Consider the following 53,367-nt stretch of genomic DNA (forward strand, 5'->3'; position numbering starts at 1 on the left):
AAAGTGTAATACATTTAGTTGGGCATGCTTATATATGAGTTATTGTAAAGTTGCTTCAGGCTAAATTCATTTCTGCTGCAACACCACTGAAATGAGTGTACTTACAACAGAGATTAATTTGGCCCATTATGTACTGAACTTGCAGATCTTTCTATAAAAAAGAACTATTCTTTTTGCAATTGATCTTGTTCACTGCAGTCATTTAAACACAAAGAAAGTCTTATCTGTGTTACCCCGGTGTGGTGGAGTTATACTGGATTTACGTTGTTGCAACTGAGAGAATTCTTTCAGCTGAAAATAAAGACAGCTGCCCAAATTACATGCAGATCACTGCACTTCTCCTATACACCAAAACACTTGTAATGCACATTTCAGTGTCATGCACGACTTGCTACAGCAGCTGTAGGGAAAAGGAATTCCTGATATACAAAACTTTGTTAGAAAGTTAGGTCATGGCTTTAGCTGTAAGATATTTCAACATCTAAGCAAATACATCGAAGCTTTTCCATTACGCATGGACAGCAAGCAGTCCATACTCTCTCCAACTTACAGAGCAGCAATGGAATTATTTTCCCATCTGGATCATCTACAGAGATGGGCCTTCAGCATCCTTGGTAGGAAAACTTTGAACTCAAGGATGAAGGAATAAGATTCAAAATAACAACTACACGTCTAAAACACAACTGTAAATGAAATTTAGGTGCCTAGAGGGAAGAAGTCAGAAATCACCACCTCCGCTTTGTTTGGCCTGATGCTGCTTGAGGCACAGACACCCTTCCCATGCTGCAAGATAATTTTAAAATAATCTAAAATAGAAAAAAAGAACTGATTCTCAAAATGAAATTTTGCTACCAAAACAATCATCTCACTGTTTTGATCATTTAAAATGCTTCAAAGGAAACTTTTCAGGCTTGGTTTCAAGAATATGTTAACATATATTGTATTCAGATTTGAAATCTTAATCTTGGGAAATAAAAATTCTAAATGTCATCTGACCTTAGTACCAACAGGTTTTTTGTAATGATGAGCTTTTATGTCACAGACCAGGCCAACAGAAGCAGGGACAGTGCTGACTGAGACCCCCAGATATCGGGGCTTCCACAACAGGGAAACAACACAGAAAGATGGACAAGGCAAGAATTACTGAGGCATTTCTTATCTTACACAGGAAGACAAGAATTTCTTCCTAGTCTTTAAGGTTAAGTTCTGAACCTGAATTAAGGCCCACAGCTTGGATGAGTCAAGAGCAACCTGTGCTGTCAGGCTGCTCTGAAAGACTGATGCTGCCTGCTGCAAGGAGACTGGCATGGAAGCAACTCAAAGGCAGGCACTTGCAGCTCCACCTACAGCCACAGAAATGCTGAAAAACAGGTCCACTCCTGTAAACAATAAAGAGCAGAGATTTTAAAAATACATCCCAAAAGTTAAACACAGAATTCTCATGTAGGCCACAGCAAGAGGCTGGTGCAGACTGCATACTTCTCCATGCTGCAAAATCCCAAAACACAGCAGTCACTAGTACAGGCATTATTTTGTAGACTCCTGGCCAAGAATTTTGCTCCTGAAGCATTGGGCTTCACCACTTTAATCGAGCACAGAATCTAAAATACTACAGGATGTAGAAAATCCAGAGAATCAGCCATGTGTGTTTCTGGCTTTGCTGCAGGTTTTTCTCTCATAATGAAGACAATTCTTTCCCCTCAGAGTATCCATAATACAAACACGATGAGTTTGCTTAGGCGAAACCTCCTTAGCTGCTTACTTCTGCATTTTGTGCAGAATTTACATAGCAAACCCCTCTACACAAGACAGGCAAAGCAAACAGTAGGTTCCTCTGTAGGGCAGGATAGTTCAACCATAATTATCCCTTAGTCTCTGCTCAGAAGACCACAACATTCCTTAAAGCCAAAACCTTTAGAAAGTTTAATCTTCTCAAACAGTGGAGTGAGATATATGATAGCTGATAACTGTTTGCTCTTCCTTTTTAGTTTTCATTAAATTGAGTATAGACATATAATCTATATTCTCACATGGAAAGTAGGTTTATTTCACTTTACTCCATCAATTCACTGACTTTGTTGGATCCTGTGCAAACACAAAAAAAACGTATCCCGACAAAAAATGTATTGTCTTTTTGAGAGTTTGAACTTGTGAAGCCCTTTCTATTTTCAAAAATATTCCCTAGAAAGCACAGGAACTCTTTAAAGAGCCATGTCTCATTCTGCTTAGAAATGCAAAGGTCTGGACATTTTAATATATTTTATCATACTTTCACAGGACAAATAAATAAGGAGGATGAAGAACTACAGGTACTTGATTTTTTTCCCTCAGGAGGCAACCTCTAAAATTACAGAGACCTGGCTGAAAAAAGGTGCCCACCACACACAGGTTAGAGTTGGCTACATTAGTGATGCAAACACAGTGAGCCTGGGCAGCTTTTTGTGACCTTGGTGTCAGTCTGCTCATTGCCACTGTCAATGGCACCAGGCACCTCAACCACATCTGTAGCCACCGTCATAAGTGCTGACAGTCGCCCTTAAAAACAAGGTATGGCAAAAGCCCACACATTGGATACCCTCCTCTAGGCACTAAAAATAGTTCTGACAGACACTGTACTACCGCTAGTGACTCAAAGATACACAGATCACATACTTCACGGAAAAGAAAAAAAAGTAACTACCCATGAAGGACAGTATTTTGTTGCTATGTACCACTAATCTCTCTTTAAAAATGAAAAAATACTTATACAATGAAGAACAGCTGGTGCAATCCAACTGTCCTACTAATGCATTAACAGTAATTAATGACACCTGTAATTCTGGCATAATATCACATACCTGCATGTGCTAAAATGTGTATTTCCTCAAACACCCTGTTTTCCTGGACTACAACACTCTAAGGAAAACAGTCTTCCTAGATCATCTTTATGAGAAGGCTCTCTTCAGTTTTGTGGGTTTGGATAAGCATCTGCTTACTCTATTGTCTGCTGAAAACAGACACAAAGACAATTAGACTTGATGCACATCCAGTTGCTAAAAGTGATCAAAATGTCAGACCTATTAAGATCTCGCTATCTGACATCTGTTTCCTTGAGAGGCAACATGTATTGCCATCACTGACTTCATTCCTATTCCAGCTACAGTGTGGGGAAACACTGATGAGGTTAGTTAAAGCCCATTCTTACCGATAATTCTTGCTAAAGCCCAGCTGATTGTTTCTGTGCCAAATCCCTGGGAACAGCAGCAGCAGTACCGGGATGTGTGGAATGCCCCTCATTTGGCTTTCAACACAACTGTTCAGACATTTACTGGAGCCAGTTAGAGCATTCCCCCCAGTACACCTCTTCTCATTACTACCAGAATCTTCAGGGTGCCCTAACACAGCTGTGGATGAAGAGGACACACCTTTCACTCTTTCTCCAGAAACTCACGAAGCCACCTCGCTCATGTAGCAGCAAAAGGCACCCACACCATCACAAAGGCCTTCAGACATCAAGAGTAGCAACATTTGTATCTCATACTCCAGACAGAAATTCTTTAGAGACGGCGTAAGCAAGGTGACAGCAGTGTGGCTGCATCCCAAGTGAGGGAGAGTCCATGACTGAGCTGTGTCTGAATCAGCTGACGGTCTCAGCTCCCTTGGGAGTACTCTGTTCTTCAAAGCGACAAAATTGTGGAATATGCGTCTAAATAGCAAGCATGCCAGATATATTTGTAGCAAAATGTTCTTGGTCAGAGGCAAGTGAGTTATCAGCTGGTATTACCAGGCCACTTTATGCACTTCCTTAGCTTATTACTACTGCTAAGCACATTAGTACTACCCATATTATACACCTGTCAGCTTGCTTTACTTCTGCCCAGTCACCAGAGATAGTGAACAGTCTGGTTTACCATATGGATACATCATGTAAAGCAGAGACAGCACTGCCTGAGCACAAGGAGGCACCAAAAAAATATGCTTGACTGTACTCTCCGGAGAGAGCAGCACTCAGTACTACAGAGCAGAAACTATGACCTGCCAGGTCCATATAAGTGCTGCAGATAAAATAAAGTTCTACAAAGCCTTCGTACTTAGCACTTCTGGAAGACACACTTAGTCTTGCCCACGTTGCTGCTTTCCACAAGTGAAACTTCACAGAAATTTGGCCCTGGCCTCCTCATGGGACTATACAATGTTCAGACTAACTTGCATTTACTACATTGTACATTTGCAGTACAGAATTGAGTTACACTTCTGCATGCTAAACTGTGAATGTTCCTATAAGGGCCAAATCAGCAAATTTCAAATGTAGTGGACAACCCACGTTGTAAGGACACATTTTCCCTGCGCTAAAATCCTTCATGCATTCAAAGGTAACAATCTCATGGCATGGCAGCTTGATGGATAAATGAAAGCTAGTGAGTCAGCACTGGGGGGAAAGGTGGGAGTCGCTGCCAATGCCATGCTCGACAAGATGAACAGTGACTCCTGTGTCAAAGCAGGAGCCAAAAGTGAAACCTGTATTTGGCAGAAGGCAGAAGCAGACCTCCCACTGATGTCCAGGTAGTTAGCATTTCACCCTTGCACATGCTCAACTGGGTCTTGTTCCCATGTATCCTCTGGGCTGTGAACTTCCTTTGAAGCTACTGGGAGTTCTGCACAGAAACAGGTTTTAACATCCAGTTTTCCATGAGGTGCAATTCAGTGAGTGCTTCATATGATGAAGGAAAGCAGCAGTGTAAGTGAATAACAGGAGGGAGCTAACTGTTCCATCACATTAGTATTTTAAAAGACCATCTACACAACCATGAAAATTTAATCTAGAAGAGACAATGCTGTGGTACAAAAAGTTTATTTAGTCACAATTTTGTAAACATATGAGGTAAATTAACGTTTACATCAACTTGCTTCTTGCAGAATTTAATATACAAGGCACTTCTCTGAAGACAGTACTGTTAACTGTTTGCTGGTTTTATTGCTACTACAAGTTCCTGACTGCACGGAAAACTTGTTATGTTTGTTGTCAGATTCTGTCATGTAAAAGACAAACATCCAGAAAGCAACAAGAAAGTTCTGAGTAAGCTTTCTCATGCTTTAGAACCCTTTAACTGTGAGAAATAGTGGCAATGCAAATAGCAATGTGTTCTCCGCCTTAAAATATGCTCACGCATCTTGCATAACTCTTCAAGAACTAAAAATTCTAGAATTAGATTGGCATCTTACAGCAAACTTAAAATGCAAATCTACAATTTCTTTATCACATCAGTGGTTTTAGTTTATGCAAATAGTCCCATTGCCATTAATGGTCTTATTTGCAAAAGTTAAAATAACTTGCATGAAATTGTATTTCCAGGCTTAGACCATATTTTTGCCTAGAAAGAAAAACATTTATTTTTTGTAAAATTTTCTACAGTGTAACAGTGCAGTGTTTATCCACAAATACTTTGTTCGGAATTTTAAACCAGGCTGCAAGTTTTGCTCATAGAGGACACATGTCACAGCTAGTTACTGTGCTCTAAACACACATGAAGGCATATGAACAATAATGAACCTTATTTTATTTGGTAATAATTGAGTTCATGATGAAAAATATTTTTTTCCATGGTGTGCTCCCTATATATCCAACACCCGTATTTTAATTACACAGAGAAAGTTGATACTATGGATCAGTGACCAGGTTAAATTTAATGGTACTGCCTTATGTCTGAAGAGTTCCTGTGTTATAGTAAGACATTTCTCTTTTAAGTTTAACACATTGGCAGAGTCATTCTTTTACTTCTTATACAAATGTAAACTTAGAAAGCAGTTTATTTCATCCAAATGTGCAATCTGAAATCAAAAGCTGAATGTAAACTTCCGAAAATCAAAATTACAAGGCACACTTTTCACAATAAAAATCAAAGTAAAACATCTGGAATTAAAAAAAACCCAGCCTGTTCAAATCCATGGTGTTAGTGTCTGTAGGAAACAAAAACACCCAGGGGCTCAACACTCTGCTCCTGCAGACTGATGTCACCAAATGAACTCAGTGGAATACAACAGTTTGTAGCAGTTGAGGAGGCAGTCCCATGACTAACCAAAAAAGGACCTAAATAGTGATCTGATTTTTAAAGCTTGCTTTTATTATTTTACTGACCCTACACTTATGTACTCATACCAGAAAATAATATTAAGAGCTGCAAAATGTCAAACATTTAATTAGCTCTAAATGCCTTGTTGAATGACAAATATACTGCAAAAAGAGTAGTACATCATACACCTGGTAACTTGTTCAAAGAGTATCTTTTTTCAGTTTTCTTTTTTCAGTTTTATTTTTTCAGCACATTTTTTAACTTCAGGTAAGAGAGAACAAGTTTTCCCACAATTACTCTACTCAAAGAGCAAAAATGTGGGGGGGTTTTACTCAGTCTGCTTAGTATCAGGCATGATTCTGTTCTGACTTCTGCTTTTGTGATAACTTACCTACAGGTTTCATCTTAGCTGTGCACCTGAGGTCTTTCAGAATTGTGGCCTGAACAGCCATATACTAAACCAGGGTATCACTTGCTACCAACTCCCATGAAACTTTGTAATTAATTGATGTGAAAGAGTCAACAACTCGGAAATTAGAGGATAATTTTTGCCAACAGACTCTATTCTGCAAATCAGTGGGTGTTTGCACATATTTTCTAGAACTGCTGAATTCTGCATAGAATTCAGCACTCGACTCACAGGATGTTGAATTCAGTGATCATTCACGAGTAAAGTCCTCAAAACTGGCCACACTAATTAGATTTTTCTTTCAACAAATCTGAATCCAGATGTGATGCGGCAACTACAAGCAGTTGTAAGCACTGAGGAATTCTGCCAAAACAGTTACCTGGGCTTAAATGAAGAGACAGTTACTGGACTCCAAATGAAACTGCAGGTAATGAAGAGGCTTGACGCTGCATAGTAACGTGATGGAACTTAAGCTGATCTTAAAAGCGCAACCTGTGAGTTGTAGCTTTGCTTTCTCAGGCCAGGACTGCCTGGATGCAGAGGCTGCTCTCTCAGACTTCTCTTAGGGGTTGCAATAGAGTTACATTTCTCCCCCCGAGCTTCACCTAACAGGAAAAATCATCTTTTAGAGCTTTCCAGAAGTTACTCTAGCTGAAAATACCATATGTTCCACTAAAGCATCTGAACTCTCTGCAGGTCTAACCGCACACATTAACTTGAAAAGGTCAGACTAGGTCTCAGTTGATCCTAAGTCAAATCTATCTCTGTTACTGTTTTTTATATACAGTATGGATGCAATCCTGCAGGACACACTCCATGAGGGTAGTACTAAAGTAAGGGCTGCAAGATGCAGAGCCCCATCAAACAACATCAGTTTTGCTCTCACAAACTGATATAAAAAAGCACACATTCCAGGAGGCCTGATTTATATAAACACACTCCAGAAAGACTTTGACTTCATTCTTCAGAAGCATAGAAGGAAGGAAAATGTAGCCTATAAACTCTGATGTACTAAAATACAGAGATGCATATATTGCATTATTTCAGCAATATAGTTAACTGGCATTTATCAAAACTTTAAGAACTGCTATTATAGATGCTAGTAAATCTAAAAATTTTGAATCTTAATCTTTGCCTTTGTTTACACCTAGGCAACTGCATCAAGTTTAGTCTATGTTCAGCACAGCTGCATGGATACAACAGAGAGCAAAACTTGGCTTTTAGCTTTCTTGCAGAAAGGGTTTTTATGGCTTGTAACACAGAAAATCCATGAGAGCATGCCTGAAGCTGAATACCTACTAATAAATATCTTTATTGTACCACTACACATTGATTTTTAATGCAGTGCCTGCCCTTAAGATCCATGGCAGCGGAAGGACTTCTCCTCACCTGGTTCAACACAAGCAGGACAAGGAAATCATGAGACAACATGCCCAAAGGTTGCAGAACAGTGCTTCTGATCATGAGAAGCTCTTTGTGACTACTCAGAAAGCAGTAAAAATGTTTAATCTTGAGTGGTGGGAATATATTTTGGCTGTTGAATAAAATAAGCATGCTCAGGAAAACATATAACAGCAGAAATAACTGGCAATGTTAACTACTTGCTACAGCGTGACCCTGCTTTGCCTGAGTAAGGACTGCACTGCCAGGCCAAACACTTCAAAGACACAAAGGGATATCCCAGTGTGTTTGACTGCTCTTTTCCAGTTACAGTACTTTCGATCTATAGCAGCAACAGGACTGACTCCAAGCTTCAGTTCTTTTGGATTCTGCTTAGAACAGAAGCTGGGCCTAATTCTGTATTCCTTTTGTACCAAAACTCTCCTGAGCCTTATCAGGCATGCAGAATTCTGACTAACATCTTGTTAAGGAGGAAATAAAGGACAGAGCCTGTTGTAAGAAAAGCTGCACCTTCAAAAAAAAAAAAAAACAAACCAGTATTTTCCTTCACCCATTTTTAAGGGAAACACACATTTTTCAAAAGGAGGATTTCAATGTCTTTTCTAAGGCCCAAAATCTAAATTTCATCTGGCTCCCAAAATTTCATGTGAATGTTAGTTTTGCTTGAATAAGGCCTGCAAGATCCATTCCCAAATCTTGCTTCTTGTTAAATTGAATGGAAATCCTGCAAGTGACTTCAGTGGGATTGGAAAAGACCCTTCAGCCACCACACTGACCAGGTATTTTAGCCACCTTTTCTGCAATACAATATTATCTGTTTTCACTGACCTGAGGACGCTACAGATTGATGTTAAAGAGTACACAACAGGAAATAATGTTGCTTTGGGAATTTCACCATTAGTAAGTTTCTTTCCTCTTACATTTTCTTGTAAGATCAAAGATCAAACTAAAATTATTAAATACACAGTCAAGTAACTTTAAACCTACAGATTATTCTTAAAATGTTCAAATACTTGAAAATAAGCACTCAAGTTTACTTCTAAAAAGCATTTTTCCAACAAACTTAAGCTGGTATCTAATAGTCTAAAATGCAGAGCTGTACTTCATCCTAATTGTCCACGGGCAATATATGGGGCCACAGACATCATAATCCTTGCTTTCTGAAGAGAAATTGTTCTGTGTAATAATTTCCAAGGTGTGGTTTAAATTCCTGTCCTCCTGTAAGCAATTTTAGAAGTCAGCTAAAATTATAATCAAACATACTCAAACATATTTGCAGGCTTATAAACATGGTGTGATCATGGCTGGCAAACACTGGATAGAAGGTCAAACCGAACACTTCCTAACAGGTCAAGAGTAAAAAAAAAAAATTATGGAAAGAAGAACCTCAAAAATCTACTCCAGGGGTTCCCTAAACTTTGCCTGGCCGAGGAGCACATTGGTGACTTGCCGTGAGCACAAAGGCTTCACTAAGTCATATTATATGGAAGAAACTGAGTTACCTTTAATATGGCAAGTTGGTCTGTAGAGACGACAGATGCCAATAGGCAATATACCACCCTGATGTTTGCCATAGGGCTACGTAAGATTCAAGAGGAAGAAAGTAAGTCATTGCATCTGCTCATGTAGAGCTTCTGTGGACGAGTGGAAGTGAAGGCAAGGGCAAGAGGGAGATGACAGCAAGGTGCATGGGCACTAGGGATATTAACATTTTTCTCGGATGAAAGGCAGCCTCAGGGCACACTGCCAGCTACCATCACCACCTGCTATCTGCGCAGGCCTCCCCTATGGCTGCCCTTGAGGGATCTGCCATGAACGTGAAGGAAAGTGGGACTGGTCTCCTGGCCCACAGGCTGCGCTTCGGTCACCCCTGACCTATTAGAAAACGTTGATAATTTTCCCCACTACAACTCACAGAGTGCAAAAACAGCAAGCGTCTAAGTTTGAAGCCCAGGCCTTCTCACCCACGCCAGGCCTGGCCTCCCCGGGCAGCTCTCCTGCCCACTCCGCCTTCCACCACCTGCTCCCCCGAGCAGGGGCGACCGCCCTACACAGCCAGGTCGTCTGACCGGGCTCTGCAGCTGCTCGACTTACTGGCCCTGCTCAAGCGCCGCGTGTCTACAAGCAGTGGTGGCTCGTGCATCTCCACCGTGGTGCAGGCAGCCGAGACGGGCCGTGCCCCCGACAGCTCCACCTCGCCCTCCACATCCCACCTACTGCCGCTCGCCCCGCTCAGGCTGGTGCTGCTGCCGCTGTTGGCTGCGGCAATGGGCAGCACAGCTGGGGGTGGGAGTAGCTGCTCCAGTGGCTCTTCCTGCTCGGGAAGGGGATGCCGGACACTGCTGGGGGTAGAGGAACCTGCTGAGCTGGAGGAAACCTTCCCCTGCTGCTCAGCTGCCACGTTGACCCAGTTCTGCTCGGACGTCAGGGCACGGCTGCTGCTGTTGAAGTAGTTGATGACGGCTGGTGTGGGCGTGGGCATGGGGGTTGGGATGGTGACGGGAGTCGAGATGGGTGTGGGAGTCACAGCATGGTGGCTCTCCTCAGGAATTTGTGGAGCAGGAGGGTAGCTTGCCATGGATGTCATGTTGGAGGGGGGCCGTGGTCTTGGAGCAGCTGTAGCATAGTATGATGCCATGGTCACTGGGGCCAGTAGTGGTGTGACAGCACGGGTGTCAGGCAGAACAGGGGCAGGCGTGGCAGTTGTGACCACCACAGGTGGTGCTGGTGGTGGCAGGGAAACAGGTTTGGACTCCCCTGTTACCATAACTGGTGTCATTGTTGCAACAGGCATCTCAAGGATGTACTGGCTTGTCATGCCCTGCTTAAGCTTCTTCCACCCCAAGTGATATATCTCAAGCATGTTCAGCAGCAGGGAGACTGAGGCCACCACCAACATGAAGATGATGAAGATGGTCTTCTCCGTGGGCCTTGAGATGAAGCAGTCCACAGTGTGTGGACAAGGTGAGCGGCTGCACTGGTAGACTGGCTTTAGCTCGAAGCCATATAGGAAGTACTGGCCCACAATGAAGCCCACCTCAAACAGTGTCTTGAATATGATATTGAAGACATAGGTACGGAGCAAGGCACCCCCCATACGGATTCTACCACGTTCATCACGGATTGGGAGCTTCTCTTTCCCCCTTTTGACAACAGGATCTTTGACGTTATTGCTGCCTCCTCCACCACCACTGCCAGATGCTGCTGCTACTGGGTAGTTGCCATCTTTGCCACTTCCCTTCTTTTTCAGCTCCTCTTTCTCTTTCCTCTTCTCCTCCATGCGTACAATGTGCAGGACATGGCCCAGGTAGATGAGGGTTGGAGTGGAGACAAAAATGATCTGCAGCACCCAGAAGCGGATGTGAGAAATGGGGAAGGCTTTGTCATAGCAAACATTTTCGCAACCAGGTTGCTGAGTGTTGCATGTAAAGTCCGACTGCTCGTCTCCCCAGACCTCCTCAGCAGCAGCCCCCAGCACCAGGATCCTGAAGATAAACAGTACCGTCAGCCAAACTTTGCCAATAACCGTGGAGTGCTCCTGCGCATTCTCTAACAGTCTCCCCAGAAAGCTCCAGTCACCCATTGTTTCAGATTTCTAACCTACAATAAGAACATCAGAGCAATTAGAGCAACGTTAAATCATCTTATAATTACACAACACTGGGGCAGAACAGATTGATCCTCAACAAATGATATTTCTTAAGGGCACTTGCTTTTGCAGAATATTGCACACATACATTAAGAACTAGATAACCCCAGGACCATGCAATCACAGGCTTTGGTGAGCACAGAAGGGAGATGTTTAGTGCTCTCGCAGAGCCCATACAGGCTTAAGTGCCTATACACAACTGGCAAGAAGGATTCATAAGTTAGAATTTCTACAAGATTTAAATATTTTAAAAAACATTACTTCCTCTGTCTGAGATGGCTCTAACTGCTCCTGCTCATATTTAGAAAAGAACAGGTAGAAATCAGATCAAATAAACAGAATAATCTTACTATTAACGCAACTGCACTGGTATCCAGAGTGTGATGTGAAGTTTGCCTAACTCTAATAATTTTATTGTTACCAGAACTTATTTATTCCAGCATTCAGAACGTTAGTAATGTCTCAGGCCTCTGCTATTTTTGAACTGTACAAACACAGAAAAATAATTACTCAAAACCTATGGAATTCAGAGTTTAATTTTGGAATCTGTACGACTCAACAAGCATGTTCTCAAAGCCTAATCATGTTCAAATTTGTTTCTTTCTAATAAAATCCAGACATTTTAATAACTTGAAATATTGGGAAGAATGAGAAATTCTGAGACAAACGGTGAAAAGGTTTCTATGCCATTTCCCCTACTGTCCTGGCAGCTGGTGTTACTGAATCATACCTACTGCAACATCATTTAAACAAAACAAAAACCAAAACAACAAACTCAAGGTCACTTCGGCAACTATATACAGAGATCTTCCTGGAAAAAAATAAAAGTACATCCTATGACCTTACTTCTGTGACAAACAACTGGCATATATTCTCAGCAGCTTCCACCAATTCATGTGTATGATGGGCCTCCCAAGTCCAATTCTAGGCAGAGACACAATTGCTGATTTGGAAAGGCTTAAAATGCAAGACTTTTTTTAATATCAGATTCCTCACAAGTTTCCTCCAATTGAGAAACAGAAGAAATGTGCTGGTATCACTTCTGTTATCCTGGGCCTGTTCCTAACTGGATTATATGTAAGAATATTGGAATGTATGTAAGAAGTACATTTCATTCTCCTGATAAACTCCTATGTTTTATATGTCAACCTTCAACCGAAAACAAAATAAAAAACTTTGCTTTCAGTAACTTCAATACCTTCAGAAATACTTGTATTGTAATTCAGCTCTAACAATTTGCATACAAAAAAACCACTATGAGAAAGGCAGTTATCTTCTTGTTTAAAAATCTTAGAATATTTTATAAATATAACTTAATTACTTCTTACTATACCTATACTTCTTATCCAAACACCTGGGTGTCTTACAATTCCCAAGAAAAAGAAAAGGTGTTCATCACCACAGCTAAGAATTTACACCTAAAAAAGTATACTATTCTCATCATTATATGAGTGTAATTTCCAGCAATTATGTCACTGTTTTTCCAAAAGAAGTATTTCCAAAGTCTGTTCTGAGCTTCTTTCAGGCTTTTAATTAAGGCAATTAAAGAAATTAAACTTATTTAAGGCACTTATTTTTAACTTGATTTTACTGTGAGGCAATGAAATACCTCGAACTGCAGACTAGTATGCTTTCACACAAAAAGCAATAACACATCCGTTAGTATTTTGCAGTTTTGCAAATCCTGGAATACTAATTCACTTTTTTATCCCACAAAGTTAATTGAACAAAACCTCCCCCTAAAAATACGTATCTGATATTCTTCAAAACCACATTCCCTTTAATGTAAGTGAACTCTTTTTCCAACATAACATGATAAACTGCAAACAATGATACTAAAAATGAGATACTGATTTTGTGTATGTATGTTCACAGTCCTGAAACATTTTTAACATATATTCAGATTCTTTTTGAAGAATGTATTTTTTCTCCTCTTAAAACAGTAGCCCAAAGCTGAATAAATTTTTATGGTATTTTTGTAGTCTTAATATGTTTATATTATTTTAAAATTTAATCATCAATCTTGATTTTATAATGTTTAAAATATTTTGGATGGTTAAGTAATTTTAATCTTGACAAATAAAAATTTTTAAGGGAATAATGAATTAATTTTGTGGGGTTTTTTACTCAAAACCATTTGAAGATATACCCAGTTTAGTTCCAGGTTTGAACAGAACTAAACTGTTGTTTGGGCATGTTCTTATTATGAGTGGGAAAATGGAGGAAAAGCAAAATGAACAATGTGATATTTGATGGATTAAAGAAGTTTAGCACAAACCTAAGTTCAGTATTTCCTTTCTCTGCTATTCTTGACATTATTCTCTGCCTCTCAGTTCAATACTCTCTGCCTCACTTTATTTTCCATTCAGATCAAACAAAATAGGCAGCTCAGCAGTCAAAGTTATGGTTTGTTCTTTTGTTACTAATACTTGTAATAGAAAGTTTATTAACCAGCAAAAAGATAGACCATTAAATCTTTTTGAATTCAGCACTCATGTCCCATTTTCTTACCCTTGTATCCAATGCCACAAAGGCCACATACTGGTTTTTTATAAAAACTGATATTACCTTCTGTTGCATAAAAAGAATGAAGTTGGTCTGCCCTCCTGAAAAACGATAAGCCCTGCACTTGTAAGGTACCAATTTTTGTCCCCTACAGGCACACTGTTGTGCATCCCTTACAGAGATCAATAGGCAATGATGGCTACAATAAAAACAGGATATTTTGTGCTTTTCTGAGGATTTATCTAGTGATTAGCAGAAGAACAATAACAATCTGTAAAACTTAAAGATGACAAATAATATATCCATCTAACTTATTCTGAATCATTCTCCATTCACCAATACTACTCAAGAATTTTTTTCTTTTTACTATAGGTCAGCAATGCCCAGGCTGAGATAATTCAGGACACCAGAGACATGACACAATGCACTTCTCAAAGGATACACATAAAAAAGTTATTCTAATGCTTACATTAGTTAGAAGATTTATTTCTGTATATCAGAGTGTGCAAAATCATCCTGCACACAAAGAGAAGGTGTTTAAGCTGTGAGCAGATACTTCACAGCATCTTAACTTCACAGAGGTGAAAAACCTCAGTGTACATCTTGGTATGAATTGCAGCAACTGTTGCCTTCACCAGAAACATGTCTTGTCCATAGTACATAAATACTGGAAGGACATAATTTCCAAGGGCAATGCAAAGTTACACATCTCCACTGGCTGGAGAGTTCCCAGAAATCCAGGTCCTGTGTCTTTCTTCAATGTCAATACATTCTTCAGTGAGCAATTCTTAAGGCAAATGTAACTCATCCAAAAATCAGACCAATAATTGTAAAGGGGTGCCTTGATACAATAATGTTTAAATTACATCAAATGAAAACAAAAGGTTCACAAAGCTCTCAGAATATTTGATTTTTCACTATTGAGTTCAACAATACCTATATCTAAATTTAAACAGCCACAACTCAATATTTTAATTGAGAATAATCCCAAGCTTGCTTTTGTAGTTTTACATAAACTTCAACTATATAGTATTACTTTCAGTGCTGCTGAAATACAGAGACAGGCAACTATTAAGACCTAATCTTCAATATGGATTGTGAAAGGAGACATTTTTTCTTTTTGTGCTTGGAAAAAAATGCAGATTAAGAAATGAAACATCTTTATCTGCATTTCATTATGTCCATGAATACCCACAAGGGAATGACAGAGAATCTGTCTCAGAAAACAATCTAATTCAACGGTAGGAAAAGCAAGGACTTCATGAACTTTGTATCATTTAATAAGAACTTGAGTCTTGTATTATTTGGTGTATTGAATATTATTTGGTGTATTGAATTGTATTGTGTTTCTTGTATTAGAAAGTCATTCCTCTGAGACCAACACTGAAAAATGGACATTCATAAAAATTGGCATGGCATTTAAGAATCAATATTGTGTTATTAATCACTAGTTTAGTACATGCACAAACACACTCTGCACGTGACAAAGAGAACAGGCAAGCGAGAATAAACTTTAGAAGCTGCAATGTCACATCAATCCCTCTGCAGGAGAGGAATAATTATAATGTAACACAAATTTGCCAGTTATTTTTATTTCAGATGACATCACTGAAGAAGTTCATCACTATGTATTAGGTGTGCAAAATTCGACATTTTATTATTTATAATTTTACTCAAACATGTATATGTTTATGTATTTATATACACATATGCACACAAATAAGTACACAGCTGTGTTAAATACATTACGAGATTATGACACTTGACATATTTACAATTTCATTATACTGGTACCTCCTAAAAATGTCCCAAAACAAATATTTAGAAACCTAACAGATATTCTTGTCTGAATACAATTTCTTAAATTCAGCCCACATTTCCTTTGATTTCTCTGGACAGTCTAAAAACTTGGGATTTAGATTTTTTTTTCTTCTAAATTACCTACATTTTATAAAGCAGTATGGCAAAAAAAAGCTGTTAAAACAACTTGCAATATTTTATTTGTTTTTACACCAAACAATCGGGCATCTCCTCTAGTACCAGGTTCTTAACTCTGCTAATTTAAATCAGACAAAAGCAGTCATCCTGCAGAAAAGTCTGTAGCGTGACCATGTAATTCCAGACAAACTGGCATATATGCTGGCACAGAATAAGCTACTATAATTTCCAGTGAAACTTAATGGTATTTGGCCATGTCCAAATATATGAAACACAACGGTGAGTGTTTCATAAAACACAATAGAGGTTTCACAGTTCATTTTATAAACTTGTTTAAACGAGGATTTTAAAAATACTTTTCTTCATGCTCCCAGTGTCATACTTTCAGACACATCTATCACCACTCTTGTTATATTTTAAACACTTGTTAAAAATTAATTCCTTGACTGATCTTGTTATTACCTTGAACTTACTTTACTGCTATGGAGCCTCCTCCTTAAATCCCAGGCAAAACTTCTTTTGACTTCTTCTTGACTCCACTTGACCTCTGAGTGAAAGTTTGGCCTGAGTAAAGGAAAAGCGCGAGGAGTGCAGGGCTGAGCCCAGGAGGAGAGCTACACCCCACCTGTGAAACTCCTCTCTTCCCTGCTGGAACAAACCCCTGCCCTGATTTGTTAGCCACAGGAGAAAAACAGGAACAAAAAGCAACCCCGTTTGTCCCCCAGAATACTCAAATGCCACTTAGAGCTCTACATGGGAATGAAAAGACAGTGACTTACCAGTAAAGCCAAAAGGCGTGAAGGGTGTGGAGCTACTGGGGGACTGCGGAACAGCCGTGGAGCATGAGGGCAACAGTCCTACATCCCGAGTGAGTGAAGCATGAATGAGACAGAGCTGTCAGGTGCCCACATATCATCAGCCACACAGATCTAAAAACTGCACAGTGAGGAGTGTCCTGCCCCCCGCCCCAGATGTAAAAAGGAAAGAAGAGCCTTTCTGGCATTCAAACACTCAAGACCCTTTTTCACTGCAGAGAACCAGGGACTCCAACATTTGAGTATCCATCAGAGAGGACTTCAGGCAAGTTACAGTAACTGCAAGGGAGACCCTGTTCAAACTTCTTAAAGTACACTTTTGTACTATGAAAACCATTTAAATTTTTTCTAGTTTAATTCTAAAATGTTCTAGTAGGATTCTTTCATTTCCCTTTAAATTTACCTTAAGGGTAAATTTAAATACCTCTAGTATCTCTAGCTACTCAGTTCAATTTATTCTTCATATCTATGTCAGTGTCTTAAAGACCAAACACACTAAGGATTCCTAATAACATGCTAGGCTTATATGATTTCTTCAGTGCATCAGCAATGAACCCAAATACTTTTTGCCTACAGGAAAAAAAAGACACAAATGAAACAAGTTTTTTGGTTATAACATTGGCAAGTTTTTACTTAATCAAGCTTCATACCTTCCGAAGAATATTTATTCATCTCAATCCTTTGCATCACTTGTGAGTCCTAAGTGAACAAGTGAGTAACTGGCACATTTTGATAACTCTCAGACCAAAGACGTGGACAGAGTGAGGTAAAAGTCTGCTCAATGCAGGGAGGCTACCCGGCCTTTTCTACTATCAGTAGAAAGTGCTTGTATGGGCCAGATAACTTAGAGCTCACCTCAAGGAACCCCGGAACCATCTTGGGTTATGCTCGTGAACTCCATCATTCTGTGTGGCACCACTTACAATGCTGAAAGAAATTCTGGCTCTGCTTTATATTTAAGACTTAACTTTACTCCGAGTACACAACTGGCTTGAAATGCACATCAATGTTCACATGTTAGTGGCAACTTCTAAGAATATATTACATGCCCCTAAACAACAATCCTGGATATAAATACTTGTTGCTTTGTCCTCCACTGCATCTTCTGAAGTATTTGGTGACGTTTGGACACTTCTCCCTGCCACACCAGGCTCAGTTACCGTCCCATCTGCGAGCGCCGCTGCCTGCAGACAGTTCCCCCGGTGGGGCAGAAACAGAGTGCCAGGGTCCCTCAGAAAGGTACTCAGAGCAGTAGGGCTCCTGCCTCGACTCCTCCTCAGCAGGATGACCAGGCTCGGCCCCGCCCTGCCCTTCCCCGGCGCCCATCCCACGGCCGGGGGACACGGCAAGCGGGCAGCGGCCCCGGGCAGGCTCCCGCCCCCAGCGCCGGATCGGAGCGTGCCCGCGGCCGCGTCCCCTGTGCCGAGCGGCGCAGCCCAGGCTCGCTCTACTTACGCTTGGCGGGAGGAAGGCTTTTTTAAGCAGCAAAGGAGCGACTCGTTCGGAAGAGTCCGGGCGGTGATGGCGCACAGGTCGTTTAAGCGGGAGGAAGAGGCGCCCCCAAACTTTGCTGGGGCTGTGGCAGAAGCGGCGGGGCGGGGCGGGCGGCGCCGGGAGCCCGTGCCCAGCGCCCTGCCCTGCGCCCTGCCTGTGGCTGCCCGCGCTCCCCCGCCCGCACCTCTGGCGGCCGCCCCGCAAGGCACCGGGCACCCGGCCCTCCCTCTCTCCCCTCCCCTCCCCTCCACTCCCCGCCTCCCGCCGCGGCTTCACACGGGCCGGGCCGGCAGCCCCTCTCCACACCCGCGAGGTTCCAGGCGGAGTCTCTGCGTGGATTTTGAAATGTTTGTCACTGTGCAGATGACCCATCCCACCTCCGCGGGATTTCCTGGGAAATAAAAGAATTTCTTCCCCGCTGAGGATAGAAGCGTGAGAAACCCCTCCCCGCCCCGCCGGGCTGCGGCGGAGGCAGCGCCGCGGGAGCCGCCGCCCGCTCGGTGCCGCCGCCCGCGGGGCGCGCTGTGGCCGGGGTGCGGCTGCGGCCCCGCGCTCAGAGGGCGCCTCGCCCCTGCCGCCGAATGCACGGCCCTCCGTGAGGTGTCAGAGACACCTGAGCAAAACAACCGAACAAGGTCTTCACCACAAGGAGAATTTTCTCTCTGAGAGCAGATAAATCTCGCAGGTGGCTGCCTGTGCTTCCTGCATGAAGAGCCCCAAAGGGTTGCCATCCCCTTTTTTCTTTCCCTCACATCCTCCTCAGTCAGGATTAGCAGTCAGGCTATTGTGCGCAGAACTGTTGGGAAAAAAACCCCAAAACCCCCAAACCACAGATCAGTTGTCACTGTTCCGAAAGTTATTATCTAAAAGCAGCTCTTGACATTTTCAGCATCAGTACTCAAAAATATTACTATCATGTATGTTTTGGTTAGGTTTTTGTGTGTTCTGTAGTGTTGCCCCAGAGAAAGAAGAACAGCCACACAGCCTGGGCAGCATCTAAAGCAGAGTGGGACGTGGTTCTGATCAAAGCAGGTCCAGGGAGGTGATTCTCCCCTACTATTCTGCTCTCATGAGACCCCAGATGGAGTGCTGCGTCCAACTCAGGGGGCCCCAACATAAGAAGGATGTGGACCTGTTGGAGTGAGTCCAGAGGAGGGCCATGAAGATGATCAGGGGGCTGGAGCACCTCTCCTATGAAGACAGGCTGAAGAGTTGGGGCTGTTCAGCCTGGAGAAAAGGGGGCTATAAGGAGACCATACAGCAGCTTTCCAGTTCCTAAAGGGACCTACAAGAAAGCCAGAGAGGAACTTGTTACAAGAGCAGGTAGTGACTGGTCAAGGGGGAATCGCTCTGAACTGAAAGAGGGTAGATTTAGATTAGGTATTAGGAAGAAACTCTTTAGTGTGAGGGTGGTGAGTCCTGGGAACAGGCTTCCCAGAAAAGTTGCAGATGACACATCTCCAGAAGTGTTCAAGGCCAGGTTTGATAAGGCTTTGAGCAATCTGGTCTAGTAGAAGGTGCCCCGGCCCTTGGCAGGGGGAGTTGGAACTATCTTTCAGGTTCCTTCTAACCAAAGCCATCCTATGATTCCATGGAAGAATGACTTAAAGTGGTATGATGACTCAACAACTATTCAGCAGTAACATATGAGTTTCTCTTGATAGCCACTCTACAAAGAGCTGGAACCAGAACCACACCAGTCATTCTTAAGGCTTTATTTAGTAAAAAAAAAAAAAATCCATAAAATTTTGAGACTCTTTGAGGGGCTGTGTGTAGCAGAGGACTGTTGAGAAACTGAATCCGACCATGCCCATGTTCTTGTATTCTTGCAATGCTTGATTGGTCCCTATAAATATTTCAGCTGAAAGCACTAGAGAGGAAGATCACTGTTGACCCTAAGCACTTGAGGTGGCACAAGGACAAATGACTGTTCAGAGATGGGTGATATATCTGAAACACAGTGCTGCCATGATTGTAAGTGTAGTAGTATCAAAGGGTTGGTCCTGAAGCCAGTGGGGCATGAGAGGCCATGTTAGGGTACAGGATGGAATCCCAGCAGCCCCAGTAACTCCTAAAATTAGAGCTTCCCTTGCGCAGTGAAGTTTCTCAGCTCATAATGTCAGTTGAAGCGCAGGAGGTTTGATTTTAGGGAGAAGTAGACAGAGATCTCTCATTTTCAACCATCTGTACAAAAGTTTTAATAGCATGAAGCACTGGTGTTTCTCTGATGGCTTTTTCACTCTCTCTAAGTTTCAAGTGGTATTTCCCACTATCTGTACAGACCGGCCTTGACACCTGTTTTTTTAAGAAAAATATTCTTACTCAGGGGGCAGGCAATTCTAGAGCATCCTTTTAGTAGTGCTACAGAAGGTTTTTATGGTAGAATCCTTTACATTTCAAACAAGGAGAAGCTGATGCAGTCCCTGCCTGCCACAGGACTACACCCATCAGCTAACAATTTCCTTTCCAAGAATTCCCTTCTGGGTTCATACAAGAAGAGGTTTGGTCTGTCAGCAAAACCCTCTGGATCATTTGTAGAAAACGGGACAGGCAAGGATGCAAAATCCATGAGGAAAACTTGAAGAAAGCAGCTTTAAAAGTAAAGAACCAATTATGTACTGGTGAAAGCCCAAGCATGAAAACATGTTGAAGACATATGGAGGGCTACTTGTTAATCATACACTAACAGGAGGTTCTGTAGCCAAACAATGGGGAAAGAGAAAAAGCAGGACTTGTCTCTCTGAGGATTTTATTCAGAAAGAAGATAGGCTCAGATTTAGTTAATGGTGTCTCTTCATGTGGACTTTCTGACAGAAGGATTTCCATGGAAGAGCCATCCTGTTAGTTTCCTCACCTTTAAAGCTGCACAGCACTGCTAGTCCTCATTATGTTTTCCCTCCCTCATTAACACTAGACAGCAGCACACAAGGTGACATTTAAATTTTTACACTAAAATGCACACTTACAAAATTTTCAGCCTTTTAATTAACACAGAATCACAGAATGGCTAGGGTTGGAAGGGACCTCTGGAGATCATCCAGTCCAACATCCCTGCCAAAGCAGGGTCACCTACAGCAGGTTACACAGGAACGTGTCCAACTGGGTTTTGAATGTCTCCAGAGAGGGATTAATTATCTTCTTTAGTACCATCTTTTGTCTTCCATCCAAACCTCCACACAGGTGACAACCCCTGTTCCACATGTAGACAGATATTTAGCAGTACATTATTTGGCTGGCACAGAAGCAAAGTGAATTCAAGAAGTGGGGAGACAGAGCAGTCAGGCAGGTATTTTTAAGATTAGATGAATCGGGTTTTCATGACAAGGTACATGGAAAGGAAAAAAAAATAGACACCAAGCTTTGTGAAATGATAAAAAGATCTCGTAAGTTAAGGAGATATTTCTTGATTGATCTTAGTCTGAACCTGAGATGCTGCCCAATAAGAAAAATGGATTTTTTCAGATCAATATTGATCCAAAACAGCGTTTTACCCCTTGCTAGTTCTAATTTAAACATCTATTTTGAAAGACAAAAGAGGATCACTCTTACATAACTGTGCATCCAAGCACAGTCTAGTGGAAAGACCCCTAAACTGTGGTACATGTCATCAGTCATAAACAAGCCATGCCAAAGTGACACATGGCTCAGCAGTGCTGACAGCAGTTCTGTCCACGCAGTCAGCCTAAAGAAAGAGCTACAAATGCCGTCAGTTCAGCTCATTGTGGCACTGTATGGTATGTCAATAAAGAGAATTGCACTTGACATGCTGCTGCCCTACAGAAGATGGCACTAAAGATATTTAAATGCTGGGAAAGGGTACTGCTAGCTCCGGAGGCACAGCTTGAAGTGAGATTAAAATCACTGGTAGTTTTCTACATGGATGAATCAAAGGACTTTAGAATTAATTAAATAATAAATATCATGGCGATAAAAAGACTGAAGTTGTAGTTTGATCTCCTATTTTATTACTGTACCAGTTAGTGATTAGTGTTCTGTTCTGTTCGACATTACTGCCAAGCACATCAGAGAACGCAGCGTAAGAACTGGTGTCGGGAAGTATTATTATTCCTAATTTTTAGGACAACACTGAGTTCTAGTTTTTAGGAATGAAGGCACAGGAAGACTAAATATTTCGTCCTAGATTATATGGTTCTGAGAATAGCACTGGGACTCTAGGCTGGTGTTTCACCCACCAGAACCAACTTCCTCTGGTCCTTTCTGGTTCTTTTCTTTGGAAATGTGGGAAGTCTTCTAATACAAGAACAAAGGAAAAGTCTGATTGTTCTGGGATACGTAACAGTGAGATGCTTTCCAGTCATCTTCATGAAAACAAAAGCTCCATGTAAGGTGTAGCAAAGGAAGACCTATAACTGCACAAGCCAGGCATCTGTTAGGAGGAAGACTCAAAAAGAGAGACACAGGACATGCAGAATCCTAAGAGGAATTATGCCTGCTATCCTTCTGTCATGGTGTTATGCTATTTTTTTTCTGACACTGCAGACAGAAATATGAAATAAAAATATTGGTGTTTGAAACACATTGATTGCTGCCACAAGTCTGGCAGAAATCTGCGCTGAAGAAAACAAATTTAAAATGCAGAGTTCAAATAGTTCACTGTTACAGCGGGGATTACTGTAACATGCATATATCAAACCAGGAGTCCCGTGGAGAAGAAGTATATATGGACAGATTCGTGGTAGATGTTTCAGAGATGTTTATTTCTCCAGCCGCATGGCCGGGGCTGTACTCAGGAGCTCCACAGTCACGGGACCCGAGGGTCCTTGGCCACACAGGGGAACACAAACCAACCAATGGGAACGAGGCTGACCAGGGGCAGGGAAACCCCGTGTCTCCCCTCAGGACCCCTCTCCCAGGGCTCCATGGCAGGGGAGGAGACCCCGACAGTTCACTGCTGAGTTAGTGAGCTAAATCTACTCATACAGAAGTTGAGGAAAGATTGTGATGGAGCAAGGAAGAAGATGGCCAGTAGCTGAGCAGCTGGGCCAGGAGAGGTGAATAGAGAGCACAGAAGGGTACAGCAGCAAAGGCAGAACAGGCATTTAAGATTTTTGCCTTTCTAGTAGCAGTCACTCAGGAAAACACAGCCAGAGGCTGTGGTTTGAAACTGCAGCATGTGTAGCAGCAAATAACTTCATGCTGCTATTCCCTCCACCCCTTCCACTCACTCCCTGCTGCTTTTCTTGCCCAACACCATGGCCTACTGCCCTGCAGTCATGTCAGTGTGGAAGTTCATATGGCCTCCCTGTAAGGCAGGTCAAGGAATTAATCCATCTGAAAAACAATCCAGCAAAGCAAAACATCTGTTTCTTCATCAGCTAAAACAGTGGGCCAGTCCAGTGCTGAGCACAGCTGTGCAAACAACTGAGCTGGCACAGTGCAGGTCCTGGAGTGCAGGCACCGTGTTGAGTGGGAGAGAGATACAGACAGGATAAGAATGAGCAGGAAGGAATGACATCAGTATTAATGCCCTAAACTAGTATTGCCAGTGGGCAATTGATTGTGCCAAACCACAACCAAGGCTTCTAAACAAGGATGTTGTTTTTCATTGTGTTCAGGGTAAGAGCAAATATGGTACGTTTTACCAGGAATATACCTGGGTGTCATGTATGATGAATTTGTAAAGGTCTCAAATAATTACTGCCTTCCACAGAAAGGAACAGCAATAGGCATCTTGCTTTGAAATAGAAATTTCTCTACAAAATTCAAACTGCTGCACGAGGTCTTTGGAATTGAAGAAATCAGTAGCAAGAAATGGCATGCCATTGGTGGGAAATAATCTCATGGCTGCAGACCAGGCTTCAGTGAACGTCACCAATGTTTGCACATACAGTGAAATGGGCAGCAAAACTGAACAGCGTTCTGGGTTTCCATCTTCCTCCTGTTGGGATGGATGCCTGTTTTGTGATACACACAACCAAGGCATAAGGAGCTTTTTACTAACTGTGCTGAGGAGAAAAAAAAAAATTCCATCACCAATTTCACGTATATAAATTGGAATTTTATTTACTCACAATGCCACCTCATATACTTAGTTAGGTGGAATATACTGCAGCACACAAATGTCTTATTACAATTGCTAAAAGCACAAAGGGATCACATTGACAGAGATCGTGCTGGACAAACCCTGCACTGGCAAATAGACTTTTGGGTGCTAACAAGACTGAAAACTTAATTTCAAACATCCTGGTTTTTGACAAACCTTTAATGGGTACCACTATGATGTTTTTTCAGTCAATCATGTTATTGTCTCATGTTCCACCGATGATCTTCCACAAACTCCAGCTCTTCTTTACAAAACTGTTCTTTGCTTCAGAACAGGTCTCCATATGACAGTTTGCAAATGCTTAATGTTTCACAATAGAAGCACTTAGACCTTCCTACCTTCTGAAACTGCTATTGTTAAACCATTTCTCTTGGTGATAAAGATCTTATTGAATCCTAAGCTTATCTTCCCATGTACCTGCAGCTCCTCCCAGCTGCATATCGTTTATCCCATTTGGTGGATCCTGATGCTCTGACAATGAGTCCTTAATAACTATTTTACTGCAATACACAAAAGCTTCTGTCATGGCATAGGCAGAAATTATGCCTGACAAATCCATGTTGCAATGTCTCATTCAGTCTTCTATCAGATAATAATGAAGGACTGATGTAGTCAGTTTGCTGCTTGCTCTGTGTCTGTGTGCATGTATGCGGGCAAGGGAATAGACTGGTTTTGTTTATCAGTGCTGGGCAGATTGTGGAAGCTGTTTAAACTGTATATTAAACACTCAGTCCTTGGAAAGGATGCAATACCTCGGGCAGGGACATGACTAACTGTAAGCAGACATTACACTAATGATGCAACATACAATAGGTTTGAAATCTTTACCACACAATAATTATATTTTTTCTGGCACCTGTTGCAATGATCTTAACAAACAATGCTTGATTAAACTGTTCTGATCCCTGTGAACATGACACAGTTGTCACCTTTATCTTTCAATTGGGAAAACTCAGGAACAATGCGAGTCTGGGTTGATTCTGTGTACCAGGACTGCCATAATACTTTCAAATCAAGTATTGTGACAAAGGAAATGTTGATAGTTGGATACCAAACAGATAACAAGTTTTCCAATCATCACAACAGAAGTGCATCATTCCTCCTGCTAATGTGTGGATCGCTGAGTGGTGTGGGAGTTTTTATGTGTTGTCATAAAGATTGAACCTCCATGGAAGATTATCTGCAGAACACTTTGTCTCGGTTTTGAAAGACAGGTGTCTGCTAAGGAAGGCAGAGGCCCCCCCTTGAAGTGGCAGATATAACCCCTTTTCCCTCCAAGTTATTATATTTTGAAATCAAGAGCCTTTAGGCGAAGATGTGGGAAATAGGAATAACAGTTCTTTACTATATATATATATGTATATAACCAGTCAAACAAAACAACAACAACTCTGGCAGTAACAGCAATCACAAACCCAGTCCCAGCCTTCTCGGCTGTCGGGCCCTTTCCCCTCGGGTGCAGTTCCGCTCGCAGCCGGCAGGGGCGCTGGCGGCTCCCGGTGAGCAGGGCAGGTGCGATGGTTCCCCCGCGGCTGCAGGGGGCGCTCCGGAGCGAGCTCGGGGAGCACGCGGCACCGGTGCCCCGGGATCCCGGGAAGGGATGGAACAAAGGCTTCACAAACCCCTGGGCAGTTGATCCCGGGCTCTCAGGAACAGCAGGCTGGAATGGCAGGGACGAACGCAAATCCCGGGTGGCAGGCGAGATGTATCCAGATGGGAGAACCCCACGGAGGCCCAGGCAGGCAGGGCGAGCAGGGCTACAGCGTAGCGAAAGCTCGAAGCAGCAGCGGGGCAGGGCAGCCACAGCCCGGTCTCCAGCAGGGCAGGGAAAGCGGCTTTTGGGGTCCCGGCGTTGTTTCCAGCAGGAAGAAAGAACGGCCAAAAAGAAAGAAGCAGCAGCTCCTTTCTCTGCAGCTTCTCTCTCCGGACGCTCAGAGCGAACTGACCCCACACCCAGGTGTAGACAAAGGAGTAGCCAGGCCCGCCCCACTCCCCTTTTTGTCTTTCTTAAGTACAGCTATTTGTCCCCTAGCAACATGCATATGGGAGAAAATTCCTTTAACAGGAAAAAAAACTAAGACTAAACTAAAACCTCAACACACTTTTAAACCAGATTCCATTATCTCGACTTACACAGTTTTAAGCCTGCTACTGTCCTTCCTAGCTGACATGTCTAAATTGCCATAATAGCTGTGACAACAGCATAAGCAAGTAAACCTGCCCAGCACAGCTTGTCCATCGAAAAATGCCAGCTGCTTCAGACCAGTGTGTCTGCACCACACACTGCAGTATTCCTTTTCCTGGGGACTGTGCCAGGCTAAGAGCAAAATGCTGGTTCTTAGCAGCACACAGAATATATGCTGCTGTTCAAAACATTCATCTACAACATGCAGTAATTCGTGGCTCAACTCTGCAAGTTCTCTCAGTTCACTGAAAACATACTTCCCTAAACTGTATATCATACTGATACTGTATCACTCCTCTACCACAAAGACTTATGCAAGCATCTGTCTACCTGGTGGTATTCTTGTAGAGAATATTTTTTAGTAAATAGCTAATTCAAATACAATGGATTTGGCTATTCACATACATAGAGCAGATAGATGTGAAATAATCTCTGAGTTAGTGGCAGTGATTAAATTTTTTCCTCAGAAAAAGGGAGAAGTGCAATGATGTGACCAATTCTGACATTTAAATCTGTCGTAGGATGGGGGACCAACCATAGCAAGAGCACAGAATGTTCTCAGAGGTGGAGAGTCTGAGATGTGACTAGTTTCCTCATCTGGGCCTTCCAAATTAAAGATCAATGCATTTCCAAATCTAGGTTATAAAGACTTTCTTTTGGTGGCTAGGAAACTTTATTTAGAAAATAGCCAGGTCAAAGCCAGCTTTACAGAAGAGAAATATACTCTGTAAGAGATAACAGCAGTGACAAGCTAGGTTGGTCAGATGGGGACAAAAGTGTAGGTACCTTCTGAACTGTCTTGAAAGTCATTACCATTAGTCTTAGCTCATTAAGCTTCAAATAGTTACCATTACTCTTGCCACTGCCTCCAAACAGGTTCAAATGACTGTGTAGATAATAAGATGTTGAAAAATGAACCTGTAATTAGCTGTCAGGGTAGTGGCTGTCCTGAACATCAGAACAGGTGACCAAAAATACAGTGCAAATCTTCGTGATTTTTTTGCATGGTAAAACCCATTAGCCTAATTTTCAGGTGAGGAAATTATAATTAGGGAAAAAACCAGATTAATTTTCACCAAGTTTAGTTTCTATCAAAGTGATCTTAGCTGTTGCTTACTGCTGCAGTACACCTTTTACAAAATAAAGCAGCTTTTAACAGTTGCTATTTTGAATTGAACCTCCATAGTACAGGAATGCTCTTCTATGTATCGACCATATAATTTCTTTGATATTTGTCCTATCAGATACAACTTAGTACATTGGCTCATAATACCTGTAAACAACCAAAGGATATTTTTATTTTTATCTAAGAAAACCTTTAATAAAGGTACTTCTATATCCAGAAGCCATAAATACAGAAGATTTATACTTCTGATTTTCCTTTTCTCCCAAGGTAGTTAGGATTTTTTCTGTGTCTGGGTCCATGACTTACTAATGAAGCTTGCTTCCCTTCACCTCCTTCCTCTTCTGACAAACATTTGTCATTTTGGTTTCAAGGTTTTAGATGGAAGTTTAACCTGATTGAGTCAATGGTGGTTTTTCCTGGCAATTTCAGTCAAGGAATAATTTCAGACAGTCCCATTCTTACACTTCCCAGTTCTGATACCACATTATTAGACACTTTACATCCTGGCTACACTAGACACTGAACAATGAGGAATCAGCCTCTTTTACAGTCATGACCTCAGATTTGCTGCTTAAGTTTTCAACATGCTTTGCAATCTTTATTCTGAGGAAAGCCTAAGAACCAAGTACCAGAAATGCAGACACTACTAGTGCATTTCAGGAAAGAACACACACAATTTCAACACAGCAATATATTTTAATCTGTATGAAATCAATCAGTAGAAGGTCAGCTAAGCAGTGTAGCACATGTAGAAATAGGTGCAATTCCCATGTTCCTACAAAGTATCTGATTTTTTTTTCGCATGCAAAGCAGCTATTCAGTCAAATTAAATATACACAGAAAACAAATCTCAGAGCTATTATTGCCTGATGTTGCAGTCCTGGACCAAAGCCCTCGCTAGGCTACATCCAAAAACTTTCCCCAGTTCTATCTTTTTTGCCTGTCTGATAATCTGGTTGTCAAACTGCTAGTTGAAGATAACTTCATAGTGTGCGTGTTAACAGTTTTGGTGTCTCATTCCAAGTTCCAGCTAAATTCAGAGGTAGGTGGGGAAAACAAACTCTTTCCCTATGGAGCCGGTATCACTGGCCTTTTCCAGCTGCAAGGCTGTCTTAAGTAGCGTATTTGATTTCAAGTAGAGCACATATGTGACCTTCCACTAGGAGCCCAGGAAACCTCAGGATAACAGGCAGTGTAACCAATTGAAACAACAACCTGCAGCAGAAGGCTAAAATCCTTACCCTACCCTTGGCTGTTAAGGATAGTATTGGTGCAGACATTTTCCATTATAGTAAACAGATTTTCATTAGACACATTAGGTAACACACAGCACATACAAGTAATACAGAAAACAGACACAAGAGTGCTTTAATTATAATTTCAGAAAAAAAAAATAAAATTCTTGTTACAAAAGAAATGTAATACTAGAGCACTGGGACTAGTTTGTTCTCTTTGTACTTGTACATGAAACAATGCAGGAACTGTGTTAAGCACAAACCTGATATGTGCCAAACTGTGTTCTTTGGAGTTGAATCGAGGTTGTTTTCACAGCCTAAGTTTCCAGTCCAGCTCATTATGAATGACGGTCTATCTTTTTGTTCATGGTTCTGAGGATGGTGTTGTTTTTATGGTTTTCTTGCTTCCCTCTTAGATGACAGATTTCCATCTGCAGTCAAGTTGTAACACTGGATGTAGCTCACAAGCAATGGAAGCCTGTTTATGTTCCACTTTCAGTGCACAGTGAAGGGTCATGGGTCTTAATTCATGCAGCTTTGTTTACTCCAACAGTGACAAAATTAAATATACAGTAAAAGATGAATACAAATTGAGAAGCTGAGAAGCTGGGGAAAAGCTGCTTATTAAAGCTAAGGAGGAGAAACAGCTTTCTAGAAGTGAGTTCAATGGGAGCACAGCAATGTGAACTTTGTGGGTCCCTTTGCTATTTTAGCTCTGCAAGCTGTGTGTAATTCCTGCTAGACCAACTCTAAGAAAAGGAATGGTGATTTAATCTCACAATGTGGAATGTCGGAAAGACCGGGAGTGGTTTGCTCAACTCATTTGAAAGGTACCTTAGATAGGGAGAAGGTTTTATGAAGAAAAGCTGTGCAGGCTAGGCAGAATAAAAGGAGCAATGGAAGGAGCACTGGATATTACGCTGTAAGTTGAAGCACTTCTTTTGGATAACCAACAGAACAAAAAAAGGCGCTTTTTTCTTGGTTTTTACTGAAAAAAGGAAGTTTTAAAAGTGTACAGAAGAGTGAGGCACAGTTAGGTGGTAAAAAGTCTCTTCATCAGATAAAGTCTGCTGTACTGAGATTCTTAACAAAGTACTGGGGGAGAACAAGAGAAGGAGGAAGACAATTGCACTGTCTCCACCTTCCCAGAGGTGACATTCCTTTTTTTCATCTGATCAAGAGAATGAAAAATGAACTTCATTCCTCCCACTGCTGCAGTCTCTGTGACTATGGAGAGGCAGCATTGACCTAATGGCATTCACAGGCAATTGAAACTGGCCACCCCCAACCCTTAAGGAAATGCTTCTCAGTGCAGGCAAGAAGATGAGAAACAAAAAAAGATGCTGGTGCCCAGCAAAGCTGATAGCATGCATTGCCAGAATATCTGTGTTCCTACACCATCTCCTTGCTCTCCAGATTACTTAGAGAGGACACCTACTACAAACACAATCATCTCCCTGTCTTCTTCCTTTCAAAAGCTGTAATATGCCCCAAAAATCCTTTACCCCACTTTTAAACCAAAAACTTTTGTTACTGGCTTGCATCTGAGCCAACAGTGTGTTTGTGATTCCTGGATCTCCTTTGGGCACTAGAGCCTTCTCTGGTCCTTTCCAGTCCCACTTTTTGAAGTGACAACAGGATCCCAGCAGTAAGCATACTTGAAGAAGCTAGTGCCAGAAGGCTGCTCTCTGTAATTGTGGATGCAGGAATATTGAATTAGCTTATGATCTTTAAAACCTGCCTCTGCATCAGCTTACCAGAGAGGCTATCATTTTTAAAACACAAATGAACATTCATATTTTTATCCTTTTCCTTGAGTGTGAAAATATTGTTTATTGTTTTCTTACACCTAAGAAAGTTTAAGGGAAATGGGGAGCCAGTAAATCCTGAAACTGGGGAATTATTTCAAAACTGTTGTTCTCCTGGATTCTTTCATGCAAATTTTTATCACTAGGTAGCACAACTCAGCCAGATTCAACATCATGCAGATTCCAGATACAGCAAGCATGAAAATAGTAAATGTGGTTTTCTCAGTGGGCCGAGAAACAAAACAATCCACAGTGTTGGGGCAGGGCCAAGCATCGCACTTCACCAGGCGAGGCATCTGGTAGCCATCGTACATGTAATAGAAAACGTACATGAAGACGGCTTCAAAGACGATCCTGAAGAAGATGCTGCTAGTGTATGTCCACCACAAGGGGCCCCGAATGTGAATCTTTTCATTTTTTAGCTCTTCAATATCAATTTTCTCACCATTTCTGAACCGCCTTTTCTTCTCATGCCTGGTGTAAGCCACATGCATGGCCACAAGCAGCGCAGGTGTGGAGACAAAGATCAGCTGCAAGGCCCAGAGTCTGATGTGAGAGATGGGGAAAAAGTGATCATAGCAAACATTTCTGCAGCCAGGCTGAAGTGTGTTGCAGACAAAATCTTGCTGTTCATCTCCCCAGACTCTTTCTGCAGCCACAACCAGGATCATGATACGGAAGATGAAGAGGACTGTGAGCCAGATCTTCCCGATACTCGTGGAGTGCTTATTTACACCTCCCAAAACAGCCTGCAGAGTTCCCCAGTCCATCTTCTTTTCTGTGTCCTTCTACCTGCAGGATGACACAATACACAGAATGGTCACTTTTTAAATTGTGAAAAATCAGATCTAGACCTCTGAAAAAGAGAACTGCCTCTAGTATTTTTTTACAGAATTTCTTTACCAACACCATAGCCCTAGAAGGCTGAGCTGCTTTGTCTCGGAGGTAAGTACTACTTGGCCTTCTTCAGCAGAAGTCCTCGCTCCACCCAGACACCTCCAGCAGGCCTCCAAGGCTTTCTGTTGCAGCTCAGACAAGGCCCTTAATCTCAAAAGTACAACGTTTGAATTTGCCAACACTGGTGAGAAGCCTCAAGCCAGCTCTGTCAGGGTCGCATGCTTGTATAGCACAAACCAGCAGGCAAAGGCGGATAGAGCAGAGCCTGCCCTTCCACATTTATTGCTAGGTCATCCAAAAAAGGAGGCCAGCAGAGTCACAGAGTTGAGAAGAAAAAGCCCTCAGCTCTAAAGAGTTTATGTTGATTTTCTAGATGCCATTGCACTCCAGCAGAATACAGATAGTCAAACTTCAGAGAAGCTTCATTTCAGCTTTCCTTTCAGTTTTAAAAACTAAAATCCACACTCTTTCCCCTTTTGAAAGCAAGTTTTACTGAAGTTCAGACTTCAGTCTCAGGGCTCAGCTTTCACTGATTGCAGCCATTTGGAAACTATCACTGAAGTGGACAAAACACGTTGAAACCCAAGCTAGGAACCTGCATAGCTGGTTCATCATCTCTCAAGGCTAGACTGAACTGTGCTGTGTGGGAAAGCCACACAAGGCCATGGATAAGAGCTCCATCTCCTCTCGGCACTGGCTGTGTGCTGTGGACAGAGGTGGTACCTTGCAACGCAACACTGGCCAAAGCTTACAAAAACCTCTCATTCTCACACAGCAGAAAGAGAAAAGAACTTTTTACCCTCATGTAGCTACATTGCAACCAAAGGACAAACGTGCCCCAGCACATACCCGTGGTACGAGGGCCTAGCTTGTACGGACAAGCCTGGAGGCAAGAGGGAGAGGTCAGATTTACTGTGATGCGGAAAGGTGAAATTGGGTAAGGCAAAAAAAAACAACTTTGAGAAGATGGCTGGAATTCCTGAGACTTCTCATGCTTTGTCTCTGCTGAAATTGGCATCATTTTATGCAACGTTTTACACTGATCTAACCTGCAGGCTATGATCAGATACCTGCATCGTTCTGGTAAGAATTTCCTCATGTCTGTTGCATAGTCATTAAAATATAGCCAATGAAACCTTCACAAGAGGCTAATCAGAATTGAAGGAAAGTACTGGAAGTGCATATCGCTGAACCGAACAGGTTCCAAATGCCGTCTCACACTGCAGTTTTGAATCAGTGCTGAAAATTTTGGGGGGAAAAAGTTTTCTCCCTGCTCATCTGCCACGACAGAAACACTGCAATTGGCCGTAGGGAGCCTGTCTACCCGGACACCCAACTTGCCAACCAAGACTCCATTACTGAAAACCACTCCAAATCTCCACTCTGGGGTTAGTAGCTGTATCCCAGCCTCTCCCTCCCTCCACGCCGACCTTTGTCTCGCCGAGTTCCCGCGCGGTTGCGAGCCTTCAGCGGTGGCAAGCAGCAGGATTGCCGTCCGCTCCTGTCAGCGGGCACAGCTGGCAAGCACCGGCTTTGGCTCGGAGGTCCGACGGCTCCTCCCGGGACGGGCTGTGCGGTCCGAACGTCCCGGCCGGCCGCAGTCACAGCCCCTGGCCCGCTACCCCGCCGCTCCCGGGGCTGGGGGCTGACAGCGCCCGCCCAAGCACGGCTTGCCGGGGGTCGGGGCCGCGGCGTGCCTGCCCCAGCCCCGCAGCGCTCCTCTCCGAGCGCAGCCCCGCCGGGACCGCCCCGACCCGAGCCCCACTCGGGCACTCTACACGGATCGCCACCCACTCGGAGGGGCGCACAATCCCGATCCCACTGGTGCGGCACGCGGGAGCCGCTCCGGACCTTCACCTGGCACGGCCGGGCAGGACACGAGGAAGCCGCTCTGGACCTTCAGTGGCACACCTGGGCAGGACACGCGAGAGCTGCTCCGGACCCTCTCCTGGCGCGGGCAGGACACGCGGGAAGCGACAGGCGCCGCACTGCTCCGCTCCCAGGTCCGCCGGTACCTGCGGAGCGGGCACCCCCAGCCTTGCCGCCCCAGAGCTTTAAGGTCCCTCCCCGTTCACCTGCCGCCGCTTTTAACCCGCCCCTCGCCCGCCCCCGCCCGCGCCCCGCTCCTCCGGCCGCCCGTGGAGGCGGCGGTGGGAACCCGGGGCGGGGCGGGGCCGGGGGGCTGAGCCGGGGCCGCCGGCGCTGGGCTCTGCCGTGCCCGCGGGGCGGGAGCGGCTGCGGGCGGAGCGGGGCTGGGGACGGTGCCCTCCGGCGGAGCGCCCTCGGGTTCGCCCGGGACGTCCATGAACAGAGAGCGCGCATCGGGCGGAGCGGACCCGGTACCCTGCAAATACCGCCCTGCACCGGGATTGATTGCCAAGTGTTGGCAGAAGACATGTCCCGGAGGGAAATCCAGTCCCGCGGGACACTCCGAAACTGCCCCAGAGCCGTGGCAGCTGGAAGAAATCGTCACCGTGAGAAAGTTCGGGCAATGGTCAGATAAAACGTAGCTCCCATAGATTTTCTCTATGGTGAGGTAGAGCTAGAGAACGAAACCTCAGAGACCTTCTTAGAAGGCCTGAGTTTGGAAGACAAGGAATAGGTAAACTAGCTAAGGAATTGATAATGAAAAATGGATCTTGGTAGCCAGATGTATGGATGACAAGGGCATCAGGCAGCTAAGGGCAGGATAGAAGTAAGATGGTTGTTTTTCTTTTGAAAAGGAAATCCTCACTAGGGTGCACAGCCTTGATTCCACTGCTACTGCGCAAAGGGAGTGGGGGTTAAAGTTGTTTTTGTGGGAAAAAGTAATCTAGCAGGAAGTAAAGAGTGACTCAAATGCGAATTACTTGCTGTGTGAAGATCTGTCACTAAGTGTTATTTGTCTGGTGATTGAGCTCTGTTGTTCACAGTAAAAAAACAAAACAAAACAAAAGTTTCTTGTTATTATAGTACCCTTTAAGCCCCATCTTTAAGGAAAGCTTTTGTGGACAAAGTCCAAGCCAGCCAGGCATGAATTACTTGCATCAGCACCACAAGCCCTTACCTTGGGCTTCGCTTGTAAAGTATACCTAGTGTTGCTCTCAGGCTCGGGTTTGCCTCACACAGTCTGCACTTCACCCAAAGCATCCAACCAAGAATGAGTTCTATTAAATGATGCTTGATTGCAACTTAGTAAAGAGTCTTGGCTTTTCAAAACACTGACAAAAAATCCTACCAGGAATGAATGCTGTGTTAAAAAGGATGTGTAGGAAAAATAATAAAAATTTGTCTGAGTAGGTAAAGTACTGCTGAAAATGCTGTGTTTGTTACTGTATACTGAAGTAAAGCTCTGTGTGTTACACTTAGTACTAAGCCTGTTTTTGTGACACGTGTCTGGAAGTAGAGATGCTTTCATCAGTAGGGACTTAAATAATGTTTAAACTTGATCTAGTAATCTGTATAGACAATAATTACTAGAAACTTGAACTTGTGTGTGTACCTGCAAAATGACAAAGTTAATTTGGCTTTGCTCTCAGAGGTTTAGAAAATTAAGTTGGACATCATAGAATATTCTGAGTTGGAAGGGACCCACAAAGATCATCAAGTCCAACTCCTGGCCCCGCACAGGACACCCCAAGAGTCACACCATGTGCCTGAGAGTGTTATCCAAATGCTTCTTGAACTCTGTCAGGCTTGGTGCTGTGACCACTTCCCTGGGGAGCCTGTTCCAGTGCCCAACCACCCTCTGGGTGAAGAACCTTTTCTAATATCCAACCTAAACCTTCCCTGACTCAACTTCAGGCCATTCCCTCAGGTCCTATCACTGGTCACCAAAAGGAAGAGGTTAATGTCTGCCCCTCTGCTTCCCCTCATGAGGAAGCTGTAACTGCAATGAGGTCTCTCCTCAGCCTTCTCTTCTCCAGGCTGAACACACCAAGAGACCTCAGCCACTCCTTGTATGGCTTCCCCTCCAGACCCTTCACCGTCTTTGTTGCCCTCCTTTGGACACACAGTGTAGTATCTTTCTTACATTGTGGCACCCAAAACTGCCCCCAGCACTCGAGGTGAGGCCGCCCCAGTGCAGAGCAGAGTGGGACAATCCCCTCCCTTGCCCAGCTGGTGATGCTGTGCCTGGTGCCCCCCAGGACAGGGTTGGCCCTCCTGGCTGCCAGGGCACTGCTGACTCGTGTTCAACTTGCCACTGACCAGGACCCCCAGGTCCCTTTCTGCAGCTCTGCTCTCCAGCATCTCATTCCCCATCTGTCCGTACATCCAGGGTTGCCCCATACCAGGTGCAGAATCCAGCACTTTCCCTTCTTGAACTTCATCTGGTTGATGATTGCCCAGCCCTCTGATTTGTCCAGGTCTCTCTGCACGGCCTCTCTGCCCTCGCGGGAGTTGACAGCTCCTCCCAATTTACTATCATTGGTGAACTTAGTATATCTTTGAGTCCTGCATTCAAGTGAAGATGTTGAAGAGCACAGGGCCTAAGACGGAGCCCTGTGGAATCCCAGTAGTGACAGGTCACTGGTCTGATGTTACCCATTTCACTGTAACCCTTTGTGCCCAACCTGTGAACAAGTTGCTCACTGTGTTTGCATGACATGTTTATCCAGCTGTGTGCTGGACATTTTGTTCAGAAGGGTGCTGTGAGAGTACTAAAAGCTTCACTGAAATCTAAGATCTTTAAATAATCTAAAGAGAAAGATCTTGAATAGTTATCTATGTTTTATGAAATGATACCCAGGTTTGATAGTAATAATTGTAAATGCTTGGAAGAAATTCACAGCTCGTGTTGCTCAGTATTGCCACAGCATTTTTCATTTACAACCAAACAAAATCTTTGTTAAAGCTGAGTGCTATTTTTAGTTTCCTTGATTTTTGTTTGCTTGCTCTTGTATGTAATGCTTTATTTGGGAAGGAGAGGGAAATCCTAGCAAGGAATTCTGACAGAGCATAAATCCAGGGTTGCAGACTTGTTGCATACACTTTTCTTAACACCTGTTTCATTGGCAGGAGATGTGAGAGACAAGTTTTAACAACTCTGGAATCTGTAAAGGTTCATCTGTAAGGAAGGGGGAGCATAGAAACTGGTGAATGCTACCAAGTGTTTGTGTATGTACAAAACATTGCTTCTTGTGGATCATAAAGTAAAGCGGAAATAAAGCTTTATAAAAATAGGAAAATAAATATTGTTTTAACTTCCTCAACTCAGAAACAGGTTTTAGCTTATCTCACGCTAGCAGAAATCTTGGCATCATCTTCTGGTAATTCCTTATGGCTTTCCAAAGACTGTGTCTACATCTCTGCATTCAGCAGCCCCCAGGCACCTCCAGAGGCTCTGTCTGGATCTGTACTTTTAATAGCACTTATTTCACTCTCTGCTTTGCCTAACTATGTTTTGATGTCATCTGTATATGGCTTAAATACTGTATAAGTACTTAATATTTATCCCATATATATATATATATATATATAAATCCACATGATCCTGGAGTAATTAACTCCATAGCTTAATTATGTGTGGTGAAAGAGAAAAGAAGTTTCATTTCCTGAAAACTTACTCTTAGATAATTTCATGGGACATTCCTGACTTCTCACCTTTGGGAGTAATAGCTAATCTCCTGCTCATCTCTACTCTGCTCATCTCCTTTAAAAGTGCATAAACTTCTGTCATATCCTCTCTCCATCCTTTTTATTCTGTGCTGAAAGGCCTCATTTGTTGAAGCTGTGCCATGCAGGAGCTGTTACATATCTTTATTATTCTCATCACAACTTTGTGTGTCTTTTTTACAAGAGCAGTCCAAGTACCTGTACAGTTTAGAAATTCACTGAGCAATGCTTCCTGTAGCATTCACCATCATTTTCTAGTAATTCCTATTTACTTATTTTCATTTTTCGGACACTTTATAACAGTAAGTGGATTTTTTTCATAGTCAGACCAAGATGCTTTCCCAAGCATTGTTAAAAATTAGAACAGTACCTCCTGGGGTACATATATACCCATACACTTCAATAGATGTATTTTGAACTAATTTTCACACTGTGTGGTTTGCATCAGCAGATGCCCAGGTTCACTTGCAATTTTATTATCCACTTACATGGATAAGACCTGCTATTCCTTGTGGTCAGGTTTAGTTTTGATTACCACAAAACATCACTTTTATAATTCACAAACGTTTTGATTTTTGCTGATTCATGTGTGTAGCAACTTCCTTATTCACCACTTTTGCTTCAAATGAGGCTCTTTCAACACCTAGCAGCTTACTTGCTACTTGTCATGCACAATTGTCATTAATCAACTGGAAATGCAGCTACAGACTCAGACCACGCTTTGGAAATAGTTTTCATTTCTTTGAGGACGGATTAAACATGTTATACCTGACATTTTTGCACTAACATCAGCAATAAAAGCACCTTCCCAGTTCAACTCAGCATGTGTAACCAGTTTGCCTCTGCTGTTCAAACACTCATTTTAGTCATTCTATGACCAGAAATACCGTACTTGCTTAGCCCATGAGTAAATAACTTTGTCTCCTTCAATATCTTTACATGTATATTAGTGAAATAGGCACCCAGTCATTTTTATTATGTTCACTTTAATTGCCCTCCCAGCCTTTTAAGAAATAAGCTTTTGTATTTTGTAGAAAAATGCCTGAAGTGCTGTTGGCAAGGTCTGGCTAATAAAACTGCATGGTTTTAGGAGCTCAAATCCATAAAGCCGTAGCTTCCATGTCTATTACACAACATTGAATTCTTAAAGCTTACACAGCCACCATGTTGGGTACAACTCTGCCTCCTCCCTCCCCACACAGAAGTAATGGGCTTGTGTCATTTTCAAGGAACATTTTATTTGCAAAGAACAAACTGTCATTGTTTGACATAAATACTTTGCTACTTTGTTACCTTTCAGCTTTTTTAACAGTAAAATATTAATGTGATAAAAATACTGCTGTGGTTTATGCTATAGTAGGAGGATCAGAGATTGAGAGGCTCCTCTGTGTGTGAAAACAGCACTCAGTGTGCTTTGTAAACTCAACTTGATGTAAGGACTGCAAAGGTGCTGGTTTATGTCAATGTTGCTGCAGGAGACTCTCAGTTCTCTGGCCACAGGCATCAGTCCCATGATCCTTACAGTCTCCGAAGGCTTCTCTGCCAGACAAAGCTTAAGATCACTGATAAAAGAAACCAGCACAGGAGACATCAACCTTCATTTATGTTCGCTGCCTAGTTCAATTCAGGAGACTTCTGGAGAGGGACACAGCCCCTGGTTTACTTCTCTGAGTTAGAGGTGTCTTCCACCAGAAGTTCCTCAAAATCATCTTCCAAATTTACTTCATAAAGCAGCATGGGCTCTGCCTTTTCTGTTGGCTGTGCAGGATAACAAGGAAGTTAAACAGGTTTCATAATTTCGTCCAGTTGTAAAAAAGACACTTTAACACAACACTTAACAGACACTTTTTAAAGTGTCATAGCTGCCCGATCCTTTGTTTCGACCCCCTGTGGCAACCAGAATTTTCTTTGTAGTAGCTGTTTGCCTTTTCTCCCTAATTAGAATAGATAAGTGTGCTTCCCTCAACTTCTCAGGTCTTTTGTCCAAGCCCTGCGGCTCCAGAGACACCTTCACAGGGCCGCCGCCTGTCCCCTCAGGGGAGCATCTGGCTGGCCCAGCTGGCTCACCCCAGCTCGCCTTGCAGCTCTCAGGGTCTCCACTGCCCTGAGCTCCACAAGTGCACAAGGCTCAAACCCCTTTACGGGTAAGACAGAGCTGGTGGGTAGGACCCCTATTTCCTACCAGTCATAAAAAAAAGTTTTGTGATAGGGTGGGGAGTTTCATGTGAGAGAGTGATACCTTTCCACAAAGAGGGTCACAAAGATGCACCACAAGGCCAGGCACAGGCAGAGCAGGGTCTATAAAGGAGCTTTGTGATTTTCTTTGCTTCTGGGGAGATGCTTTCCACTGTCTCTCAGAAATAATCTCTCCCCAAAGAAGAGGGGTGTAGGGCACAGCTAGAGCTAGGGGCAGACCTTACTTTTGACCAACTCCCGCCCTTTGCCATGCATATTCCATGTCTGTAAACGGCACTATTAGAGTTCAGGCAAACTTTTCTCAGGTGTGCCAAGAACACTTTTAATCTTTGATGCTTATCTGAGGAGGTTTTGTTCTTCTCTATCTCTTGGAGCACACAGAGAATAGAAGAAACCCGCATTTATTCACAGATAAGGGTGGGAAGAAGACAATGAGAGATATCAGTGACAAATGCTGGAGGCTGGGGAGAGAAATTGCTAAAAGCTGGATTGATGGAGCAGCCATAAAAGCTTCTAAATACAAAGGGTAGTACCAGTGAAGCCTAAGGAGAGGCTGGATGCCAACAACAGGAAAAGATCTGATGCTACACACCCCACAAAGAGAAGGGGAAGATGTGGGTGGAGAGCGTTGTGATTAAAATATCTGGTGTGAGTCGACTCAGTGACAGGAGCTCAAGGGGAATGGTTGGGAGAGCAGGCAGTATCTGAGAATGATGTATGATTCCTCCATGAAAAGTGGGCTGGATTCACATCTTTTGCATTGTTTTAATTTAATCCAGATAAAGTACATTCTCTTCTTCCTTTTGTAAATATTCAAATCATTGACTACATGACTGATCCGGCAGTTTGCCAAGGTCTGAAATTCAAGTCCTGAATCAGATTAAAAACAAGAATAGGATGATTCAGTAACGACCTGGTTGCACCTATGTATGCATCATATCAACCAAGTCATTTCTTGCATGCAAATATATAATGGGAAATGCTTCCTCTTGCTAAACTATTCAGAGATAAAGGACTCGAACTGTGAGTTTAAAGGAGTTGGGAAGGAAGAGTCATGAGGAACTAAAGGGATGCAGTTGAAATCTCATGCTGTTGACAAAATTAAGAAAAGCAGTGACCATTACAAAGAGCTTTCCAGACAGAAGCTACGGTCAAGACCACACCAGCATGTTCCACCAACAGATCTGTGCTGGATTCCAGCTGTGACCTGGAGGTCATGTGTCTGTGTGGTGCTCTCAGTCAGTGACAATCCCAGGGCCCTTTGGGTGCTATTCCCATGCCCAGTGCTATTCCCTGGAGCAATGCCCCTGAGAACATGCTTCTGAAGCTGTCTGGGATGTACCCAGGCTGTGCCCCAGGAAGTAAGGACAAGTCAAATTCTCAAATGACCACTCTGTTTTTTCATTCCCTAGGTTTTCTTCATTCCCCACTTTAAAACTTTTTTTCCTGGCAATTCAACTACTTGTGAAACACCTGCCACACATCCCATCAGATAACTCCTTCACATGGCAAAGCCAAGTGGCTCTCTCTTAGTTTGTGAGTATCCAAGAGCAAGGGCTCCACTGCCACTGAGGGGGAAGAAAACTTAGCACATTGCAAGGGGATTATGCACATAATTTCGAGAGTGCTCAAAATCTGCTGGCTTTCGGCAGCCATCTATATTCAGTGGAGGCGATTAAAAAAGAACACAGGGTGACAGAGTAAGATTGTTGTGCTGATGGGGCAAAATCTGCAGCACCTGAAGAGCTCTTGGGCACTGAAGCACACAAAGCTGTGTGCAAAGCCGGCACTGGTGCCCCTGTGCAGAGGCAACATTAGGAGAGCTCCTGACCTGACAGAAACCAAGCAGGCAGCTGCACACTCAAGCTTGACTGCAGTTGGTCAATGGGGAACAATTTAGAGCTGTAAAGTTAACAGAAATTATGCAAGACTATAGGGCTCTGCTTTGTACGGGAAATAATAAAGGAAGCTGAAGTAGGCTTCAGGAAGTCTTGTTTGGCCAAGGGCCACTAAGTCTTTAATAAAAAAGGATATACATCCAGGTTATACGCCACCATGTACCTGAGGGAAATGTTACCAGCAGAGTGGGGAGTGAAGTCAGCTTACTGGCATGATTCTGCTGACGAAACAACCAGACAAAAAAACAAACAGCAAAGTACACAAAAATGCTGTTGAGCTGAGGGCATTTTCCTTTGTCAGAGGAAGGTAAATCATGCTTCTTTGGGGGTTGGGGGGGGTGGGGCTAGACTACAGCATAAGCATTGATGCTTGGAAGAACTCTTCTGAGTTCTATGGTACACACAAACTCCAGACTAGTCACACGAGTCTCAGATAGTGTATTTGATATGTAAAACCTGAAAAAAACCCACATTAGTTAAGCCAGGGAAAATGTTAGATACCTTGCTAACATTAAAATCAAACAATAACAAGAAAATCCCAACAACTTTTTTACTAAAATAATTATTCTGCAGTTGAATAAAATGTTCATGGGCCAATGTGACCCTTTTATTGCCCAAGTGTTTCTGGTTTGTTGTGTTCCTTTCCTGCATTTCTACAGATGATAAACAAATGTTAGGTATAAATAGAAGAACTTTTGATTTTTAAGGGCTAAGTAATGGTCAATTCTTATACTTTATGACCCTTACTGATAAATTGGGATGACAGTTGGAGATAACAGCTAGGGACTGAACCAGTATTTTATTAAAAGAGTCAATAATTTATGACAGTATAAATTATTATGAATATTTATGCAAAGGGTGAAGTGGTGGTTTTGTATTCATCAGTTTCATAGCTCTTGTCTGTAACAGCTTGGAAAGGGTTAAGTATGTTGGCTCTTCCCCTGCTTTGTGCAATAAAAGGTGGAGAACACTGAACATGGCAGTATCCTTGGGGTACAAAGGCTGCTGGTAAAGAAATCCCCGGAACTCTTGCCCAAGTAATCTGAATTATCTGCTATTTTAGGCTCTTCCTGACATCCTTACAAAATGTACATGTCTTCTTCCCAATCCTGACTTTTCTCACACCTCCTTTTCCTTGCCCAAAGGACAGTGTCCTTTCATCCCTGTCACTCTCCCCAGTCTTTTTGTCAGCAGCTGCCACAGGCGGGAGAAACTGAGAACTTGTTTCACTTCTGTGTTTGTTTTTCTTGGGTACCAAGAAGTCTCTGGTGTGCAGAATAGTTCCAGAGAGAAGAAAGGCTTTTCCCTGGGTCTGACTGGGTGGTGGAAGGTGACTTTAAAGCATTTTTGAGGAGACTTGTACTGTCAGATTTGAAAGGAAGGTAAGCTGCAAACTGCCAGGATGTTCCCTGAAAGATCTCAAGGATTTATCTGCAGCTGCAGGTGCATTTTAGCTACACAGAACCAGGGAAAGGAGCTCAGGTGGTTATTAAGTCTACACAAAGACTGAATTAGCTGGACTTGGAACAAGCCAAAGGGACCAGATCATTTAGGATTGGATCGGCAATTACTGCTGAATGGATATGAGGAAGGAGTCCTTTATTTCTGGACTGTGTGGTGGAGCCCCGGGGAAGATAATGCTCCAGGTACCAGTGTCTCTCCTCCTTGCTTGTCATGATGCTGCTAACCACAGGAGTCCCAGCAGAGCCCACTGCAGAGATCTGTGGGAAGGGATCTTGTAGACTTGGAAGAAACAGAGATATCACGCCAAGAAATTACAAAGACCTACACAGAATCTCCTCAGAAAGGTCACTGAGCTTATTCCCAAGCAATGCAGGCATTCAGGATTACAAAAACTCCAGATAAACACATGAAATATCCCTTTCAACCAGCACCCCAAAAGAAGGAAACCAAATCCCTTTGGGTCAGGAATGTTTCTACCTCTGCTCTTTACTTTATTCAAGTACACCATAAAGGGATTTGCTTCAGGCAGGGAAAGGTGGACATCCAACAAAACCACTGTCTTTTGCAATGTTTGCATTATCCGTGTACCCTCAGTACTTAAAACCTGGCTAGAAGTCAAGGGCTCCAGCTGAACGGGTGCTTGGTGACTTGCTGGCATAATTTAATGGATCAGATCATTTCTTTTGCTAAGAAATACATTTTTTTGCCAGGTTGCTGCTCCTTATTTGAGATTCTTTCTCAGCACCACCACATGCCTGCTGCTAGGTGGTTCCTGTTTGAACTGACGTTTTTATGAATAAATGGTGGGTGGCAGAATAAACGGACAATGGGGGAAAAAAAAAAATCTGTTCCTTTGTTATTTGACTACATAAAAGGTTAGCATTTTGAAAAAGAGGTTGGAATTGTTTGAGGCATGCTCAAGGGGAAGTGCCCAAACCCCACACATTAAGTGCATGCAGAGCTGTGTTAGCTGAGGCTTCCTTACCAGCGTCCCTCTTGGCTCAGCTGCACTTGGCCCTAGCTCTGCCCTGCACTCCCTGTGTACCTGCTCCCAAGTGGTCACAGACACTCTGGAGTGTCACAAGAGACCCCCAGTATAACTCCCAACATTTTTGGCAGAGCACTTTTGCCCCATGCTGCTGTGTCTGATCCCAGCAGCAGCCCCAGACTCACAGTCCCTCTGCTGCACACACCTCAATTTCTCCTCTCCAACCTGTGTGTGCAGTCCCGTCTCAGTGAAGCCTTTCCTGGTCAAGGCAGCACAAGGAACTGGGTGTTGGCTGTATTGGCACATAGCTAAGTGTACAAATGTAAAAAGAAGGAAAAAGTCACTCCCCAAATACGTTGGGCTTTCAGAGAAAATTGAGAGGATGGGAAGAGAGGTAAATTTGGGTCTTGGTGACCCACAGGCTGTGAGGCTCCAAACCAAAATGAGACCAGGCACTACCAGGAGGCATTCACAGTGAGGCTCACCTCTTGGGACCAGTGTGGGGAAGGAACACGGTGCTCCTGCTGGCATTTGCCTGGTGTGGGCTGGCTGATGTCCTGAGTTGTACAGGGAATATTGTCCGGACATTGGAAAAATGGGATTGAAATAACCTCACAGCAACTCTGTTCATGTCTAGTTTGTGGAAAAAGTGTAAAATAAATCAGGTCTAAACCACACCAGGTGTTTTACTGCTAGATATTTTGTCATTATGGGTAGAGTGTCTGGCAAGTGTGCTCATGAATCCCTTGCCGTAGTTTCTATTATTTCAAAAGAGATAGAATCTACTGGAAATTATTTGGATTTGTAGCATTTATGCGAAGCCACAAGGAAATTCCATTCAAGATCAGAACATGCAGAGTGTTCAGTTCCTGTCAGGGACTGCAATTGCTGTTGAAACACTTTATTTCCAAACTGCAACCCACAGCCTCAGGTGAGGTCATTCTTCCTTGTGTCAAGACATGTTGCATTGTTGTGCAGCCTGTTTTATGTCCTGGGAACAGGTATTTTGCCTGTAAGTCAGCAAAACGCACATGCATGTCTATAACTTCAGAGACACGAAATGAAAAACATAAGGACATAAAAAACAAGATTGTTCATGCCCTTGTATAGCTCCAGTTGGCTCGGTTAATTGTACTTGCATCTCTTTTTCCTTTTCTATGGCATTCAGTACACTTCCAGCACTACCCAGTAATGTAACTGCCTGCTGATGTGAAAATCACAGCATGATCTCTAAAAATAGCTAAATTAATTATTATTTTTCCTTTTGCTTTTTTTGACATGTGCTATGACAGAGTTATGGCCACAGTCCGGCTTCAGGAATAAAACAGCTTGTTGAAATTGAGAGAGCAATGCAATTCCTTTGAAATTCCAGAGAGCAAAGGAAGAGATGGGGTAAGTTGTCTAAATACTCTCCAATTAGGCCTAGAAGCTAGTGGCCAGATTTCTGAAATCCATCACTTTCTGGAAACCATTACATTTCTATAAAACAGCCCAGGACAGCTAGCAAGGGCTTGTGAGCTGTGCCAGTGGTGGGGGGGGTATTCTCGCCTCTCTCTCCTGAGGTTAGGTGGAGATGTGGGTTGAACCCTGCAGTCTAAAGGAATCACTTCAGCAACATGTTTCCATCGTCAGTGGTGTCCTCCACCCTCTGAAAATGATAGTTAAAATCCAAAATAACAAGTATTTGGGCTTTTGCTGTCACTGTTGCTGGGCTTGGTTAGTGCTGAGAGTTTATCCGGTGTTCAAATTGGTTTAGCAGCACCGACAGCTTACCAAAATAAGCTAAAGTAATGTATCCAAACTTCAGATTAATTGAAATACATCTACCACAGGAATTTATCAAGATAAATATAAAATTAATTTAGTTAATCAAAGCAGCCTTTCTGCTATAGGAAATGCTCAAGCAGGATCAGGTAGCCCTTATTCTTCAAGAATTCTTCAAGTCAAATACACCTCAAGTATGACCCAGGTGAATTTGATTGTGCTTCAGATTTGCAGATTGGGCTGTGTGACATCTCATTTTAATATTCACCTTTTATCATTGGTTAGTTAAGTGTGGAAAAAAGTAACTTCTCTCCCTATTTTTCTAACAGATTCATGAAGAAATAATGCATTTACTGCTGGCTTTTAATCATGTTTAATAGGTAGCTATTCTTCAGTGGTCAGTTGGATAATACCTCCCAGCTCTTTGGTGAATGAGGCTGTAAAATATCAGAACTGTTAAAAAAGAAAAAAAAAAAAAAAAGTGAGAGTTAGCTTGCTGAGGAGTAAGTTAAGCTGGTGAATTGTGTGTGAACCGGGTGATGTCACAAGACCATTGGTGCCGAGGACATAGAGCTGTATGGGTTGGGTCGGTCCTCCAGAGGCTGTGAAGTGTTCCCTTTGGTTGGTGATTAGCTGGTAGGATGTCTTTGACTGCCAAAACCTTTGATAGCTAATCAGGGTTTCCCTACACAGTGATAAAGGGGTTGGATAGGTTTTGGGACGAGATCCAAGAGACTATTTAGATACTTGATAGGATTTAAATAGATGTCAGACACCTACGTTCAGAGCTGTAACAGAGGAAACCCCCATCCAGCTGCCACCCAGCCCTCAGGCACTGTATTCACTGGGCGCCTTCCACTATCGCCTGCAAGTTCACCCACAACTCCTCTCTCTGGTGTCGCTGGAGGGACCAGATGGGTGGACAAGGGGCTTCTCCATGTAACCCCATATAACCTCCGTATCAACCCCACCTCGGTGCTGGGAAGAACAAGGGAGATACCAGAGGGAGAAAGTGTGGGCGGCAGTTTGGCAAGTCAGGCTCTCCCTCCACAGGAAGCCCCAGGATGCCTTTAATCTTTACAATAAGCAGTGCATAAACACAAAAATAACCTTGGAATCGAGGCTGTGAGGAGGGAAAACTGAGTTATGCGGCATTCCCCTTTCATCTCTAATTCCTGTGGAATAATACACAGTAAATGCAGTTCCAGATTATCAGTTTCATGTGTCTGTGAACAAGTGAAAAAGTTACTCTTATTGATGCTGCGTTTTCTCTTTACAGTAACCAAGAAAAAGGAAGGTGTTTCTGGTCATCACTTCTCACCTCTGCTGGGTGTGGGCACACCTTCCAGCTCTGTGCCAGAAATCACGTGTGTCTTTGGGAGCAGCCCCCTTACGTCTCTGACCCCCAGGGCAGCTGAACCTGCCTCCCACCTGCCAGCACAACTGGGTGATATAATTATCTATTTCATTATCAATTTTCTTTCTTTACACATCTAAATATTTTTAGTTTTGTTTTTTTTTTTCTTTCACCTCAGGGCACAGAGCAGAGCTGACTGAAGTGCCAGCCCAGGCAGCTCTTGTTCCTGAAGCTGTTCAGGCCACTGGAAACTAGGGAGTTGGATGAGGAGTTTAAATCTTTCCTTGAAATTAATTTTATTTTTCACCTACCATAGTGTGACTGCTAGAAAGATTGTTCCCCAATGTGCCTTAATTCTTCTCTGATCCAAACTAATTCTCTCTCATCATCTAATGATTTTATCTTCTATCAGCCTCTTCTGCTGAAAATATCCCTTTAAACATAAATAATTATCAGAGATGCCAAAAGAAAACTTGAGTCCTTAATCCAGCGTTTAAAACATTTGCTGGGAACCCTACATTTTGCTACACTTTTTCTGTGTCAATACAAACTATTATTTTCATTATTCCTCCCGTTGGAACTGTGGGATCAGAGCTGGGTTCAGCCCCATTTGGACACCTGTGTTGTGGGAGACACGAGTGTTCTGGCTCACTGCACAAGCCTTATCTGCCCTGGGAAACTTTGCAGGGACTGGTGAACTAGCTAAATTTTTACCAGATAAGATTTTTACCAGAAAACTGAGTAACTGTGAGTGTAGCAATTTTTTCAGACAGCCTCTGTTGGATGCTTTCAAATGTTTTTTTTATTATCCCCAACTGAACACACACTGTGTGCCTACCTGGGCAATATTTTAATTAAACACAAGCTATCATCCCTAATAACAGGATTAAATTTTCCCTCCTGTGTCACCCACATCTGGCTAAAAGGGTTCCAGGTTCACTGTTGTGAACTTCAGTCCCAGGGACATACAGGGTGTTTTACCTGGGCCACGGGGTTCACCAGTTGCTTTTCTTTCCAGGCTTTTCATATATCCTAAGTGGCATCAAAGAATTCTTTCTCAAGGTTATTGTCATTCGATGTCATTGTTGTTGTTGCTATTTAATACTGGCCTAAATTTCCCAGATGTCCCAAAGACATCACTGAGACTGGTCCCTTGCCTGAGAGGTGTATCATGTAAATTGTAACAAGGGGATAGTAGCATAAAATACTGGGAGAAATTAGATTGGCCAGGACTCCACTATGGTTTTGATAATATAGAAAGGCTGCACCATGCTGCTCTGGATTGTTAGGAGCAGAACCAGCTCTGTCTCTGGGTCTGAAGGAAGTCAAATAGCCTGACTGCCATGGTCCAAGAGTCCTGTTGGGTCGGGAGCCAGCAGGGTGTAAAACCTTCTTGCTTTACTGATCTTGCTGATCCAAGCTTCTCTGATTCATGGGCTCATACACAGATAAATGGCTCCCCAACATCCAAAACAGCAGAGAAAAAAGGCCCTCAGATTTGTTAAGCCAGAACACTCTAGGGAGCTCTCCCCCTCCTCCTCTAAGTAATAAAGTCTTTTCTGCAGCCACTAGCAGAAGCTGGAAATGGCTAAAATGGCTGTGAGAGCCATCACATCAGTGTAGGCTCTTTGGCCTGCATAATACCAGGGCAGCATCACTGCTGGCAGTGGGTGGGCACGGCCTGAACTGGGAATTACGTATCCAATTTGGAGATCTGCTGCCAGGAGGTAGCAGCTGCTGTGTGAAATGGGACCTGAAGTTGCAAAAGGAGAGTGCAGAAAGCGTCTGCGTGGTATTGCAGTGTTTTTAAGGAGTTACACCCTTCCTAAGGGCCTGGCCCAAGCCTGCTTGGAATCAACATGGATTTGCTGAGTGACAGTGAGGAGCTTTGGATCTGGCCCTGAAACATCTGCAAGCTTGCAGAAAGGGCCAACATGATGTTCACAGCATCGGTGGGCGTGGGGAGGCTGAAGTACAAATTCTGGCATTGATGGGTGTCCCAGCAGCTCAGGCGGGTGGCAGCCAGCTGTGACAAGGTGCAGCGAGCAGCATTCCCACCCATACACCTTTTGCCAGGGATGAAACAGGGTGCTGACTAGCCTTGCTGGGACTTGATAGCTGAGTCGGGACTCTGCAAGAACCTCTCCCTGTCTTCTCCTCCCACGGACCCACCTGTCCATTGCTTTGTGTGTCAGACACAGCGTTGGGTGCTTCTTTCTGGAGAAGCCCACCCGAGCCACCCGGCTGTGCGTGCATGCTGGAGAAGCAGTCGTACTCCAGAACAGTATTGGGGTGCAGGGCCAAGCGGATGGGAAACTGCAGAAGTGTTATTTGCACCCCACCCCCATATCTTTTTGTGAAGCCAATTTTTGGCTTCTGTGGAAGTTGAAAAGGAGGCCATTCACCTTTACATGCCTAAGCTGAGAAATACAAGCCTGCCAATACAGGCGCTCTTCAGGGAAATGGGTGTACACACTGCCTCTGGCAGGGGAAAGGCTGCCACACCAGTCATGCTCTCACTGCAGCCTGATGTGATGTCCCTATGAGGAAGTTTGCTGAGGTGGAGACGGTCTCTGCCCACAGGCCCACCTGAGGGGACAGCAACGGCCAGCATGGCATAGGGTCTCAGCTCTGACAGTCCCTCTGGCTTCAGAGGCCATGCTCTCTGAGAGCACAGCTATGCTAAGGCACATGGAGGAAAGGGAGGTGATTTGAAACAGCCAGCACAGCTTCACCAAGGGCAAGTCATGCCTAACCAACCCAGCGGCCTTCTATGAGGGGGTGACTACATCAACGGACACGGGAAGGGCTACAGGTACTGTGGCAGGACCTTTCACCCCCTGATACGGCAGAAACTTATCTCCCCATCACATATGGCTAAAGTCAGGCCAGAATGGTTTGTCATGGGATGAATTAGCTCGGCTGAAAACCACCTTAGCCAGCAATAAACATCCTGTCTTGGCTTGAGAAAAGATGAACCAAAAAATAAAGTGACTGATAGACAAGCATTTTTACAACTATAAAAGACCACTATGATTTCCATTAAATCAAATATCTTAATACACTCTCTAAGTGTGTGGAGAGTTCTCCTTGATGACCAAGATGTTGGCATCGAGATACTTCCCTGGGGATTGAGACGAATTAGGAGATTCTCTGCACACCACTATCATTTGTTGGTAAGTGACACTGGCTGCTAAATACTATTTCTTTGCTAGCTGTAATATAGATACCTTTATCGTGTATTTTATTTTTTTTATCTACTGGTAGTATTTCTTTTGTTTATCCTGTGTAGTAAGTAAGTCTGTTTAGAGCCTGTTTAAAGTCTTATGTCTGTTTTCCTTGGTCTGTTCAAATAAATAATTCATGTTGTAATAGGCCTGATCGGTCATTATTAAGAACTTGTGAGCAAGAGTGGGTTTTGGGGAGCTGGCTGCCTCAATAAAGCTGCTGTCTACTGCCAGAAACCTCGAAAGGCAGGGATTTGTCTAAGCTCTCCCCTTGTCTCCATTTATAATAGTACAGTCCACTCACAACATCCTTCTCTCTGAAATGGAGAGATGGATTTAATGGGCATGCTGTTCAGTAGATGAGTTGGGATATCCCAACCTCGATGGTTGAATGTCCTAATAGAGATTGGTAAAAAATGGTGTCCCTCAGGGACCACCTCCATACTGGGACCAGACTGTTTAATATCCCCTTTCCTCTGCCATGGCATGGGGGTTCAAACCAGATGACCTTTAATTTGAGCCACTGAGATTATCTCAGGTGGTTAGAGCATGGTGCTAATAGCACCAGGGTTGTGGGTTTTATCCTCATGTGGGCCATTCACTTAAGAGTTGGACTCGATGGTCCTTGTGGGTCTCTTCTAACACAGAACATTCTGTAATATCTCCATCAGTCATATCAGACATACAAAGTAGGATCAAGTGCACCCTCAACAAGTTTTCAGATAACACCAAGCTATGTGGTGCAGCTGAGGGACCTGGACAAGCTCAAGAAGTGGGCCCATAGGAATATCACAAGGTTCAACAAAGCCAAATGCAAGGTGCTACACCTGGGTCAGGGCAACCCTAAGTATCAATAGGATGAAGGGATTAAGAGCAGCCCTGTGCAGAAGGACTTGGTGGTGCTGGTGGATGAGAGACTGGACATGAGCTGTCAATGTGCACTTACAGGCCAGAAGGCCAATTGTGTCCTGGGCTGCATCCAAAGCAGCGTGGGCAGAAGGGCCAGGAAGGGGATTCTGCCCCTCTGCTCTGCTCTGGTGAGACGCCACCTGCAGTGCTGCATCCAGCTCTGGGGTCCTCAGTACAGCAAAGATGTGGACCTGTTGAAGTGGGTCCAGAGGAGGCTCTAAAAAATGATCAAGAGGGATGGAAGGCATCTCCTATGAAGACAGGCTAAGAGAATTAAGGTTATTCAGCCTGTAGGAGGGAAGGCTCCAAAGAGACCTTTTTGCAGCCTTTTAGTACTTAAAAGGGGCTTATAAGAAAGATGGTGACAAACTTTTTAGCAGGACCTGTTGCAATAGGACAAGAGTAATGATTTTAAACTAAAGGAGGGCAGATTCAGACTAGATAGATATAAAGAAGGTATTTTTTACGATGGGGGTGGTGAAACACCAGAACAGTTTGCTCAGAGAGATGGTAGATGCCCCATCACTAGAAAGGTTCAAAGTCATGTTGGATGGGACTCTGAGCAATCTGATCTAGATGAAGATACCCCTGCACATTGAAAGGGGGTTGTACTAAATGACCTCTCAAGGTCTCTTCCAATCCAAACTATTTTTTGGTTCTATGAAATAGATTTATTTCAGCAGGACTGTAGCACAGCCTTGACTCAGTGAGGGGAACAGAGATATCAGTGGCAATAGAAAAACCTACCAGGCAGCTGGGAGCAGAGGTCTACCTCATGTTGGCTGTGGCAGTGCTTCCCAGCACGTCCTTGCAGGGCAAGGGTGGGTGAGGTAGTGGGCTGACACAACACACACCAGCAGAGGGGCTGGGGAGCCAAAGTGACTCTAACCTGGCAGCAAAGAGCCCATGGCTGCAGCACCTCGAGTAGGGGAGGCAGCCTGACTGTGCAAAAGGAGGAGAGTAGATTAAGACCATCCCACAACTGGTCTCATTTGCTTTTAGAGCTTTGGCATGCAGGGTTGCTGGGAAAGGCCTAGGTCAATGGGAAAACAAGAGTCAAAGTTGCAATGGGACTGGGCTGAGAGGAAGAGAGAAGGATGGAGGAGGGCGTGCAGTGGTGCTGGAGTCAAGGGCTGTGGTGTGTAATAGGAATAGTCCAGCAGCCAGTACTGCTGCACGTGTAGGTGGTCAGGGCTCCTGCCTATTTGAAAGGAAAGCAAGACAAGAGGGTGGGAGTGCATGCAGGGAATTTGCAAGAGAGCTTTTCCAGAGGCTCTGATTAATCATTTGGCATCAAAACCAATTTAAGCAATCTCTGCCCCAGGCATAACAAAGGAGAAATCACAGGGTGGGGAGCTGTAGCAGGGATGGGCAGAGACAATTAAGCCAGCTGCCATCAGAGAAAAACTGGCTGAACTCCCATGGGAGGATGGTGGTGCCAGTACAGTACAAACCAGTCACCAGTGGGTCAGAGATTTAGAGGGCTGGGGAGACCCTTTCCCAGAAGGATGGCTGCAGGGCAGGAGCAAAGGCAAGCACAGAGAATGTCTGGGGGCGGGTGTGCTTTGCAGTTCAGAGCAGCCCCAGCCAGCCTGGGAAGACACAGGAAGTTGGAAACCAAGAAAAGCACCTTGGCTTTTCCCGGCAGAAAGGGTTAACTACGACCCTACTAAACACAGCTGCCTCCTCTGCTGAGGCCACAAAATGCAGCAGGCAGGGGGAAGCTGACTTTGAGAAACAAGTTACTGAAGCTGTCATTTCATCATGATGCCCTCTACTAGGAATAATTTAAAGAAGGCACTAAAACTGTCAGGGACTTCACCTTGGCAGTAACAGAAGTTAGGCGATATTTCAGAGGAGAGTGTCCATAATTAGAATGAGAAGAAATATTCCAGCCAAACACATCACTCACAACTGGTCTTGCCTGCTGAGACGATCAGTGGCTTAGTGCTAGTGAAGCCTTGGATCAGCTCCGGCTCTTTGATTTACAGCTGCCCTTGGTGTAGATTGGACAGGGACTGGCACATTTGTTCCCAACCCATCTGGCTGCCAGGACACCACAGCAACAGGGCAGTGTTGCCAGACTGCACCTTACCAGGTCCTGCTACCACACAGGAAATGTCCAGCCAACCCAAATCCATTTACAGCTCAGCCACACACAGAGTTGTGCTGGCCTACAAAGGACCGCAGACAATTTCTTCACTGAAACTTTGCCCACTTACTCAGGATGGAAAGAAAAACAGTAATGGAACTGACGTTCTAGAAAAAACTAACTGCTGGAATAGAACTCACTATTTGAAAACTTGTGAGGAGGACAAGAAAGACCATAGAGAGAGCTATCATCATATCCCCATTTGGGAGTTTGCAGGTCTGCACTTTATCATAGACCAAGA

The 53,367-nt window shown here is 43.5% G+C and overlaps 2 protein-coding genes across 6 annotated transcripts; both read right to left on the reverse strand.

Annotated features, from left to right (window-relative positions):
• Nucleotides 1-4,815: 4,815 nt before the first annotated feature.
• Nucleotides 4,816-18,426, reverse strand: GJA3 (gap junction protein alpha 3). Of its 3 annotated transcripts, none has more exons than XM_048295457.1 (4): nucleotides 18,223-18,426; nucleotides 16,732-16,809; nucleotides 16,426-16,516; nucleotides 4,816-11,460 (listed from the first exon to the last, which is right to left on the reverse strand). In XM_048295457.1, exon 4 carries the CDS (start codon nucleotides 11,441-11,443, stop codon nucleotides 9,908-9,910), a length of 1,536 nt encoding a protein of 511 aa, XP_048151414.1. In that variant the 5' UTR covers nucleotides 11,444-11,460; nucleotides 16,426-16,516; nucleotides 16,732-16,809; nucleotides 18,223-18,426; the 3' UTR covers nucleotides 4,816-9,907. The 3 variants fall into 3 exon arrangements, with proteins under 3 accessions (XP_048151414.1, XP_048151413.1, XP_048151415.1); XM_048295456.1 differs by having other exon boundaries at nucleotides 16,415-16,516; XM_048295458.1 differs by lacking the exon at nucleotides 16,426-16,516.
• Nucleotides 18,427-28,976: 10,550 nt separating this feature from the next.
• On the reverse strand, nucleotides 28,977-33,641 carry GJB2 (gap junction protein beta 2). Of its 3 annotated transcripts, none has more exons than XM_048295685.1 (2): nucleotides 33,488-33,641; nucleotides 28,977-31,471 (listed from the first exon to the last, which is right to left on the reverse strand). In XM_048295685.1, the coding sequence occupies exon 2, from the start codon at nucleotides 31,447-31,449 to the stop codon at nucleotides 30,772-30,774; it is 678 nt and encodes a 225-aa protein (XP_048151642.1). In that variant the 5' UTR covers nucleotides 31,450-31,471; nucleotides 33,488-33,641; the 3' UTR covers nucleotides 28,977-30,771. The 3 variants fall into 3 exon arrangements, with proteins under 3 accessions (XP_048151642.1, XP_048151639.1, XP_048151640.1); XM_048295682.1 differs by having other exon boundaries at nucleotides 33,434-33,641; XM_048295683.1 differs by having other exon boundaries at nucleotides 33,428-33,641.
• Between the last annotated feature and the right edge of the window lie 19,726 nt (nucleotides 33,642-53,367).

Source organism: Corvus hawaiiensis, chromosome 2, assembly GCF_020740725.1.
Source record: "Corvus hawaiiensis isolate bCorHaw1 chromosome 2, bCorHaw1.pri.cur, whole genome shotgun sequence".
Classification (NCBI taxonomy): Eukaryota; Metazoa; Chordata; class Aves; order Passeriformes; family Corvidae; genus Corvus; species Corvus hawaiiensis.

Excerpts from the sequence above, each read along its gene's own strand:
- GJA3 (XM_048295458.1), bottom strand. The coding sequence starts at position 11,443 with ATGGGTGACTGGAGCTTTCTGGGGAGACTGTTAGAGAATGCGCAGGAG.
- GJB2 (XM_048295685.1), bottom strand. The coding sequence starts at position 31,449 with ATGGACTGGGGAACTCTGCAGGCTGTTTTGGGAGGTGTAAATAAGCAC.